The sequence below is a fragment of the Siphateles boraxobius genome, unplaced genomic scaffold, assembly GCF_051911475.1.
Source record: "Siphateles boraxobius isolate OS27281-9 unplaced genomic scaffold, OSU_SipBor_1 66, whole genome shotgun sequence".
Classification (NCBI taxonomy): Eukaryota; Metazoa; Chordata; class Actinopteri; order Cypriniformes; family Leuciscidae; genus Siphateles; species Siphateles boraxobius.
In genome coordinates, this window is record NW_027509193.1 from 23,297,500 (window position 1) to 23,358,447 (window position 60,948).

General features: G+C 36.9%; 6 protein-coding genes across 12 annotated transcripts in view; 2 read left to right on the forward strand and 4 right to left on the reverse strand.

The window, feature by feature from the left end:
- The window catches only part of gna13b (guanine nucleotide binding protein (G protein), alpha 13b), a 37,398-nt gene extending 28,960 nt beyond the window's left edge, over positions 1 to 8,438 (reverse strand). Inside the window, exon 1 of the mRNA XM_077213084.1 lies at positions 8,092 to 8,438. Coding sequence (XP_077069199.1) covers positions 8,092 to 8,374 — 283 coding nt within the window. The 5' untranslated portion in view covers positions 8,375 to 8,438. The remainder of the gene's footprint in view (positions 1 to 8,091) is intronic.
- Positions 8,439 to 12,584: 4,146 nt separating this feature from the next.
- On the forward strand, positions 12,585 to 24,592 carry rgs9a (regulator of G protein signaling 9a). Its single transcript, XM_077213072.1, has 17 exons — positions 12,585 to 12,809; positions 14,205 to 14,301; positions 14,820 to 14,870; positions 14,979 to 15,085; positions 15,170 to 15,221; positions 15,441 to 15,499; positions 16,628 to 16,704; positions 16,888 to 16,969; positions 17,058 to 17,117; positions 19,480 to 19,509; positions 19,601 to 19,662; positions 19,775 to 19,888; positions 20,685 to 20,800; positions 21,377 to 21,464; positions 21,553 to 21,691; positions 23,617 to 23,699; positions 23,889 to 24,592. Exons 1-17 carry the CDS (start codon positions 12,744 to 12,746, stop codon positions 24,043 to 24,045), a joined length of 1,440 nt encoding a protein of 479 aa, XP_077069187.1. The 5' UTR covers positions 12,585 to 12,743; the 3' UTR covers positions 24,046 to 24,592.
- A 471-nt stretch (positions 24,593 to 25,063) lies between these two features.
- cog1 (component of oligomeric golgi complex 1) lies at positions 25,064 to 33,685 on the reverse strand. 2 transcript variants are annotated; one of them, XM_077213049.1, is made up of 15 exons: positions 33,140 to 33,529; positions 32,418 to 32,662; positions 32,136 to 32,317; positions 31,820 to 31,990; positions 30,683 to 30,839; positions 30,398 to 30,608; positions 28,010 to 28,795; positions 27,689 to 27,835; positions 26,945 to 27,106; positions 26,685 to 26,809; positions 26,381 to 26,489; positions 26,147 to 26,256; positions 25,801 to 25,882; positions 25,647 to 25,691; positions 25,064 to 25,280 (listed from the first exon to the last, which is right to left on the reverse strand). In XM_077213049.1, exons 1-14 carry the CDS (start codon positions 33,446 to 33,448, stop codon positions 25,677 to 25,679), a joined length of 2,811 nt encoding a protein of 936 aa, XP_077069164.1. In that variant the 5' UTR covers positions 33,449 to 33,529; the 3' UTR covers positions 25,064 to 25,280; positions 25,647 to 25,676. The 2 variants fall into 2 exon arrangements, with proteins under 2 accessions (XP_077069164.1, XP_077069163.1); XM_077213048.1 differs by lacking the exon at positions 25,647 to 25,691 and having other exon boundaries at positions 33,140 to 33,685.
- A 254-nt stretch (positions 33,686 to 33,939) lies between these two features.
- Positions 33,940 to 35,711, forward strand: smim22 (small integral membrane protein 22). Its single transcript, XM_077213047.1, has 4 exons — positions 33,940 to 34,056; positions 34,613 to 34,758; positions 34,838 to 34,905; positions 35,010 to 35,711. Exons 2-4 carry the CDS (start codon positions 34,632 to 34,634, stop codon positions 35,055 to 35,057), a joined length of 243 nt encoding a protein of 80 aa, XP_077069162.1. The 5' UTR covers positions 33,940 to 34,056; positions 34,613 to 34,631; the 3' UTR covers positions 35,058 to 35,711.
- A 144-nt stretch (positions 35,712 to 35,855) lies between these two features.
- Positions 35,856 to 42,523, reverse strand: rogdi (rogdi atypical leucine zipper). Its single transcript, XM_077213046.1, has 11 exons — positions 42,293 to 42,523; positions 41,580 to 41,651; positions 41,403 to 41,485; positions 41,201 to 41,255; positions 40,905 to 40,985; positions 40,731 to 40,826; positions 40,048 to 40,146; positions 39,857 to 39,970; positions 39,688 to 39,737; positions 39,414 to 39,540; positions 35,856 to 36,894 (listed from the first exon to the last, which is right to left on the reverse strand). The coding sequence occupies exons 1-11, from the start codon at positions 42,368 to 42,370 to the stop codon at positions 36,853 to 36,855; spliced, it is 897 nt and encodes a 298-aa protein (XP_077069161.1). The 5' UTR covers positions 42,371 to 42,523; the 3' UTR covers positions 35,856 to 36,852.
- Positions 42,524 to 43,530: 1,007 nt separating this feature from the next.
- Positions 43,531 to 60,644, reverse strand: glyr1 (glyoxylate reductase 1 homolog (Arabidopsis)). Of its 6 annotated transcripts, none has more exons than XM_077213062.1 (16): positions 60,519 to 60,644; positions 60,012 to 60,048; positions 59,640 to 59,719; positions 59,402 to 59,540; positions 52,926 to 53,036; positions 52,504 to 52,587; positions 52,109 to 52,162; positions 50,230 to 50,280; positions 50,046 to 50,119; positions 48,659 to 48,758; positions 48,468 to 48,578; positions 48,276 to 48,377; positions 48,035 to 48,197; positions 47,772 to 47,951; positions 45,480 to 45,604; positions 43,531 to 45,064 (listed from the first exon to the last, which is right to left on the reverse strand). In XM_077213062.1, exons 1-16 carry the CDS (start codon positions 60,554 to 60,556, stop codon positions 44,990 to 44,992), a joined length of 1,524 nt encoding a protein of 507 aa, XP_077069177.1. In that variant the 5' UTR covers positions 60,557 to 60,644; the 3' UTR covers positions 43,531 to 44,989. The 6 variants fall into 6 exon arrangements, with proteins under 6 accessions (XP_077069177.1, XP_077069175.1, XP_077069179.1 ...); XM_077213060.1 differs by having other exon boundaries at positions 47,772 to 47,954; XM_077213064.1 differs by lacking the exon at positions 52,109 to 52,162.
- Between the last annotated feature and the right edge of the window lie 304 nt (positions 60,645 to 60,948).

Consider the following 60,948-nt stretch of genomic DNA (forward strand, 5'->3'; position numbering starts at 1 on the left):
TGATCCATTTCAGCAGTGAAAATAGTTCCAAACAAAGATCACAGTAGAACCATAACGCATCTTACAGCAACACTCAATCGTGTTTCATTATTGAATGATACAGCATTTTGAACGAATCGGTTAAGTCAAAGATTCATTGACCCATTCATAAAAATCTGTCTCATTCATGAATGAATCAGTCGTTTGATCGAATTGTTTTAATGAACGACTCGCTCATTAAGACGATCGCCTGCTGCCACTTACTGGCGGATAGTGTTATGTTTAAAAGTAACATTCTTTCCAATGTTTCTTATTTGTACAGGGTTTTTCCTGCATAGAGAAGGCGGTCGCCCTCGTCAAATTTTGTGCCGCCTCCGGCTCTCGACAAAACTCGGACAGACTGGCACATGCACAGATACCCTTTTTCCACCGTGACGGTTCTGTTATTCGAAATTCAGCACAACACCGGCCTATGTCCATTCTCAAACCGATAGTCACATAGCGCTGTTGCGCTTCGGGCGACCCGAGTTCGAATCCAGGCTCATGGACTTTTCCCGATCCCCTCCCCCGTCTCCCTTCCACCTTGCTTCCTGTCCACTCTAAACTATCCTATCACAATAAAGGTAAAAATCTTTTAAAAAATAAATAAAATAACATTCCAATTAATCGAGGGTGGATGACAGATAAATCATAATGTGTTGAGTTAAATACAGACACGGATCTCTCATCATGGTAGAACGCAATGAACGTGCGACACTTTTACTCTTTTTTTCGACAACCTAATTCTCTTCAGGCAATACCAATCAAAGAAAACATATCAGAGCTCGACATTAACGCAGGTCCGCGACACGGGTGTTTTTTTGAAGGGACAAGAGAAAGAGTTGTACTTGCCCAACCGGACAAATGCTCTGATTAAAACAATTTTCAAAATAAATAAAAAACAATTTAGGAAATCACAGAAAACACGAGGATGATTCTGATTTTATTTTATTTAATGTAAGTGGTGATTGATAGCTTATAGTTGTTGATAATACCTAATGTAGGCCTCCTGATGGTAACAAAGTTGCGCTGGTTCGCCCAGTTATTTATAACATACTATACAGTTAAGAAACATCACATGACCAGAGTGCTGTTTTCCTGAATACCATCAAGATTGAAACAGAGACACTGATTTCATAGCAGTCCAATAAGCAAATAGTTAAAATTAAGTCACTAAACATTTTAGCCGCAATGACTGTTTTTGTTCGGTTTCAGCAGCGAAAATAGTTCCAAACAAAGATCACAGCACAACCATAGCGCATCTCACAGGAACACTCAGCCATGTTTCATTACTGAAGGATTCAGCATTTTGAACAAGTCGGTTGAGTCAAAGTTTCAATAACCCATTCATAAACTGCCTCATTCTGAATAAATCAACCGTTTGAACGAATGGTTTGAATGAATGACTTGCTCATTAAAACGGTCGCCTGCCGCCACCTACTGGCAGTTTAGTTTTAAAGTATCATTCTTTTCAACATTCTTTATTTGTATATTCAAAAATTTAAAACAATCTCATAATCTTATTTAATAGTTGTCATTTTTTATGCAAATTATTATTTGATTGGTAACAGCCAACTTAAGTATTTAAATTTAAGTTAAATTTAAGAATTGAAATGAAAGATGGAGCATACATTTAATAAAATTAGGGGGGAAAATGCCCTTTATAAAAGGTAAAAAATTATTCTGATAAGTGTTTTCCAACAGTGATGTAATGAAACATTGACAATTTAAGTTGGAAGGGAGAAAAGCCTCTGTTAAGGCTATTAAGGAAATCTTTATCACTTTTTCGTTAAGGAATACTTATATTTTACATAAATGTTCATTTTAAATCAGCCTACTTCAGTGTGATATGTTACCATTTTATCATGCTTAACACTGAGAATTTGAATAATTGTAATGTGATGATAGGGCTGCTCGATTATGGAAAAAAATCATAATCACGATTATTTTGGTCAGTATAGAAATCACGATTATGTAACATCGATTATTTCACATGAGTTTGGGAACGTGTTGCATTTATTAAAAAGATAATTTTTTAACAATTATTTTTAAAAAAAATCTAAATTTGAACATTTATTGTACTTTAACTATTAAAATAGATAATATAACAGATAATACTTCAATAAGTATTTAATAATTCCCAAAGGTCTACCACTTATAATGCGGTTAATTCCCTCGAAAACATTGATTCACTTTAGCATGTAGATTGTATGAGTAACCTAAATTAATCCACACAGATTATAAAATCAAATCAATCATTTAAAAACTTTCTCCAAGACGCAATTTCACAAACTGCGTGAGTGTTCAGTGGCGCTGCGTCTTCTCTCTCTCTGTCTCTCAAAATGTGTTGGACAAGGCAAGCGTCAACTACATTCTCGCGTTTAGGAGTCGGGACATGACGGAATTGTCACTTGGATTGCACAGCCCTATGTGATGATCAGATGCAGAGATCTAAATGAATATCATAGGATCGGGCGGTTGGAATATTTTTAACAGCGGATTTGGGTGACTCAAGATTAATTAATTTATCTTTAAAATGTACAACATTTCTTTCCACCTCCGCCTCATTTTGAGCCAGGAAAAACCCTGTTTGTATATTTAAAACAATTTCATAACATTATTTAATGCAATTGTAATTTTTAAGTGAAAATAATTTAATTTGATCAGCCCTATGGTGTCTTGATATTCTAAATAATTTAATGTATTGATCAAATTTAGGCATTTAAAATGAAGCATACATTTAATAAGATTGGGGGGGGGGTGCCCTTTAAAGGTGCAGATATTACAATATGCAGATTTAAATAAATCAAAGCTGATTGAACACTGATGAGAATATTGCTTCAGAATAAATTATATTTACAAGTAGGGATGGCGAAAACGAAACATTTTCTTGACCGACCACCGAGCCTCATTAGCCAGTTGAAACCGGTTAACCGGTTAGTTTGAAATATGCTACGCTATTTGAAATAACAGCCATTTCGAGCCGCGCCTGCAATTCCGCAACTCTGTCGCATGATCACACACTGCCCCGGGGCCGCCCTTCCACTCACTTCACTTTTTTTAAATCCCCTACAGCGCGAAACATTAATCCCGCAAAGTACGCGGCGCTGAGGAGCTTGTAATCGGAGGACAAATGGCTCCTTAGTTTCGAAATGGTTTGGGTACAAGGTGATCGCGTTGAAAATAAAGGCGTTAGTCTAGCGTTAGAAGCTCATTTGAAACATTGCCACGGCTCAATTTAAGAAAATGACAGCTCCGAAGAGACGCCCCTTTAGTTTGAGGTAACGTTAGTGCTAACAATAATAAAGAAAGATGATGATCATCATCACCTTATCTGTAACCACTGAAATGTAGATGTAATGTATTTCCAAATCTAAGCCCATTTTATGCGGAATGTTGCCTAATAGACTGCAACACGATAAAACCAATGGATAGAACAGGCACCTTCAGAATGCGTAAAAGACGCACCGGGCAAGGCAGGTCTAATAATGTACAGAACAAGTCGCGTTTTCAGGTAATACATCATAGATGATGCAGGCCTACTGTATTTAAGCACTGTATCACACAAGTTGCAACTTACATCCGTGTCATTCTTTTTGGTGAAATGGTCCCACACACTACTTTTCTTTGCACGCTTCATCCTGTGGTCTGCCCTGGCTCTAACCTCGAGTGTTTTAGCCTGTAGCCTTTACTTTTCGCAAACCTTGTGATCGCGCGTACCCAAACGCTGTGACCTCGCGCCAAATGTTTTTATTGGTTTATTAAAGTACAAACAGGTGAGTTATGAAAAACTGAGGGTGAGGGATTTGTTCACTTCACACAAAAATATATTGGAATGAGATGGCTAACTGTAGTAGCGATTAGTCCACTGTCTATAATAGCCTAATTTAGAGATCACTTTTTTTTTTAACCGACTACCGACAACTTTGATCGGTTAACGTTGATAGGTCAACCATCGGATAAAACGGTCATCGGTTGGCATCCCTATTTACAACACACACACAAAAAAAATTCCGGACAAGCAACTTGAGCCCTGAAGGCTAACAAATAATTGATCATTAATTTAAACGACCATCGATCAATTTGTGTAAATTGACATCCATAGTCCAAGCTATCATTATCAGAGCATGAAAGCAGAGCGGGGAGCAGAGGAGTGAATGAGATTGTAGCATCATTTTACCAGCGTTTCAAACAGAAACAAGTCTACTACAGAGAAATTTCATGTCGGCACATTATTTGAGCAGACATTGCTTACACGGAGCGGAACATTGAGCAGAGCAAACTGGGTGCTGGTACATACACAGCCTGAGTCACTTCGAAGTTGTGCGCCTTCGAAAGCGGAGTCACAAAAAATTCTGTGCGGGAGTGAAACCTGAGCGCTGAACATTAAGGGGCGGGGCGGTATATATTTTCAGCTCATATTTTTGGCCTTTTTTTCTTTTTCGGACAAAACCCGAAAATGACATTTTCGGCCGATAATTTTCAGCGGCCAAAATTTTGGTGCATCCTTAGTTAAAATGTAGGCTATATGAATGTGTAAAGATAAATATCTTAGGTTCTGTAACTGGTCTCTACAACTTCTACAAAGTCTTTAATTATGGTTAATCATTTGTTTTGCCTTAGTTCATTTTAAATGGTTTTACATTGTGACAAATTAAATAATTTCTAAAAATAAATATATTAACATTTAGCCTCAATTAAAAAGGGCTTAAAAAGCATGTAAAAGTAAAAAAAAAAGAACAAAAATGTTTAAAACAGTTTTAGATTAAGTACAGTACGTCATCACAGGACATGTCAATTTGTCAACTACTCATACAAGACAAAATTCAGCAGACAGGAAAAAAGTTAAGAACGTCAGAGAAACTCAGTTGTGCAGGAAACTGAAAGTGTAGAAAGATGCGCTCAGAGGCGTAACCCCCTTGACACATCCCACATCTGTTGTGAAGTGGTGTGTCCATGTGACCTCATATGTATGTGCACTTTCACCTTAAAATTGACTATTCCTAACAAAACAAATCTGTACCATAACCCCAGATGTTAATGGAACCTTAGAAGTAGATGAGGTCTGGATGAGATCTAGCATCAGCAAGATGTAATTTAACATCGAATTCTGTAAACAACAGCAGGATGCAAAAAATGCATGCTGGGCTAAACCATTCAAGATTATAAACAGAATCATGCCTGAGTTAGAAAAGATAAACAACCTGCTAGAGCTTGAAAGAGAAATCACAGACGGCAGGATTTCATCCATACTGTCCTACAAACTCACAGGATAAACTACACTGACAAAGCTCACGTTTCAGTCCGGTTACACAATGTGAATACTCAGGGCTGATATTCTGTTCTCTCAAGTGAAATCTTTTAGAAATCTTCTAAAAATGCGCTTAACTTGTTCGCTCAATTTAACTGGATACATTTTTTTTATCCGATAAGAAAGCATGAGCATAAACGACGATGTTTTGGTCATTCTGAAATGCCTGAGCAAAGTGGTTCTGTATAATTCCCACCCAGAACGGTTTTACACGAGACTGCACTCCCAAACATCAGGCATCCGAAAGCAAAATAACAAGCACGTTAATTGCTTTATCAGCATGCTCTGAGGCACAAGTAATCTAGAAAATTGTTAGGCTATACACAGTGGCTTCTCCTACTTTTCTTAGTGATATTAAGCACCAGTTTATCAGGAAGTGATGGTTTTGTTCTGTTCGACTTACTGGATGGAAACAATGCTTTTTACGCAAACATTTATGCGATATTTCGATTTTGCGCAAATTAAATTTGTAACTTTGGATGGAAACATAGCAAATTAGAAGAGTTTATTATAAATGAAAAACCTTGCTAGGTTCCTCCTGCCCACTTATGTCTCTAACAAAGTGCATTAAAAGTAGTTCACACCTGCCCTCTGACATTTCTAAGCTAAAGAGGAACATCTGTAAAAGCCCTGATGTTTTCAGTCGATTATGTTGGATTTAATTACACCACTGCTTAAAAGTTTCGCGTTAGTAAGATTTTGTAAAACAAATTAATACTTTATTTTATAAAAAAAAATCATTAAGGAAATATATTTTTGTACTTTTGATTTTTTTTTTGGGTCAGTTTCCACAAAAATACTAAGCAGCAAAACTGTTTTAAACATTAGCAAATCAGCATATCAGAATGATTTCCGTAGGATCATGTGACACTGAAGACTGGAATAATGATGCTGAAAACACAGCTTTAACATCACAGGAATAAATTAGCCTACAGTTTAAAATATGTTAAAAACAGAAAATGGTTTTTAATTTGTTTTTTGATCAAATAAATGCAGCATGGGTGTACATAAGAGACTTCTTTCAAAAACAATTTGTATTGACCCCAAACTTTTGAATGGCAGTGTAGATAAAAACACTCTCCATCACTTGGTACTGGCACTACTGGCTATCGCTTCATCAGGTCGCAGGAGAGCTGCAGGGCTAAAACATTCCTAGTTGTGTTAGAGATGTGATCACTGGCCAATCAGATCTGTCAAACAGTGAGAAACCTTTCTGCTTCAAACATAACATCTCCACAGACACACGCGAGTATAATCTCAAGTGAAACGCGTGAAAGGAATTAAAATGCTACTGATGGTGTCTCTAGTCATTATAGGGAGAAATTTCTGTGTTTTCTGGAATGCCTTAGGATTAGATCCAAGCAGCCATTCGACTAAAATGCTTCCTGTTTAAGTTGAGTTAGGGAAGGATATGATGTTAGCGACTGCTACAGACGAGTCTCCACTAGATCACAGCTGAACCATTTGTCATTCACACGGTGCCTTTGTAAATGATGACCGTTGTGACGTATTAATCTCGTACAGGAAATCTCAAAATCTTTTCATAGCAATAGGCACTGGAAATCCCCGACTGAGGCAGCCCAAACGGGGAGCCCCGTATTATACAAGGTGGGTATACTGATCTATCACATCCCTTTTTTGAAAGACAAAATGCTAATCTGAAGACAGAAACCTAAAGTTAACTCCTGGGAGAAAAAAAGACATGGCTAAAAATGTTAATAACAAACTCACATTTTGAGGATCATCTGACACCTTTAGCTTGGTTCAAACTACTGTCTGTATGTCTAAAAAATGTCAGAAATAGTAAAGCTGGATTTCTTCCATAACAGGTGTTGGTGAGTGGTTAGTGCCAGTGTGTTAACCCATGTTCTCCTCATCATGTCCCAGTCTGAGAGCTCTGGACTCCACCCATTTCACAGATGCCCGAAACACGTGAATCCAGACACGTCAATTACAAGAAATTTATATACATATATTTGAAAATCGCCTTTTCATTTAAAAGTTTAAAAATGCCACAATGAAACCAATAAATAAGAGGATTTGAATATGAGTGGAGTGGTGTGCTTTTGGTAGACACCAGTTTCTTTGTTATTTATGAGACGGGCTCAGCATACCAACAAACAAGAGAGCGGATTTACAATTTAAGCCAGGCTTTACATACTGGATTGATTTATTTTACATAATCCAGTTTCAGTTATGGCATTAAAACTCGGACAGTCAAAACATTAAGTTAGCACACACACAAGGGGAGATTTCGCAGCTCTTAAAACAAATCCGAGATTCTGGTAAAACGCCCAAACTAAGATACTCCGGAGTATAATATTTCAGAAACGGAAACGTATGGTACTTTTATAAAGTACCAGACTAAGTTTAAATGAGTCCGAGGAGTCGTGCTCTTTTTTGTAGACGTTAACAACTAGAGCGCTAACGTTCATTTCTGACAAAATTCAAAGCCGAGCCCTGCTTTTCTAGACCACGGAAATCACGCGTGAGATTGAATCCACATGTTTAATGTGACGACAAGATCGGATACGATTTAGAAAGAAATCAGGTCCTCCGCAAAGGTCTTTGTTCAAGACCGCGGCGGGGAAAAGTTGAGAGAATAACATGGGCGTTTCTCCTGGGCAGGTTACAGCGCAACTTCAGCTAACGCTTTAGCTAAACCTCATTTCACGGTCCTCTCATCCCTCCCGACACAGTTAAAAATGTAGACCCGACACGCCAGTTTGCATAGGTCTGTGAATGAGAAACGTGCCTCCTACCTTTCATAACATTACTGTAAATGGTGGTTTTGAACTCTTCTTTGGCCCGCTGATCGAAGTCCTGCCCGTGTATGATGCGCATCTGCTTGAGGAAAGTGGACTTGCCGCTCTCCCCGGCGCCGAGCAAAAGTATCTTGACTAACCGTTTTACATAGGGTTTGTCTTTCATAAGACCTCGGTCAATTTCTTTAGACTTCCTTAGTTGTTCCGCCTCGCTGCTGTTGAGAAGACAGTTTGGAAAACAAACGGATAGAAAGGACCGGGACGGCAGGAAATCCGCCATCTTTGTGCAACTTCATCGATACAGTAGGGAGTGAAACTGCGCGCGCCTGAGTGCTAGTGGAGGGCGGGGCTTCGTTACCATAACGCTCACGCGCCCGCAGCTCTCTGCTCGCTGATGAAAGTTTTGGGCGGGTTCAAATTTCGAAATATAGGGGGCAAAATGTTCCGAGTTTGTTGTCCCTCACTTAAAGGTGCACTCAGTAATACTTTGTTTTGAATTAAACTTGGTTTGTATCTCATTTTATTTATTTATTTAATATTTATTTATTTTAATTTCATTCAAAGGACCAAATTTGATGAATATGTTGTTATTTATATAGCCAAAAATTAAGATGAAATTCTGATAGATTTTAATCTAAATCAATGAGATTTTTATAACAGTAGGCAAACTGCATAAAAATGTGTGCATATAAATATCAGTTGTCACTGAAGGCCTAATAGCTCCAAATACTGTATGTCTTAAGATGATGTTTAAATGCTTAGTTTTTTTTTTTTAATTTAAGATTTATTTATACATTTTAAGATACATAACAAAAAAATACAAAAAGAAAATAACAGGAACAGTGGGAGACAAAAAGACACACTAAAATATGTAACGGTAGACAGATATACTGAAGTCCCACGAAAAAAACAACAACTAACTAGTGCAATCCAATACACTCCTGCATGTAAACCCAATTGTATATTAGCCAGGCAATACAAAATTAGTATCAAAGGCTGGTGGGGGATGGGATCCAAAATCAAACACAGAAAGCAGGGTCAAGCTGGAAAGTTTGGACATGGTCACGAAGGGGTTGCCAAAGCTTGAAAAAAATAGCACTAGGTCGGCGAAGAGAGTACCTAAATAACATAAAGAACATCTCTAACCCAGCGAGTGTGAGAGGGTGAGGGCTATCATTCAATTGAATTAACCGCCTATAGCCAAAAGAGTAAAAAAAAAAGGGTACAAAGTCTGAAAAATAAGAAAGCAAAGAGTGGCCAGGCCGGAGAACCTCAAATAAATAGTAATTGGACAAAGTGGGATTTCCACAGAGGTTGGCTGACAATGAGTCAAACATTTGCTTCCAAAAGGAAAACAGGGTAGGGCATGCAGGGCCAGAACATATGAATTAAAGTGGCTGAAACAGAATGACACCCGTCACACTCCAGGTCAATAGAGGGGTTAATGCGAGCTAACCTGGTAGACCAGTGGCCTATGAACCACCTTGGATTGTATGAGTCTCTGAAGTGAGTAAAGAGAGGAGTAAACCCTGTTCAAGACTGCCTTCCATGTCTCCTCGTTGATGTCAGTACCAATGTCTTGGGACCAGACAATGCATAGCTTATCAGAGGAAAATCGCAAATTAACAATTATATGTAAATGCTTAGTTTTATGATCAAATTGCTGTAATTTTAACTGTGGGGGGCAAAACATATAATGCAATCAGTGGCGTAAATCAGCCCTGGCCCCTTATACAAACACTTCCGTTGAAATCGTATTCCCTGGCCCAAGTTGCGGGCCACCCACTCCACAGGCACGTACACTATGTGCAATATGCACGCGCCATACGCCACTGAATGTAACACAATGGCTACGTTCACACTGCAGGCTGAAATGACCCAATTCCGATTTTTTTTGCCCCTATGCGACCTGTATCTGATCTTTTCATGACAGTCTGAACGACACAGGTACAGATTTTCAAATGCGACCCAGGCCACTTGGGTATGTGGTCCAAATTCGATATTTATCCGATCTTTTGAAATGCGACTTCAATCTGAACGGCCAGGGGTGCTTCTCAATATCCCTCCTCGTCTCCTCACTCCTCTGTCCTCCATCCTATGACCCGGAAACCAATCAAGCACAGCCATCTTGAAGGACATCTCAATTCTCTAATTGCACCGCGAGGAGTCGAGGATCGAGGAGTGAGGAGGCTTTCAGAGGAGTTATGAGCAAGGATACATAGGTGTATCCTATGCGGAAGTGTTTTATTGACTAAACGTGACACAAGTATACATTCTGCTCCCCCTTCACATCGGTCACAATCTTTTTAATTTATAGTTTACCTTTGCAGTTTATATAAACCACACATCTCACATATTTCAACAGGGTATCTTGCTTTATTATTATTCATTATGAATTTCTTAAATAAACAAACTTCAACAACATAAGGGCAGATCATTTGAGCGCTGCTGATGACGCTGTGAAGTGACGCTCGAGTGATCAAGTATTTCAATGTATAAAAAAAAAGCTTTCATTCCATTCCTCAGTCCTCATTTTCTTTCCTTGCGTCCTTCCCTCACAACCTACAGGGGGAGGAGCTGAGACGCTAGGAAAGGAAGCGAGGAAAGGAAACGAGGATGCACAAATAAGAAATGAGAAGCACCCTATCTCACATGTATCCGACCCGCACGTCATTGATATGCGACAAACGTCATAAGTCTGCGTTGAAGTAGGCAGGAATGAGAAGATAAACAACTATGACCGTTGAGTACTCTTCTGCGCATGCGGGTCACTTCTGGGTCATTTCACGTTCACGTTTACGTTCACACAGGAGATCACAAAAGGTCGCATTTAATTGGAAATGTGAACGGCCTTGCAAAATGTTTTATTTTTTTCAAAAATCTGAATTGAGCATTAAGCCCTTGCAGTGTGAATCATCAACAGATGATGATTGATAGAGAACCACAAAGCCACAAACGGTCCTCAAAAGATGTAGCCTATCATATTTGATACATTTTAACATGGTTTTTCTAATCAAAATACTTGCTTCTTGAATTATTAAAAACAGTATAAAAGATTTTAGTATATTACTTTATAAAAATCTTTTACATTTACAGCAAAAATACACATGAATAAATGAATGAATGAATGAATGAAGCATTGATATGGTGCTTTTTCTTAATGAGGCCTACTATACCCAAAGCATTTCACAATCATATCAGGGGGTCTCTCCTCACCCACCACCAGTATGCAGCACTAAAAGAGCAATGGAGCCAGTGCGCTCACCACACACCAGCTATAGCAATAGAGCCAATTCAAAGTATGGGGATAGAGAGGCCATGATTGATTAGGGCCAATGGAGGGAATATGGTCTTCTCTTTACGAGAAGTGCCATGTGATTTTTAATGAACGCAGAGAGTCAAAACCTTGGTTTAACATCTCATCAAAGACGCTTGTTACAGTAGTGTCCCCGCGTCATACTGGGGCATTAGGACCCCAGGAGGTCTCCCATCCACTGACCAGGCTCAACCTTCAGTGGGCGACCAGTCTTTGGCTACAGGGTTATATGATCACAGGCATTTACAATGCACACATGTACAATAACCTAAAGGTGGACATTTTAGAATCATACTAAAATGCCTTTTACTACTAACAAAAAGTATAAACTATCACAGAAGGCACGTAGGCCTAATTGATTGAGTGTAATATAGTAAATCATGTATTAATATGAAACATGCCTTATAGCATTTTTGGGGAAATTCATTAAAATGGTGTACACTCACATGAGGTGAAGACTTGATGTATTAGTCTTTTAAAAATAGCTACTTTAAGATGTGGGATACACATAAAGGCTGGTGGCATTAAAATGCCCAGATGTGAAATCCTATTGCTGGGATTGATGAGTGCACCTTTCACTTAATATCAAAATGTGCTCATATGTGCCCCCATCAAACTTAACTCCTATAAAGATGCTGTCTTTGATTTGGTCGATATGGCGGCCGCCTTGGACTAGTGCTCTGGATGCAGTTCCCAATGACAAGCTGCTTACTGGGATAAAGTGAAGTATTCAGCTGGTCATGTGATCTAACACATCGGGCCCCATAAACCCTCCATGTAAATTATAGCAGCTGAATCTTATGCAAGTCAAGTGTATTACACATTTCTGAACCTGTAAAACATGTTTTGAGAAGACAAAATTACACAGTGTACTTGTACAATAGCCTATATACATTACATCTGCTTACTGTTTCTGAAAGATTACATTCAGGGGACCAATATTGCACAACTGTGGAATTTCTTATAGGCCTTTAATCAGGCTGTAACTGAAACGGCAATTTCTGGTGATGGAAAAACAGTGCAGATAAAATGAAATGAAGTGAATTCCCATAGGAAACAGTGGCGAGAGAGTGAGTGTCTCTCTGTCGCCGCCTGTCGGTGTGTTTCAGCAACGCATCGCTCGGTGATGCTCTGATGGTGCGCTGTGATTGGCTGCTGTCACTTTCTTATGTTTGCCATTCCCTGTTTGTGTTTCTTGGGTGTGTGTGCGCGTGCAGCAGGGACCTGCATTGTCCACGACTCTCAGAAAACCTGAACTTAAATTCTCATTAAGGCTGTTAACAACAGGATTTGTTTTCTGTTTTTTTAAAATTACTTTTTTACGGACTGCAAAATGACAATAAGATCGGACCGAGACCATGGACAACATTATCGGCCACGGATGTCCTGCCTTAAAAAGGTAAAGTTCATTATGTTAAGGCAAAGTAAGCAATTGATGATTTATTTTGTTTATTGATCTATTATTGAACAATTAACTCCATTTTAAATACCTTATATACTTTATAATTAGCTATTTGTAATGTCCATTCTGTTTGCTGTTGTAAATATACCCCAATATACCCTACCTGGTAGAGTTTCATAAATTCATAAAATTTACCTGACTTTCAAACACTTATTTTTTAATGATATAATAATAACTATAATATGTGATTCTAACAGTGTCATGATTAAAATGGCAACCAAAAACTCTCATAGAATATCCAAATGTATAACTGTATTTTTTATTTTATTGTTGTTTCTGGATTCTGTGTTTATTCTTAGCTTCTTGGAGAGATTTTATTCATTGAAGAGATTCGCTCTAAAAGAGCTTTCTGATTCAAATCCAATTAGCCTGGCATCATGCCACATCTGACAGCTTGCCTTAAGAACTGCATGTCTTACTTTCAAGTTCAAAGGTCATGCATGTTGCCATAGTACAGGAGTGTCAAACTCATTTTAGGTCAAAGGCCAGAACAAAAATGTATTTTAGCTGTTACCCTTGCAGAGCTCATGTACAGTACATGCTTACAAGTGTAATATATCAAAATGTTCATTAAGGTATATTAATAAAAATAATAATACAATGTTAATTAAAGTAATAACAAAGAAAAAATGGCAACACTTAAAGTAGACAAGTTTTTTTTTTAATATTGACAAATTATTCATCAAGATTCACAGACAAAAAGGTTGTGTTTTTTTAATTTAGGTAAACAGGCCCTTCCCTGCTTACTTATAATTAATAAACTATTGACTTAAAAAGATAGTTTTAAAATGTATGAATGTATGGGTTTATACATCTATAGCATGAAAACTATTAACAAATATTTAATGCCACATACTTTGGGAAAATAAACAGGCAAATTCTTGAGAAAAAGAAAGGTAATTGTTAAACTGCGTCACTTTTTTTTCTCATGCCATTCTGTGGCCGTGTCTTTGAAACCCCTGCCATAGCACAACATCTACTGAAAAAATTATATTTATAATTATGCAGGATTTTTATTTTTTGAAATATCTGTGAATTTATTTTGTAAGGAAATCTTTTGGTATGTGGGTCGGGTCCACATGTACAACTGAAACTCATTCTGAAATGTGACGTCATTCTGAAATCAGATGTCTGATTTTCACCGCTTCAGCCATATTTTCCTAAATATAGCTGTTATGAACCCTGTTTCCTGCATTGAACTTCGAAAGTTTTGACACTGCCCTTTTTTTGAGCATTATATTTTATCCTTTAGCGCTTTCATCTATATATCAACTTCTTTATACTTTAAATATTAAGCTTTCATATATTAAACAAACTTCCTGATTTTCACAGTTGGAGGCCATAGTGGTTCAGATGCAGGACCCATCGACTGGAGTAAAGGGATCAGAACAGAAGCTAAATGTTACTACCATTCCCCATGCCATCGCTGGTGAGTTTGTAATGGAGTCTTGCTGAATCTTAACACTGTTCACAGATCACCATGTATTGTATACTGTACATTCCCTTTCGGTCTATATACAGAAACAAGCTATATGCTGCCAGATCATAATCTGACGGCACTGGCTATATACAGCAGACTTCAATTGGATGAGATCTTTACTACTTTAGGTTCCAAAGTTGCTCTTTAATCTCTGGAACGGTTGTCGACAAATCTTGCGAGCCAGGAACTTTAACTTCATCTTACACTTAACTGGGTTTTATAGTAATAAGCTTGAGATTTATAAAGCACAAATGTTCAAAAATTCATGAAAATTGTTATAAATATTTTCTATAACATTTCATCACAATTTAGTGTTGGGCCATACACTGGCATGCTTAATAATAAGATGTATGTAATGTAATGTAATAATTGCATTTCGTTTAATTTACACACTTCATTACTTTATAAAAACACTTCATTACTTTATGTGCTATGAGTTGTCATGATAGTTTCTGCTTGTCTGACAGGTCAGGACATTGTTGCATGGATCTCCAAACATATGAACGTGGACAATGATGGTAACTGAAAATATATTGTTTTAAATAATTAATGGTCTAAAAAATATCCTTTAAATGTGTTTGAATACATTACTCAGCACAATAATATCCTTGAATGCCCTTTGGCAGAGGCTCAAGCATTTGGTACAATGTTAGCGGCATTCGGGTACATCTACCCTCTGCAGGACCACAAAAAGCTTGTCCTCAGACCAGATGGCAGTTTGTACCGCTTTCAGGTAATTGTGTCAGTAGACATTGTGTCTTTAAAAATGTTTTAATAATGCTGCATAGTAATCGGTTGACCTTTTCCCTCCGTCTAGACCCCCTATTTCTGGCCTGTGCAGAAATTGAAAGCTGACGACACCGATTACGGTTTGTAATATTCTGCCTATTCACAAACATCTGGCTGCAAAAGGAAAAAAAAAAATCACATAAAGAATTAATAAAACCTTTTATGAAGTGCGATTTATAATATTAAAACGAATCTGGATATGAAAAGCCGCTAACCAGAGGTCTTTCATTTACCCATTTAAAGAGACATGCTTGTATGTCACCATCTCCTAATAAAAGTGTTTTTTTTTGTCACTAAAGCAATCTATCTGGCAAAAAGAAACATTCGAAAAAAGGGAGTACTTGATGCTTATGAACAGGTACGTAAACATATAAATTTGATTACTCATTAGTGAAGCTATTGTTTTAAATCATTTTAAAGTCAGCATGAAATAGACTTTGCGATTGTCTTTACTTCCCTATTGTGATGTATATATCCGAGTGAAACTGCTTCTCAAACAAGAAAAAATTTAGGGCAGGACTTGATTTTGTCCATTGGGAATTGATTGAATAGTTGGATGGTTGTGGTTTTATATTGCTGTGTTAACACGTGATCAGAGAAGAGATGAGATGTCACTACAAGAGGGCGGGAAAGTTATTTTGATTAAAGATTATGAGGGCACATGAATTTTAAAAAATAATGATGTGAATACATAATTCATTTATAATAAATACTGCAATATTTCATAAAAAACAAGAATTGTCAAAGAAAACACATTGGAGTGAAACATATTGTAGAAAAAGAAAACAATTTAGGGCGGGACTTCTATTGATCAGTTGTTGATTGAATGGAGGCAGATCTGAATGTGAGCTTGCAGTTGACTGTATGAAAGGGCCGGGGTTTAAACAACCTAATTATTGGAGAAGTCTTACATACGTCACCAGAGAGAAGTCCGTCGCTTCACTGTAACTTTGAGTCATGACATTTTGATTTAAAATTACAGGCTCAATAAATAAATAAATAAACACAAATGGGTGAATCATTCACAATAGGCTTTATGCCGAATGTCACATGAACAAAAACAGGTCTCAACGCATCCGCTTGTTGGAGAAAGTGTTAATGTCAATATGAACTGACTGGCGATATCTGACTTTTAAGGTAATCAGCTAACCTAGTAGCTAGTTACTTTTATTGTTGGTGTTTTATTCACATTTTAATATTCGATGTTAGTAAGAAGAAGGAAAATAAAAAACTTTTAGATATCAATCTGCATGTGCGATTGATTCCTCAATTTTGGTAGCACTGTTGCGGAAAACAGCTTAATATTTAACCAAGCACATAAAGACCTGGACCAGACGCGATGCAACCTGTTTTGCAGAATATGGAAGTTTTTGCGCATAAACCACATAATATCAATAACATGCATTTAGAAAGTAAATAGGGTGAATTTCCATTTCCTGTTTACTTTAATGACATTATAAAGCAACATTTTTGTGTATTTTAACAGGAGGAATACAGCAAACTCCACAATTGGATGAACCACAAATGGGATTTTATTGTGATGCAAGCTAAAGAGCAGTACCAGTGAGTTTCTATACTCTTCTGCTGTCTTTGCAAATGCACATAGTTACTACTTCTTCAGGCTTTTCAGTGTCCATCAGCTATATTTCTGACATGTGGTTTGTCCTTTTACTTCCTTTACTGTGATTCTTTAGGACTATCATGCTATTAGTGCTTGCTTGATTTAATTTTGTTCTGTTTTTCAAGGGCGGGGAAGACTCGTCAGAAGGCAGACAGAGTTGTGTTTGACTGTCAGGAGAGAGCCTACTGGATTGTCCATAGGCCTCCAGTAAGTGGTTGGCAGAAGCTGCAAGTATACAGTTGCTTTGAAGACACTGTGATGAGGATACAGTTTCTTTTCTTATATGTGTCTACAGCCACAAACACACAGTGCCATGGATGTCCTGGATCGTCATATTGACCCTAATACAGAGGAGGTAACTGGTGAGTTTCCATGTGAGCCATCAAAAGTCACCAAACTAACTCATCCAGAGCATCAATAATGATTGATGTCATTTGATGATTCTGCTAACCATCACCAAGTCCATTATGAAATTAAAAGGGTACCAAAAATGAAAATTCTGTCATCAGTTACTCGTACTCATATATTTTCAAACCGGTATGACTTTCTTTAATCTGTAGAACCTAAAACATATATATTTTAACTGTTTGGAACCAAAAGGCATTGAACCCAATTGACATCTATTCTGTGGACAAAAACAAAACAAAGCAAAACAAAACATGGAGACAATTCTCAAAATATACTAATTTATTTTCCCTCTGGAGAAAGAAAGTCATACAATTTTGGTACAGTATGAGGGTGAGTTGGGTGAACTATCCCTTTAAATGCTTATGTTACTATGGAGGGAGTCCATAGGCAAGACTACTGAACGCAGTGTGGTTTAAAAGGCTCTTACTATAGAGCCGATTAGCAGTGTGTCTGTCTCAGTCCTGGGCTGGCCTTGTAGATTCTCTCACAATCTTCTTTGCGATTTAAGAGGATTTTTGACCTGTTGATCTTTCGAGGAGATCCCCTTCACCCACCGACTCTTTCCCCTCATAGGGCCTGTTGGAAATACACAGGACAGCTTATCATTATATTACTGTTTTGCTGCCGCTGCTGTGGATAACTTAACAAATATACAATTTATTTTAAACTCGGAATGAAACATTGAACACTGAGCAAAGGACCTGTTGGATTGTGAATAGATTATAATGATATTACACTTTGATGTAATAATGGGATAGTTCACCCAAAAATGAAAATTCTCATTAAATTCATAATTTAATCGCTTTAATGTTGTTTCAGATTTGTATGACTTTCTTTCTTCTGGGGCCACAAAAGTTATTTTGAAGACTGAATTAATTAATTAACTGTTTTTGTCCAAGTATTAAAAAGTCAATGGGATCCAAAACAATACTGGACTCTATTGACTTGTATGAGACATTTAGCCTGGGAAAACCCAGACCACTTCCGGCAAATTTAGATTTGCTCTGCAAGTTACAACTGAGAATGGTCTGGTTTTAACCAGGCTATGAGACATTAGGACATTTCTCAAAATATCTTATCTTATGTTCCACTTAAGAAGGAAATTCATACAGGTTTGGAACAACATGAGGATTGGTAAATTATGACAGAATTTTAATTTATGCTCAAACTATCCTTTTAATATTAAAGTGCATAAAGTCATTGAATAAGTCACATAACTGTTAAAAATTTTGGGGTCAGTTAGAAAGTAAAGAAATGAACAAGTTTAAGAAATCAATACTTTTATTCAGAGAGAGTGCATTAAAATGATCCAAAGTGATGGTACATTTGTAATGTTAAACAAAATGCTGTTTATTTGAACAAGGATCGTGAAAAAAAATCACAGTTTCCCAAAAAATATTAAACAGCACAACTATTGATAATAATGAGAAATGTTTGTAAGGCAGCAAATCATCATATTAGAATGATTTCTTAAGGATCATGTGACACTGAAGACTGGAGTAATGATGCTGAAAATTCAGCTTTGCCATCACAGGAATAAATAAAACATTTAAAAATGAATTAAAATAGAAAAGAGATATTTTAAATTCCAATAATATATCACAGTATTACTGTATTATTGTAGTCTTCTTTCAAAAACATAAAAAAACTCGAAACCTTCGAACAGTTGTGTATTTGTCATGATCAATCATAATAATATTATTTAACCTTATAATATATGGTGTATATAACTCTATTTGACTGCTTTGAAAGATAAGATTGTGAATCTGTTGGTGTGACTTTCTTTTTCTCTCTTTCCTTTCCACGCAGATTTGAACTAATACGTCTTCAGTTTTCAAGATGATTCCTATACAGACACACACACACACACACACACACACACACACACACACACACACACACACACACACACACACACACACACACACACACACACACACACACACACACACACACACACACACACACACACACACACACACACACACGCATAAGAGAGCACAAACTATCCTTTATTAAACAAGTGTGTATAGTGTGCCACAGTACTTCCCTTTTTTTTTGTAATATACCCTGAGCATCATTTCAGGCCATTACATTGACTGTTCCTTTAATTTTTCCTTGAAATATAGACTGGGGCTATATGTAGTTGCTTGTGCTTGTTTGTGTTTGCCAAGATAATTTATAGGTATCACACATATACTGTATATCATTTGTGTTTGGCAGAATTGCATCTTGCGTGTGGTCTTGTGGTGTCTTATCAGAAACATTTCATAATATGTAACAGGATGTTGTTTCTCCATCTTTTTCAGAAAAAAACCTATGATTATTATAGAAGAATCGTAAGTGACATTGATTCTTTACACAAATTTAAAGAACTGGTTTTATTTTATTTAATGATATTGATTAACTGGTTCTAACTGTGTATTTTAGATCATCTACACACAACAGGCAGTCATGAGGTCAAGGGTCAAGTCTACAGTATCTCTTGGAGCGTAAGTCAAAATAAGCCTAGCAAAACAGAGCAGTTGCCGTTATCAATTTTAGTTGTCACCTAAATGTGCTTCATGGGGCTTTTCTTCTAAATACCTTTTTCTTTGCATTCAGCCTGGTCAAATATATGGCGACATTTATGAACCATGACCCGTTCCTCGTGTCCTGCCTCCCTAGTAATCCCTGGCAAACGGATGATGACACTTATTGGGAGCTGAACATGGCAGAGTAAGATTCCCTGAGAGCTATCTAAATAAATTATAGTTAAATTCATTCATTTTTATAGGTATACTATATAACTTTGTTTTGTTCAATGTTTACAAAAGTTGTTTGTGCATCATAAATCCATCTTCCAAACTGTGTTTTTGTTGGTACGCCTATAACAAGTGTTCATATTTGGACTATTTTACACTGGGTGGGAGTCTATAATGGTTATTCCACAAGACGTTGAAGTTTTGTTTATTAAAAATTTAGTTCACCCAAAAATTAATATTCCGTCTTTAATTAGTCACCCTTATGTCGTTCCAAACTCGCAAGACTTTCGTTCATCCTCGGAACACAAATGAAGATCTTTTTGATGAAATCTTGAGAGCTTTCTGTTCCTCCATTGACAGTCTACACAACTAACACTTTTAAGCCCCAGAAATGTACTAAAGACATCTTAAAACCACTGAAGTCACATGGATTACTTTTATGATGTTTTTAGTACTTTTCTGGGGGTTAAAAGTGTTAGTTGTGTAGGACTGTCAATGGAGGGACAGAAAGCTCTCAAGATTTCATCAAAAATATCTTTTTTGGGAGGTGACATTCCGGGCCCACCACACAGTGTTAATTTTGTTAATTGTATGATGTCACATGTTAAATAAAGTACAAAATAAAATAAAATAAAAAAAATCTTCTTTGCGAAGATGAGCGAAAGTCTTACGGGTTTGGAATGACATGAGGGTGAGTAAATTAACCACTAGAGTGCCAAAAGTTACAGAGTTTACCTTTATATCACTTTGGTGTATTATATTTTTTACAGTGTTGAGGTTCCCACAAAGATGAGAGTGGAGCGCTGGTCCTTTAGCTTCTATGAGTTGCTCAATGACCCACGGGGCCGTGCAGACTTCAAGATTTTCCTAAAGAAGGAATTCAGTGGTTTGTGAATATTTAGTTAATGCTTTGACTAATAGTTGGTATAAAGAAAAAAATGTCTATTATGATCATATCGTATCGTATCTGTCAAACAAATGATTTAGACCACTTTTGTGAACTGGATCAACTGAGACATCAGACTCAAAAGAACAGCTTTGATGATTACTTTTATGGTATCATTTTTGTATTATGTATGTACTATTATAGTATTAATTAGTATTTAGAATTTGCTTTTATTTTTATATTTTAGTTGTCATTTTAATTTGTCATTTTGTTTTGTGCTTTTTTCATTTCTATTATTATTATTAATTCTATTTAGTTTTCATTCATATCTATTTGGATTTTTTGAGTAATTTAAGTACTCATTTTATTTCAGTTGCATTCAAAAAATTGTGTTTAAAATTAACATAAACGATTTTAATAGTTTGACAGTTTCAGTGCTTATTTACTTTCATTATATATCATTATAATTTATGTTTGTGAAGCAAAATGAGGGTAAGTTAAAGAATTTCCATTTTTTAGGCAAACTATTTATATTAGTAATTGAATATGTTTTTCTTCTTTTCATTTTCACTGCAGGTGAGAATCTGGCTTTCTGGGAAGCCGCTGAGGAGTTGAAATGGGGCACAGCAGCTTCTATGTCAGAGAAAGCAGAACACATTTTCAAGTCAGATACACATTATTTTTGCACATTATTGCTTTACATGTATTTTTTATGTCAGGCCTCCATTTCTCAGCATCTGATTCTTTTATAGAACCTTTTTGGCCCCAGGAGCACCACGCTGGATCAACATTGATGGCAGGACAATGGGTATTACAATAAAGGGCCTGGAGCATCCTCACCGATATGTACTGGATGGTGCTCAGACCCACATCTTCATGCTGATGAAAAAGGTGCGATTGTATTCTCGCCTCTATTTTTGTGGTGGCCACTTGCATTTTGCATGCTTTGTAATAGAAATGAAATGGTATGAAATTTCATATTATGATTATGGTGACGAAAATAATCACGTTATCAATATTACCACGGTTTTGATCAAATGTGCTGGAAATGTTAAAAAAGTACCGATACACACACTAACAATCATTTGAACAAATTTTATATTGAAAACCAGCAAACAATAAATAAAAGAATTAGCAGCACTGTGCAATTTTTGGTTTAAAAAATAATAACATTAACCATGATGGCCGGACTTTTAATGAACAAATAAATGTTGGTCGGGTGACTTATGACATAACATATTATTTACTAACATGATCTACATGTTCAAATTAAGCTTTGACAAAAACGTTTTATAAAATGAGAAACCTCGCACTTTAGCCTTTAAACCATTTTTAAGAAAAGAGATAAGTAAAATGAGAAATTATTAGGTATTTTATTTGCTCTGTGAATAATTCTATATAACGTATTATCCAATTGTTTAGATTTTTAGAAGGCACATTAGCTTATTTTTCATCAACTGGTTAAAATTAACAACAGTGGATGAAATATTTGCATTGGTTTGACAAAAGAGGTAGACAGGAAGAATAAAAATGAAAACCCACTCTCTGACAGTAGGTGGCACTTATGGAACCGCAGGAATAGAGCTGCTGTTTCCCTGGAATGGCTGTACACAAAGCACAAGACTAGTTGTAAAGGTTGTCCACTTTGGTCCATTCTAATGGTTTTGAAAGGGCTTTATAAATAAGAGTTGAGTTGTCTTCCGTCATGTTTTCACACAAAACGAAACCTGCGGTGGATGCAGTGTCTGTATGAGACTTGCTAACTTAAAGGTAGGGCAGGCAATTTTTTATAAACACTATTTGTTATACTGGGTGGAACTCTCTTCACATCCTGATAGCATTAAAAAATAGATGTGGTATAAATATTAAAACTAGTGCTGCCAATCGACTAAAATAAATAACTAGATTATTCACACATGTTTTTCTGTGATTAATCACAATTAAAAACACATATGTTTTTAATATACATTTTCATAAGTTTTAATATTTTATATTGTAATAATTTCACAGTAAATCACCAAATTAATGTAGAAACAACATAAAGACAGTAGCCTATATTTTAAATACTTGTTTAAGGGCATCTTTTTATGAATGAGGCCAGTATCACTGATACTAATTCATCTACTGATACCTCAATGAAATTGTTTTCTTTTTTCAATTAATTAATTAATTTAGAACATTAATTATAGCTATTCAACATTACAGTGTAATTGAAAGCTATCATTTTTTTGACATTTGTTAGGCTTTAAAAAATAGCAACTTTTAATTTAAGTGAACTTAAAACAATCCTCACATAAACCCATAATAATTTACCTGTGCCCTGTGAAATATACAGAATTTGAATAAAGTTATCAAACAGTTTGCACTGCATAAATTATTAATTAAATATAGATTAATCCTTATTAAAAACCCATTAAATAAATCTGCAGCAGTCAGGTGGAACAAGAGCTCTTTAAGCGTTGATTATTATTGTAATGTTATGTGCTTTGAGACATAAGGTAATTTAACACCGTCTCTCTTGGCGCTTTGGAGACTCTGCTGTGCCCGTTCTTGTCGCAATTGCTTGGCTCTCCGAAATTGCCTACCCTACCTTTAATTCTGTCCAATATTTACCGCAAATCTCTTCTTATCTCGCCACGGTATGGTTTAATGATAATTAAAATATGAAACAGTAATACTAACTGTCATGATTTAATCATGGTTTATCATCACACTGGTAACTGCTTTATCTCTATTTAGTAATTTAACTTCCGCGTGAATTTGTTTAAAGAAAAGCTGCACACTGTACATTTCTGAACTCTGTATTTGTCATTTAGGATACCTTTTATCGCTACCTGAAGTCACCAGTTTATAAGGAAATACAGAAAAAGGCCATTTCACCAGTACCACACAATTTCTCGTAAGTCATTTTTTTGTGTGTGTGTGTTTATGCGTTTTCACCCTTAATTCATCCTCTTCTGCTAGTAAATTTAGCTACTGTCTTTTCTGAAATTCCTACACAACAATTCCCCAGTCATTTCAGAAATATAAAAAATGTCACCAAACCAGCAGTATTTTGCCATAAAAAGACCTGTTCTCCCCCATTTAGTGAAACCCAGCTGCAGGAAAACACCAGGAACCGCAGGCTGAGCATCAGCCCCATCATCACCTGGCAGAAGGAGCAGGAAGAGAAAGCAAAGGCAGAAGCTGCAGCTGGACCCGTAGACATTAAAAAACTGATGGCCAGCAAACTAGATCGCAAATAAAAAGAGACAAAGATAGATGCTGGAAAATGCTTTACTTAATAATCTGAATAATTAAAAGAGACCCATAAAATGTTTCATGATTTTTTTTGGGTGCTCTACATGTACATATCAATACAAAGTCTCACATCGAGCTAAACTTACAGACTCTTAAGTTTAATTCTTCCATGAAATTAGCTGAACACAGAATTGCTACCTAATATATAAAAATAAAACATGACAGCTGTGTACATATCACTGCCAAATAGCTAGTTCCAATCATTTGTATTGCTGCATTCAAATATGTTTTTTGTAGCTGGCTAAGTTCTGTAACAAAATGTCATATTCTCTGGTTAAATTATACACGTGGACGACTGCTGTGAAATGTGCTGCTTTTTCAGATCACATTTGTTTTTGCACAGTGATTTTTCATCCAACACAAAGATTGCATTACCTTCAATTGAGTTCATATAGCAGTTTCCATTATTGTGTGAACATGTTTTGTATGTGTGCAGTAGTCACTGCGATACCTGTATCTCTTACTGTAAAACAATAAAAGACAGCATGTTCATTGGTGCAGTATTGTATGGCGGTTGTAACAGTGCCTGCAGTGTTGGAGAAGCTTACATTTCTTATTTTAAAAGAATAATTATAAAGCTACATACTAAAGCCATTTTTATAAAATGTTCTAACCATTACTTAAAAAGTAAAAACAAAAAATCCCATTTAACTTTTTCTTATGCTAACCAAAAAATGTTTAAATGAAATATACACAAGCAAAAGCTTAATAAGGGAAACTAACTGAGGATATAGAGCTAAACTATACATTTACACCTAAATTTATACTATATTGTGCTTCTGAGTCACTTAACATATTTAATCAGGATAAAATAATTAAAAGCCACCAAATAATAGATAATGTGCTTGATAAATACAAAGATGTAATGTTCATTTAATCTTTCCCCTTTTATTAATGATTTGCATTGCAATTTCTCTTTATATTATGTGATTTTGAAAGAATAAGCAATACAGGACACAGTTGTTACATTTCCAAATGTATTTTAAATATTATTTTACATAGTGTTGTACGCGGTTAAAAACAACAACAACTTTATAAAAGTTTATTTGGCCATGCCAGAGAGCCAGCCTAATTTAAAGAGAGAAGGTGCTGCGGACTCCTCTTCTTGATCTGCTAACTGCCTGAAGAGATTTCCTGGCCGGAAACTGTCATGTGGAGCAGAAGCAGAGGAGGGAGCCACCTAAAAAAAAACAATTATATTAATTGCCTTATAAATGGATTTGCATCTCATAGCAGGTACAGAGCTTTGAATAGTTTTGAACAGTTAGAGCCAAAAATTGTCACCACAAGCAGAAAATTTAGCAGGTTTAAAGCCAGTGGAGAAATCTGTAACTACATGATGCTTGTTTGCTTATGATACAGAAGTATTAAACTCAAGAGCTCAATACATCAGTTGCATTTGATTGCTGCTATGCCACGCGTTTCATTCACAAAGCATATCAGCTGATGCAATCAGAGTGAATCAAGTTCTAGTCAAGTAAATCCAAAACTTTGCACTGCAAGCTCACTGCAAAAAATGAAGTAGCACCACGCAATATGACGTCACCTATCGCCTTGAGATCCAGCAGCTCTTCTGCTAGGCCACGTAAAACTAGGAGCATTGGTAGAAAGTGGCTCATTTGCAAAGGAATCTTTTTTCAATAAACACGTTTCTTTTAAACATCATTGTATTTTACATAACAAATGCTTAACCAACCTACCAGTGATCTAGTGACATCTGCTCCATGTGTGGCTGAATTAGTCTTTCGAGAGTTTGTCATACTCAGTGGCAGCAAACCAAACCTTGAGGGGGGAGGGGGAAGGAATGTAATTATATATTTTAAGTATAAATGAGAAATTCAATTTGAAAAATATTTTTATTTGCAAAAATATACAAGTATAATTTTACTTATCTAAACGCATATATGAAGTTTCTAACATAAAATATATTTGTATTATCTTGTACAATAATGAAGCATGCATCATGACAGCAATTAACTAGCCATAAATATATATATAACAATGAGTTAAACAATGTGAAGAGCAAGACAAGAGCTTTATACTCACCGGATCTGGCTGCTAGCCAAAGGAAGGATGTTGTATGGTTCCTGAGAGTTGATATTGTTGGTCCTAGAGGTAAACTGCTTCTCTGTGCCAGTCAACAATCCTAAAAGCACCTAAAAAACAACATTAGACAAAACACTGCTCAAAACAAAACATAATGCCAATCTAAATCACATAAGAACAGGCAAATTGAAATGTTTAAAACAGGGTTAGTGGGAGATAAACGGCAATGCTTACAGAAGTCCTTTGTGAGAGTCGGTTCAGGTTGCTGTTCAGATGTGGAGTGAAAACATCCAGGTCAAATGGATCAATGTGACCTTCCAGGGAGTCACAGACCTGCTGGATCCTTTAACAAACAGCAAGGATAAAGGAAAGTGTAAGAGGTCTGCCGTTCAGGCATAAGATATTCTTGGTGTAATCGGTTGTGCTTTGTTTTAAAATTGGAAGGACAAGTCACGCTATGATTGTGCTTTTATGACAGATCATTGCTGTTACTTCCTACTGAAAACTTGTGCCCATCCCTAGCTTGTGAAGAGGTTACCTTGGGTCTTGGTGAGAGCGGGAACTCCTACCCTCTTCAAGACGGGACCCTAGAGTGGCACTGAGATACCGAAGGTCAAACAACAGCTGCAAAGCTCTGTTCTGGGTCATGGGGAGGCCTGCACCCTAGAGAGAGACAGGGAGGAAAGAACGGCAAGAGACAGAACAACAGACATTTGGTTTTTGCAATTATTCCATTACAGCAGTGACTAAAAAGCAAGAATGGAAGAATAAGAAAGAGATTTAATCGACTCGTCTCACCTTGCTCTGTGTGTTCTGAGTGAGTCTTTCATACTCACTCACCACCTGGTCAAGACAACTCCGCAAGATGTCCAACAGAGTGACCTTAGGTAACGCGTGACCTCCAACCCTATTGACCTCAAGGCACAAATGGAAGAGTAACGACTGAACATACCATGATGGCTGTAGAGAGAGAGAGAAAAAAATATTTTATATTTTACAATATAAAGACATCCTTTCTATTCTATAAAACACTGTGCAATAATACATAATCCAGGGGGGCACAAGGGGGTGCTAAGGAGTCCGCAAAAAATTATATAATGCAAGTATTAAACAAAATGGACTTATCGAATAATTAAACATTTACAAAATTGTATAACAAAACTAACAGCTATTATTCTATTCTGTAAAAATAAGAACATATTAATAATACCACAAATAAATAAACATGCACCTATGTGCAAAAATACAGTAGTTTGTATTTAGGGCTTTCATATTAAGTATTGTATGCGTTTATCTTTCATTAGATGGGTTGCTATACATGAAAAAAAACATAAGGGACTTTTTTTAAGGAGGTGGTGCCTTAAAAGGGGATCATCATATTTGAGATTTGGCACTGAACATTTTGAAAACTCAGTATACAATAAGGTATAAGAAATTGTGTAGTCCACATTAGATCTCCTTAATGTTGATGTATATTTAAGTATTCATGTTAATAATAATAATAATAATAATATATTATAAAAGGAGAAATGTAGCTGTTACCTGCACAGGAAGGCGTATTTTGGACATTATACTGTTGCCTGACTCTGTTTCTTCCGGTATTTCAAGTTCCTCCCAATTAGTTGCAGTTCCCAGGATGGATCCAGCAGTTCCTGCATGGAGAGTCGTAGCAAAGCTGCCCACCAGTGCCTGAAATGCATTTTTAATTACTCAATTTTATTGAAGAATATAAGCATCAAAAAGTTATATGCCTTAAATATGTACTCGGCATAAAAATGTAGTTCTCAAGCATTATCAAGCTGGCGAATGAAGTCTGTTGATTTCGTGTCCTCAGAATGTTTCATATTGTCTTCATAATCTTACCCTGGTGAGTGCTGAGCTCCAGATCCCATAGGCCTCCATGCTACAGGAAAGAAGTTCCTCTTTCAGACAGCTCCACTTAGCCTGAGCTGGGCTGACGTCCGCTAACTTGGCTGTGCTCCCTTTGCCCAACTTCTTGCCCTGTCGTGGAGTGCCTCTGCTCACCGGATCCATGGCTCCCTGCTTTCCCAGGATGCACTGTTTCAGACTAGGACACAGTTCCCCCATTGACTGGCATAGTCTGGCCATAAAGAGCACTGAACTTAACTGGCTGGGGCTGCTGGTCTGATCATGGGCATTAGTGAGCTCAGCACGAACGCTGGCAAGGACATCCCTCACACATGCCAGGCAGTGCTCTCTAAGAATGTCCTCCACTGCTCCAGCATCCATAAAGCGGTTAATAGGTGAGCTAGTCGTCACCGGGACCGTCTTTGAAAGCTCCTTGCCATTTTCCTCTGAGGGCAAGTAGTGCTGCAGATCATCTAGTTTGGCTTTGAGCTTGGAGTCCAGGGAGGAGCAGAAGGTCTGAACGCAGGGGGTGAGGGCTTGGGTTTTCATGGACAGGCCGCTCTTCTGTTGCGGGCTGCGATGTGCTACACTCACCCAGGCTGTGTCGCTGAGCAGGTCGCCTTGAGACTCGGACCACAAGAAAGCTGCAACGTCACTCTCATACTGCGCCCCGCGGCTGAAAGTCCCAGCTGTGGCTTGACCCTGCAGATCCCGCAGGGCTGAAGACAAGAACTGTCTGGAGCTGCTGGAGATCCCTTCTGTGCCCTCCTGCGTGATCGCCTAGAGATATCAAGGGTACATGAGTGAAGAAGGAGACGGGTTACCTGCATATATAAACTCAAGGTTTAGAGAGATAACTGACACCGCACCTTGGATGACAAGCCATGATGTTAACATTCAATCTCAGGTGATTTGATCACAAGAAGACAGCAGTCATTACAGGTGAAAAGGGGTTCCAAAACATGTATATTAAAGTTGCACTGTGTAAATTTTAGCGGCAGTGGTGAGGTTGCGAATTGCAACCAACAGAAGTTACGGTGGCCGTCGTTTGAGACAGCAGAGAGTACCCAGTTCAGCAATGAGGTTTCTTCACAAAGATAAAGTAAGAATTTATGTTTACTTAATTATTCTGTAAAACAAAATGTCATTGCGAATATTATTGTTACTTGTTCATCATTGTGTCAGTCTTTTATTCGCTGACTTTAGCTAGTTTCTTTGCGCGAAGAACAACAGTGACAAAACGCATTTGTCCGTTTAAGGCTACTTTAGAAACATGACGGCGCAAAATGGCGACTTCACATGTAAGGGGACCCGTGGTGTATGTAGATAGAAACTGCTCATTCTAAGGTAATAAAAACATAACGGTTCATTATGTAATGTCTTTATTTAAAACAGCAGATCCTCCTAAATATTACAAGTGCAACTTTAATATTTTTTATATACATTACATCTTCAGATTATTTTAAATTACATACACTACAGTTCAAAAGACTGGGGTCAATAAGATTCTATTTTTAAAGAAATAAATATTACTCAGTTAGTACACTTTAATTTGACCAAAAATAAAAGTAAAGACTTTTTCACAGTTACAAAAGATTTCTATTTAAAATAAAAAGTTTCTTCCATTCATTAAACGTATCACGGTTTCACAAAAGGTTAATAATAATAATAATAATAATAATAATAATAACAAATGCTTCTTGAGCTGCAAATCATCATATTAGAATGATTTCTGATGTGACACTGAAGACTGGAGTAATGATGCTGATAATTCAGCATTGACATCACAGGAATAAACTACTTTTTAAAATATTTTCAAATAGAAAACAGTTATTCTAAATTGTAATATTTTTTCACAATATTACTGTTTTTACTGTATTGATCAAATAAATGCAGCCTTGGTTAACATACAAAAAACTTCTTTCAAAAACATAAAAAAAATCTAATTGACCCCAAATTTTGAACGCAAGTGACAGAAATACAATTCTAATAATGTTATACAAATACTATAATAATATTGTAATATTTTATACAATTTATACACAATATATAGAGCATATAGTCATGAATGTATCTTTATGCTTATATAATAATTATAATTAGATATAATTAGAGCAACAGCCTTTCAAATTTTCATGTTTTTGTTGTTGTTTTTGTTTTAATATCTACATATTTTGTTGCCTCATTAACATGTAGTACCATAATGACATGGTAAATTTATGTATATAGTCTGATACCCTTCTCTTGAAATCTATTCACTGGTAGTTAGAATGACAAACTTTCTCACCTGAATACCTGCATTGGGATCACCCAATATAGGTTAACTGCAGGTGTAAACACATCTATCAGACCAGTTAAACTGGTTAAATCAGTTATGAGTACCTTAAGTCTCTGCAGGAAGAGCTGCTGCAAAAGGTCATCCCACAAGGCCAGAGGTCGTTCGAGAAGGGACTGACACACAGTACTCCAGTGTTGACTGATGGACTCGCTGCTGAGCAGTTCCCACACGGCATCTCGAATCGCAGCCAGACCCTTTAGACTCTTCACGTAGACCAGAAGGCTACTAACTCCGCTGCGGATATCCTCCTTACAGCTATTACAAGAAAATTGAGCGTATAAAACAAATCATTTGAGAAATGTAGAAGAACATTTGCAGGAGGGACATACGTATCAATCCACTGCTGCAGCGTGTCTCTGAGCTGCTCCCTCTGTATAGGCTGCGCTAGTGTCCGAAGGACAGGTTGGAAATTCATCACTGAAGGGGGAAGGTATTTAAACCAGCTTCCTGTGCTCATCTCCTTATCCAGAACCTTCTTATCTTTCCCTGGATTTCACAGAATATCACAAAGGTTATTTTAGGCAAGTTATTTAGACTAAGACACATAATGTAAAAGTAAAAGGCTGGTTCCCACAGTGACCCTGAGGGTCATAAATTAACTTTTCCATTAAAGAGGCCCCTTGTAATTGATGTCCAAGGACATTTGTTACTTTTATAAGAGTAATTTTTGTTAACTTATCAAATGGATCCGTGTTGACTTTTATGTCAGATACTTAGGCCTGGTTTCACAGACAGGGCTTAGATTAAGCCAGGATTAGGCCTTAGTTCAATTAGGACATTTAAGTAGCTTTTATAAAGTGCCCTAGCAAAAACATTACTGCTGTGCATCTTGAGACAAAACAATGGCACAGACATATTTTAAGATATGCCAGTGCAAGTTGCTTTCAGTTAAAACAGCTCAAACATGCATTTTAGTCTGGGACTAATTTAAACCTTGTCTGTGAAACCAGGGGATAAAGTTAACCAATAACTTCAAACAGAATACTATAGACTGTTACCATTTATGTTTATTTGTACAAACTGTTCAATGCTGCTCAAAGATGGCATTCAAGTATTTACATAAATTGCCTAAATAAAATATCATTTAGAAAATCAAAAAAACAAACGGTTATTTAAATTGGCAGCAAATGAAATACAGAATGTGAGCAAAGAACATCCCCACTATGACTTCTAGTGTGAGTTCTGCACGATCACAACAGAAATCTGATGCACCGTGAGCAGATCTAATTTTAATGCCGCAATCAACACTTTTCATTCATATATATGCAATCAACACTTTTCATTCATTTTCACATTTCACTTTGACCAAGACAGCTGTAATATATTTAGCTTATTATGCAGGGACATTTTTTTATCTTGAATTTGGGGGGCATTTTTGTTTCTTTTGGTGGCATTTTTGCCCCATTCATTTCTGACATTGCTGACCCCTTAAGCATCCCAACGTAATCGTAAAATCGAAAACTCACCAGAGGATGTGTTGGAGGTCACATTCTCCAAGGTGGTAAAAAGCAGGCCACTGCCCAAACCGGTATCGGACACTTGGCCCTCCGGAGGCACATAAAACACAGCGTACGCCTGATACAGAGTGGTGACCAGCAGCTCCACCAAAGAACAAACCTGTGCTTTAACACCAGCACCTAAGAGAGGGACAACAGCATCACATTTGTATAAAGAACAACCATGTGCAAATGTAATGATATATTCTAATCAACCAAATAAAAATAAGAACAAGCTTAACTATTCATAAGCCAAAAGGTTATTCAGATTATCAAGGTTATTCACCATGCTGGGGCTGATTGAGCAGTTGCTGAATGGATGATTTCCTAGCCAGCAGGAAATCAGCAAGAGCCTGTCGAGGGGAGCTGTCCTCCAGGAGCATGGTGGAGACCAGCGCTTCAGCGATCGCTTGATCAGACACTGCCCTGCCTCGCAGCACAGACTTACTGTCCAATAAGATTGTAGACCTACAAATAAAAGGCAGCTAGCTTTAGGTAAGAGCAATAAACTTATCTAAAAGATGCATTTAAAAAGCATTTTGACAGCCTAAAATGTAGGACAGTGTACCTGAAATGACCTGCAGCTGCGACCTGACGCACCAGGATGGGGAAGCGAGAGAGGACGGGGCTGTATTGATGCCCTCCGCCCTCCAAGTGTAGCTGGCTGTGAAGGTGACAGCACAGCAGGTAGAGCTGCGTGGCCTGCAGGTACTGAGAGGACTCCATTGCGCTCCAGACCCGCTCAGGGATTTCCAGAAGGAGCTTTATCTGTGACGCCATCGTATAGAATTTTTCCTGGGACTGTTTCTGACCCTGCCAGGAATAAAAATACATCTAATGAGCATTTAACAAGTGAGCTCTGATTTTGGGATTTATTGTATATTGATAGAAACAGGGGTATGTCTTTTTTTTGTGAAAGAATGAAAACTATTGAATTGCCACAACTGTCAAAAATGAAATCTTACAGTGTTAACTTAATATCCATATATATCACTTGGATATTGTTTCAGCACTGTAAGATTTCATTTTTGACAGCTGTGGCAATTCAATAGAGTTTTCATTATTTCACCATAGATCTATATTTGACAACATTTATGAAAAATATTTGACATATTGAATTTGTATCTAACGGTGACCCATATCGATTGACTAGAACAGGAAAGCAGCACCCAAACATAGGGGATAGCTCTGACAAAGCTGAATAAATTAAGTCAGAATAAATAATACAAAAACTTGATTATTTTTGCATGCTGTTTGTTTTGTTCCCGTACTCCAGAATGAGAGCTTTACCTCTGCTTTGCCGCTGGACTGAGGGGCGTGTTTCGCCTGCTTCAGTTTGTGACAGTACCGGTACATGTCCTGGATGGACTGAACAACACTTTCCGAGCACTGTCTCATCTCACCGATAGTGTCAGCAGCATCGATCAAATCCCGGTAACGTTCACCGACCATCTGTCGAAGTTCCTCCTTTTTATGCTCTATCTCTCCGCGCACTTTCCTCTCGATCGCACGGATCTCATCTGTACCGTACCGTTCAAATAAAACGGTGGGGTCTTTAATTTCTGAAACCCGAAGAGACTGGGCCGGTACCGTAGCCATCTCTTTAAAACTGAGCAGATAACTGCAGAAATAAAACCCGGAAGCACGACCAGCTCTCCTTCCACGTAAACAAAGGGTCGGAGGTCATTATGAAGTGAGACAGTGACCCCTTTAGTGGATGTTTGGTACTACAACATAAATGATATGTTGTTTTCGCTACTACTACTACTACTACTACTACTACTACTACACACACACACACAACACACACACACACACACACACACACACACACACACACACACACACACACACACACACACACACACACACACACACACACACACACGTATATATATATACAAATATAAAATTAAATATAAAAATCACCCTCCAGATAGAATTTATTGTTCTATTTATTTTTATTAATGCTTAGAACATTTCATTAAATATTACAAAAAAGGGCTTTTGAGTTGCTGAAGGTAGAGTGGTGTGTGTATTATTTTGTCAACGTTAAAGGCCACTGATTTGGCGCTAGATCCCTGTAGTTTTGTACAAGCATCGCACTTCCGCAAAATAATGTCAGAGGCTGAACAGCCTTTATGAGCAGCAGCACAGTGACAGACAGGTGTAGCGCCGTAACCCGGAAACACGACAGAGCAAAACAGGTGAGCGATCGAGAATCGTTCTAAAAGGTACATTAAGACGATTTATGAAAATGGAAATAAGCGAATTAGGACGATTATAAATTATTTTACATTATGTACGATTAATCTACCTGAGGTTAAAGGGCGATCTTTGATTTTCATAATATTGGTAATTGTAAGATTAATTGCTTACTTTAAAAGCGAACGATCAAATATTTAAGGATTAATAAAAGTGTTAAGCGAATGAATTTGAGCTCAATCTATCGATTTTAACTGAGTAAACAATGGCGTGACTAGAATCATGTAATTTTCTCTTTTAGTTTAATGTCTTAATTCACAATACACTCTTCTAAAGTTTGGAATATAGTTTATATTCTCGTTGTGGTTAATCTCATTTCTTTGGTACGAAAGACTATAGAAAACACCTTCCTGTTTATTCAGGATGTCATTTGAGTAGCCTACATTTGTGTATTGAACAGGTTGGTTTAGTTCATGGGCTTCTGGGTTTTATTTTCTTAGTTTCTGTTTTCACAATATATGGCAACAGCATGTAATTAATATCATTCCATTCATTTAGGAATCTTCGTACCGAAGTCATGGACAAGAACATTCAACAGGATTTTGAGAACCAGTTCAATGATGTGGTCTCAAGACTACAATCAAAGCAGATGTTTCAGTCAGATTGGGACATTGCCTCCTTTGCCGTTTTCTTCATCTTTATAGGCAAGTTAAATTAAGTAAAAAAAAAGTGAAATGATGATACATAATTAAGAATCTTTAACAAAATGTTAAATATTCATAGGCATGGTCCTCTTGCTGGTTCTTTTGGTTCTCATCCGCTGCTGTTGTTGCTGCTGCTGCGATGAGAAGGTCAGATTTCTACTGGTGTAATTTCACAGATAACGTATCTATAGATTCATGAAACAATACATGTCAGGACAATTGTGGTAACAGCTACTGTTTCCACATTAAAGCCAAGAAGACAGAAGGTGGGCATCGACAATATGGGAATGGAGCCATGATTTTCCAGAAATGAAGGGAACCACTACATTCAAATCACTCACAAAATAACAATTATGTGAATAGCCTTTTATATCACTTATGCTACCTAATCATTATTTATACTTGGAAAAGGTAAATTTATAGAGGAAGAAAATATTTATGTAGATGCTTCCTTATAGGTGTGTTAAAAGCCCAAACTTTTCCCAACTGTGTAAAAATGCTATTAATATTTACCCAGGACATCACATGACTTAAGTTCCGTTTGTCCATTACAGATTTCTGATCCGCTTTCTAGTTAAGCATATTATTGAAGCACTTTATTGCAACATTCATGGGATGAAATGAATGCAGGCCCTTAACAAACAGCCTTCATTGACATTTTCTTGTTTTTAAAGAGCTTTAATCTGAAATTTATCCCAGATATCCCACCACCTTGAGTTGAGTTTTTAGTGAATTTGTTTAGTCTTGACTTTAAATCTGAAATGTAATCATTACAGAACTTACATGAAATTAAAATGGTTTACCTTACTGCTAAAAGCTTTTAGAAGAGGCAAACAGAGGTTTTATTTATGGAAACCAACAAGGAAAAATGAGTATGAATATTTTGTGTAATTTTTTTTTGTTACAATGTACCACCTTATAATAAAATTTTGACTTTGTAAACCAAAAATAAATCTATTTAAACGATTCATTTCAGTGAAATTCAATGGCATTGAGCAAATAAAATGTTCATTTGGCTGTATACTTAGTACTTTTAGACAATTGCATTGGTCAGTTAATTCAATCCAAAACATTTGAGAACTGGGACAAGAGCAAGGTAGTGTTCATAAAGTATGTTTATTGCACAGAATATTCCATATTAAGCGTGAAATATACATTAAAATAGCTTAGGTTTTACTTAAGCAATATTCAAATTGTCATGCATGAAATCAATTAGGACTCAAATTAAGTGCATTTAACATGAAATAAATAAAATTGTGGCAATAAATACAAGGCTGACAGTAGAGTAAATGAACTACCAACACAGATAAACCCTTTCTGTAACAATCACAAACCCTGAACATTATCAGATAAATATCGATAAACTTAATATTTCATATCCTCAGGAATGTGTGAAGTTTTAATGGAATATGAATCCCTGACATCTTTCAACGTTATCTGTCATTTAGTGTTAATATAATCATTCTACAGTTGAGTCACAGTGGCAAATATACTGTTGGTCATTTATGCACATTTATAAGCATATGATAATGGCCTCAATGCCTTTTACTTTGCTGCATTGATGATAGTGTCTGGTATTAGATGAATAATGTTCAAGTGTTAAACTTACAAGCCCCTGAATTAAAAGTAATAAACACTGGTAAAGTAAGTTTGAAGGGATCTCTCAACAAATAAACTGGAATATTTTCACAGGCTTTGTGACAAATAAGAACAAAAGCATTGTGTATTGTCTAAACCTAAACACATTAGATGAGGTAAGCTTCAATATAGGCAAGATTACTGACAAATAGTCAACACTGACAATGACAAATACTGCATTAACACAAAAAAAACACATCACTGAATACCTTCATCTAAAGAGCCTGTTTCAAATGAATGCATCCGGTCCATAAACTAGGCAAACTATCTCTGCTGCTGTACGCATACTGAACAAGAAGCACACAAAATGAATACATCGGTCATATAGTAAATTCACAATAGATCTCATGGAACTTGTTCACAGAATTTGTTTTTTTTGTTCCTAGTGCATCCTAAAGAATAATAATTATATCATTTTTTATTATCATTCACTCTAGAGTTTTGGTCAGATATAGCTTAAAACGGTCTGTAGTTCCAGAAACTAGAGAAGACAGAAATCTGCAAATAAAAGGAAAGAAATGAACATTAGATAATCTGAAGTATTGATTACAACATTCCATTCAGATCTGCTCCCATTGTGGCAAAATGTTTGCTTTGCTTTTTGCACCGGTTGATCATTATAATTAATCTATCAACTTCAATGGTAAATCACAGGCCAATCATTAACAACAACCAGTGAGTTTTAACTGGACAGAGCCACATTTTACTCTGTTCAAACTTTGGAGTCAGCAAGATTTTTTTAAAAGCAATTAATACTGTTGTTCAGCAAGGATATATTAAATTGCTCAAAAAGTTCAGTAAAAGACTTATGTTACAATTGATTTTCATTTCTTTTGGCTGCTGACAATTTAGTTGCACAATCACAGGAATAAAATTACATTTCATAATAATAATAATAATAATATATATATATATATATATATATATATATACATATATACATACATACACACACATACACATTTACACACACACACACACACACATTTACACACACACACATTTACACACACACACATTTACACACACACACATTTACACACACACACATTTACACACACACACACACACACACACACACAGTTGTAATCAAAATTATTCAACCCCCGAATAGAATCCCTCACAACAGCACAAATCTTTAAAACAGGTGTTGTCTCAAGCACACCTGATGCAACTAATCAAGGCCTTCATTAGTTGCACCTGGTGTGCTTGAGCTAGAACACACAAAATACCTGAACTGGTTAGGTTTGTTGAGTGTCATGTTTGACGGCATTTTAGAAATATAGCGATTTTCAAAGTAGTCGGGTCACTGTTCTTTTCACACTGCACGACTATATGGGGTATCATTCAGTTGCTGGTGTGTGCACACAGCACGATGGATCGGCGACAGGAGGTTTCACACGGCATGACTTAAAAGAAAGAATCGCCGAAACCTACTGTCTGGTCCACAAACTACATTTCACAACTAGACATGCGAGACGTGATAAGGAAATAAACTTAAATTGTTCTGTGTGAACTCAGCTTAAGTCAAAAGAATAGGCTACAATTCCTCAGAAAGGCTGCCAAAGTTGTTGTCTGGTTATACATCTCGTTTGCAGCAGATCATAACAGCAAAAGGGTGTTCTAGTAAGTACTAAGTAAGTACTAAGTACTAAGATGCCAATGAAGGGGTTGAATCATTTTGAGAATCTTTAAAAGTTGCATTTTTAGTTGAATTTGGGGAGACCACTCGAAACATTTGTTGTTGAGCCATTTCAATTACTTTAGTTTGATTTGTTCAGTGCAAACAGCTGAAAGTTTGTAAAGTTTGCCAATAAACCTAAAGTGCTATATTTTAAATACACATTTTAAATTGTAATAATATTTCACAATATTACTGTTTTTACTGTACTTTTCTGACCCCAAACTTTCAAATGGTTTTGAATGTTTGACTTATGTTCACTGGCATACTAAAATGAATGCTGAAGAAATACCACCACCAGACACATTTCACTCAAAAACATGCTTAAATCATTGTTGGTCATTTTTAACTATCCCAGTAATTCTATCAAAATTCTTAATCTTTAACAGTAATAGTAATAATAGCAAATGATAATATATCTATTAATATTATTATTTGCAAATATTTACCTATTATTACCATTACTGTTAATATTGATAGAATTACAAGGATTGTTAAAAATGTGATTACAATAGGTTGTTTGCAGTCACATGACTGTGTTGACGCGCGAAATTCAGATGGAGGGCAGGAAGTGAAGAACGCAATGGACGAGATGGAGGAAAGTCCGTACTGTACTACTTTAGACGCTATTACAAGAGAAATATATAAACAAAAAATCTAAACATATGTTGGACGTGATCCTTACGTATGAAGAGGACCGATTTTCAACTGAATTGAAATATTTGCCTGCCATTGAGGCGGTAGATATCAGCAACTACCTCGTCTCACAGACATACTTTGACTTTACAAAGTTCAAAGACTGGTACGTTGCACAAACAGACACATAAGCTGTATTAACTCAGCTTTGACGAAGTGATCACTGACACACACGGGCATTTTCCCATTCGGCTCCTCCCGACCGCAGACGTAGGTTTGCAAGGGAATTTTTCCGATGTTTTTCTGTCAATTTCTTGTATTTTCCCCCCTTATGAACAACAAATTTTGGCACACGATAAAAACTCCTCGTGGTTTGATCGATTTGAGCAACCATAAACGACGGAAAACATAGGCATTTTGAGTTTGTTATAGTGATTCCTAAATATAGAAAATCACTTCCTGCCCTCCATCTGCATGTATCGTCATGGCAACGCAGTGACGTGACGTCATGTGAAAACAAGCTATATCAGGGTAATTATCAACAATTACTCTTTTTTTGCCATAATCGTTCAGCCCAAATTCTAAACTGCCAAGTGTCTCTGATCCTTATCTAATGTCATTCTGTTACTTTGCGATGTTCTTAAATTGTGACAGTGCAGGTGAGATTATACTTGTTCCCGTATTAACAGGCCACACCCACCTTATCTTTGAGCTGCTGACAGAGCTGCAGGGAAATGGTGAAAAACACCAGTGTGTCATTCAGCCACGGCACTACACACTCCACCTTATGGATGTGGCTCACCTCGAACTTGGTGTTGTTGTATTCGCTTGAGGAGAAAGTAAAATAAGAGAAACTGATGTAAAACCTTCATCAAACAGACTGTTTAAAAAGAGCAGAATGACACATTATGATACTGTATGAGACTGACTGCTAGTGTTGCAGCATGAAAACAGGAAATGTGATAAGCACTTACAACATCGCTCCTGGATTATGCACTACAGAACTTCCTGCTGATTTGAAGTTCTAACAGAAAACAAAATGATTATGCATTTTTAAACAGACATTCATGTTAAGCATTACTGTAAAAGCCGTGCAAACTAGTTGTTTTCATATTTAGTGCTTATTTTCAGATGGCTTGATACCTTAGTACTGTTAGGTTGCAGCACATGTAGTTGATACACCGTCAGACACAGTTTACTGAGATTGATATAGAAGTTCACCATCACATCCCCAGGCATTGGAGGTGTGAACATTTTCTAGAAAGAACAGGAGAAATGTTCATAACAGCATATGGAGTATCCACATTTAAATAGTTGAAGATCAACATGCGAACCATCAGGCCACTGGCTGCGAGCTCAGGAAGAGTCATGCTGGCCGGGGTCGTGAGTCTGTTACGGGCTCGGGTCAACTGAAGCATTATCGCATCCATGAGCTGAAAAACAAATGATGCCAAGTGCAATCGTACTTCACATACAATACCAGTGAAAATGTTAAGACTGTTCGTAAGGCAAGAAATTCCTATTCCTGAATAACCTGTAGCGCACAACACCTTCAAACTTACTCATGAGAAAGTTCAATTATGCAGATAAGAACCACATTAAGGAGACCAGGGGCCGAATTCATGAAATAAAATTATTCTTAACTGCTATTTTCGTCTTTTTTAAACTTAAGAATAAAGTTAACAAAATTTTGTTTTCTCAAAAAACATTTTTAGGTAGTGCCATTTTTTTTAGGCTGGAATGAAAACAAGGTTGTGAAGGATTGAAGGACAGTGCGTCGGTTCATACTGTTGTTTAACAACATACCGATTGTTCAGCTGACGCAACGTCTTTTAAAAAAAAATTCAGTAGACAAAAAAAAAGAGTTTTGTTAAATTATGTGATCTAGGACCTTTATTCAGTGCGTGCCATTGTAAAGACTGTAGATTTGTGTGAATCTGGTTTCTGGACAACAATATGCAACATTTAGTGGCATGCAAATTCAACAGCTAGATGTTTTTACAGGTGAAAAACAAACCTTATTGACTTCAGCCCCAGTTTTAAAGTGATAACTCTCATCACGGCTGCTTAGTAACTGCAAGGCCTGATTCACATGGTTTCGGGCATCCTGGATCTGAGGAGAGGCAGAATGCGTTTTAACAGATATTTTTATGAGAGAATAATATCAAACCAAGGGAGAAAGAAACATTACCTGCTGCAATTTCCACTGTTTATCATCTCGGAATGCAAAATGCAAGACTTGACTGCTTTTAGCAACTTTTATATTAATATCCTGCAAAGAAATGTTTTTTATACAATAACAATAAAAACTGAGGTAATGAACTAAACTGCATTGCAAGTGTCTTTGCAATTCCACTGGTTGACGTCAAGTTGACGTTTTGACGAATTTAGACTCGTACATTTTAAAAACTCTGATTAATATACAAGAATCAAAACAGCCATTTCGGCTGAAAGCTGATTTCATTTCCATGATGTTGTTAAACATACAGCCTGAGTCAGAGCTTCCCCTTGCACCGTCAAGACTCCTTTAACCTGGTCCATCCTAATGAAATAAAAATAATAAAAGTATTTCTATACGGTGTTGTACACATCCTCAAATGTAGACATTACCATAAAACTAACCATACATTATTGTATTCTTTAAATCTAACATAAACCAAGCAAAGTGGACACATTTAATGGATCTTACGTTGAGCTGCCCAGAATGAAGTTCTCTTGTTTCAGTTGCCCTTCCAGACCTGGTGATGGTACTGAAAAACGCCTTGAAGCCTCCTTTGGGGAAATCACACAAACACTATTATTAATGTACTTTGTTTTGCACAATAATACAGAATTAATTTGTCGTAGGCTATTTGGCTGAAGATACCTTCAAAATGTCCTGCAGCTGTTTCAGCACTGCATGCACCTCTTCTTTCAGCAGCCAAGTAAATTCCTCCTCCTAAAAACACAATTTGCCTCACTAAAAATGAACATTCTGTCATCTTTTACTCACCCTCATTATGTATGACTTTCTTTCCTTAGTGGAACTCAAAAAATAAAGATGTTAGGCAGAATGATGGAGACTAAAACCCTCGGTCATCCTTCACTTTCACTGCATCTTTTTTTTTATATACAGTGACAGTCAATGGCGACTCAGGCTCCTATTCTGCATAACATTTGTTTTAACCAAAACAACAACAACAACAGAAGGTTTGTAAACAATTTCTGAGCGAACTATTTATTTAATTCTGTTGCCAAATCGCTCGCTATGTTGCATTACTGGGAGATGATACAGTGGTCAGTAGCAGCACACCGATATCAATAGATAAACTGAACAGAGCAATGATAAGGCTGAACAAATCACTGTTGCGATTGTTTAACCATTCACACTGGGATGGATTTAAACTTTGTCCCTCCAGCTGTGCTGCAAAATTGCTCCAACAACCTCAGTCTGCATCGTAAAGCAATATGTACATATGCAACTGCAGCGCACCTGAAATCTACAGCTGAATATATGGCTGTTCAAAATAAAACCATAACGACTTCGCATCTCTGTAATGCATCTGGTCCATGTATTTTAAACACAAATAAATCTCTCACCAGCACAGTCCTCTCTGCTTGACTTGCGGCGGTCATTTTCGCTAATTCAGACATAGAGGATAGCTCTGCTCCGAGCATTACAATTTAATAAAGCTTTCCAAAATCTGTTAAAAATGACCTGAGCAGTCAGCTATTTAGTGTGACGAGCTAGACGATCACACATAAACAATTAGTCTATTGACACCGCCTCCTTCTCCCAAACTTCCGGTTTGTGTAACCTTGAAATCTTCCGGCTTGTGGAGGATTGGTTGGAGCCTGGATGATTTTCAATTTATTCAAAATCTAATTGAATGTTTATTTCTGTAAATTAAAAACATTAAATAATTACGTAATGGGATTGCAGTTTAATTTGTTTTGACTTAGTTTTACTGCATTTTTGTAGTGTTGATTCCAAATGGCGTGACAAAAATTGTAGTTCGTAACGTAATCCATTACATTACAATATTTTAGTTAATATAATCGGACTACTTTTTGATTCATTTTAGAGTACATTTTAACCTTGAATTTAACAAGATAATCGTGTAACATGTTGATATATAAATACAAAGAGAAAGAAAATATTCCATTCTTTGTTCCCAACAACATGAAGTGCATTAAACATAAGTTAGGTTTTCCCTTTCCCAAACTGGGGCTCGTGAAGAAATTGCATACATTTATAATAAAAATAAACGCTTAAAATAAAAATGTGTTTGAAACACAAAAGCCTCCCCAAAGACATAGCAATATGGTTATAAATGACTTACTGAGTGATAATTCAAATATTAACGTGCTCGTCAGGAGTTGATTCGATATACAATGTTGAGAAAACACTTCTTAAAAGTAAAATGATTTCTGTAAATCCAGTGGTCAAATGCTTTGTGGCCTCTCGATTTTCCATGTAATTATGCCCACATGACTATTGCCTGTGTGCAATTTTACAAAAATAGAAGACTTTCTGAATGTATACTGTAAGCAATATTTAGTCAAGTCAATATTTAAATTTAAAACAAATTATTTACTGCCATTGTGTGAATAATATGCAATCAATAATAAGTAACTATAGTCCGATTAAAAGTATTTCAAATGTAACAATCTGATTAGGAGTACTTATTTTTTGTAATCTGATTGTAATCCAATTACATGTGATCAAATACTGCATATATATATATATATATATATATATATATATATATATGGCATTTATTATTATTGTTATTAAGAGTAATTTGTGAACAAAAAACAACATATGGACATGAAAGTTGGACTTTCGGTTTGTTTATTCAGAGGGTTCAGTTGACCGCACAAACAAAAAAGAAAAGAAATTTCACATTTACATGAAATCATAAATAACTCTGATTATAATACCAATACCTTTCTTGCACAACTGGAATCAAGTTGTCAGTATGTCATTACCAACTGTGTTTAAGCCACAAAAATCAAACCATTTACAGTAAATAAACCCATTAGCTAAGACAAAAGAACAGCCTACATTAAGACACCATGATTAATAAATTCAGTAGAGTCAAACTGAAAGCATGTTATTCATGTATTCAAATAACCCAACCCTTTCATGGGGATATATACAACGTCTTAATCTTACAGAGTCCTTAGTAAATCACAAAATTCTCATCTGTAATCAAACATAAAAGTAATTTTTTGGCAGAACAATAATTTATAGAAAATTAAATCACCCTGTATTTTTTTGAATTTTAAACAAAATACCAAAATTACCAAATTATACGCCACTGAATTTATGTCTTGTAATATCACTTAAAATAAACTAATGCAAACATAATTTAGGAGTAAAATTCAGCAATACTTGAAACTGTTTTACATTTTTCTTTCATATCGGAAATTAAAATTGACAAGAAAATCAAAAGGCAACATATCAATTTGCCAGATGACTGGCTTGGACAAAATAGGAGAAGCCCAATTTAAAGGTGTTCGAATAAAATAAAAATAAAACTTTATTTCACAGCCCAGTTGAAAGATCTGTGATACAAATGCAACCCTAAAGTAGCCAAGCTGGAAAACACTCAAATCTATTTTTAGGATTAACTTCACTGTAAATGAAAAGTTACTGTTACACACCCAACTTAAAAAAACAAACAAAAAAATAATTCTGATAAGGCAATAAAAAGAAAAATCATTAACTAGTGAACAGGGGACCTCCAAAAACGAGAAAAATTAAATAAAATTGTACAGCCAAATTGCACCTGACATGATGGTGATCTTTAGAGATAAAATAAATAAATACATCTCTCTTATATGGGTATTAAGGCAATGCAGTGGCTTTTATCTTCATCGTGCTCCTCAAGTCTGTTTGTGATCAGAACTTCATACTTTACAGATTTCTGAACATCGAAAATTACGAGGGAATTAATTTTTAAAGATATGAATGATTAATAAAACCCTAGCCTCTTCAAACACTGCATTGTATGCAGTAGCCTTAACAAAATGCGGATATAATACACTGCACAGTCTATCATAAAATAATCATTCGCAGGGAGTTTAATAACCTCCCATTGAGCGTACGTGCAGCAATATTACAGTCAGTGCAATGCTCAGATTAGGCTGCTAAAGACATCCCATTATACATGGGAAAACATATCACTGGTGCCCAAAAGAAATTCATCAGCAGAGAAGAGAAAGACAGAGGGAGAGGAACAAAGAAGTAGGTGAGGTTTGTGGTCCAGGACATAGAGCACATCTACAGGATTAGTGAATATAAGCTCTGTAGACTGCAGACATGTCATTGTCCGACTGGTCCAATGCTTTTGCTCTCTTGTACACCTGCAGAAGTACGAAATAATACATTACTTTAATGGAAGTATACGCAGAAATTGCATTTAGTTCTCGAGAAAACATTTACGGTTTTAATGCCACTGATTATTTACCGATAAGCAGATAATGGTCTTTTTATGGTTGATATTGATATACAGCAAAAATTTTAATTCAATATTACTGCTACACCAAATAATATAATAAAAAAACCACTAAAAGGATATTCACTTGGAGATTAGCTAATGATTACATTTAAGCGTGTTAAATTATTGGTGCTTTTCAAAATGAACTTTGTGAATGTTAGATTACAACAAAAGGTAATCGAATTGTAAAAATAGGGAAAATGAGCAGCACAATAAAATATCCAATAAACTCACAGATGACAGTCCAAAATAATCCATTCAATTACCAAATGTTGTCTTACCTCATTTGCAGCAGCTGCCATTGGTGTTGGATGATTTACTGAATCTCCCATTGAAATGGCTAATCTTAGATCTTTCTGAATATGTTTCAGGTAGTAATCAGGCTTGAAGTTGCCCTGCAAGATATCTGCAAAGAAGCAATCAAATGTTAAATTAATAAGGTCATTTTTAGTAGTTTTTATTAGGGCTGTCACGATTCCTCAATTAAATTTGAGTACTCAATTAAAACAAATCCTCGATTGCAATTTACCCGTGTCGAGTAACCCCCAAAATACCAGAAGTGGAGCATTCCACAGACGAGAATCCATGAAACGTATTATTAGACCATTTTCTAAGGCTACACGACGTATAAAAACCGTATAAAAACCATTTAAAAACCACACTATAGCATTGTGCTACTGTGAATTCACAAAAGCTGTGATTTAATTAAATAAATATGCCCTGCAGGTTTATTATTCATTTATATGCGTGTAGGTTACGTGCGTCTCAGAGCGGCTTCGTTCACAGTAAATGCTGTTCCACATCAACTGTTATCATTTATATGCGTGGAGTGCGTCTCAAACTCCATCTCTGGATATGCTGTGAGTTTAGGTTGCTTATAACGTTCATCTGGGAATGCAATGTGTGCCACTTCATCATTTTGTAAGGTAAATCACTTATAAACTTACCCAAACACAGGAGAATAGATCAATAGTTTTCTAAAAATGCTAAATGTTCATCGCGATTTCAAAATAAAAGTTTAAACCTTCGCTCCGAGTTTGCATGTTTTGATGTTCACATATTCTTGTTCAAGAAATTACAGTGGCTGTGGTATTTCTATCGTAAAGAAGTGGCCAAATATGAAAGATTAAGTAAACATTTTAATTAAATGTCATTTGGATTTGATCTGCTGGGTAAGGTGCAACAACAACAATCACCCTGGTGCCCTCTGCAGGCATGTGTTATAATACATCATGTACATTAGAATGTATTAATAATGCCTCATTATTATATATGTAGTTTAAGTCATTTTAAAGGCTTAGGTCTTTGCTTGGTTGTATTTTGATAACCTCAAATAAAAATAATACTACTTGATTTTGGCATTTTTGCCTTTTTTTTATTAGGATAGGACAGTAGCTAGACAGGAACAGGGGTTAAAATTTAAAAAAATCCGGAGCCTGAACTTTTTTGGGGGGTGGGTGGAGAGAAACTCGAAAATATTAGACCGCATGAAAGTTCCCTTTTTTTTTTCTCCTCACGGCCGCACGCCAGAAATCCAGCATGGTGCCGGAATATTTTAAGCCCTGCAGGAAGTGAGGTGGAAGAGAGAGAGGGGGAACAGGATCTGGAAAGGTCAACAAGCCAGTACTCAAACTCCGGTCACCCGAAGTGCAGCGGCGCTACATATCGGCGCACTTGCCCCCGAGGCTATCGGCACCGACATGATTACTTGATTTATCATCAAAATAATCGACCGATTACCGAAATAATTGTTAGTGACAGCCTAATTTAATAGTTCCAAAGGTTAAATTGTCAGTGTTGCATCTAGATTCTAATAGTCTTGGAATGTTCCTCAATTTTTTTAGCCTGGGTTTCCCCATGCTGCCTTGCGCGCAGCGCGATTTTCTTCATGCTGCTAGGCAGTCTGGATTCCATCGACCAGATTTTCGCCTCAGCGAGGGGACCAATCACAGAACGGGGAGGGAGCAGCAAGACGATGACGACGTCTATGCCACACGCCGAAGCAGTTTGTTTATACTTATGGATCCAACATGGCAGCAGACGCGAAGTTACCTTCCGATGCAGCCTTAGATATTGTTTTAAGTAGTTTAGTTAAATCTCTGACCCATCGTCTTCTTCCTCGTCTAATTTCTGTCGCTCTACATACATCATCTGGTATAATTGAAACGATTGGCTATGAGCTACGTACAGACGGATTTGATAGGACATTCGTAGCACCCAATAAACGGCTCTGGCTATTCGTAAACCACTCCTCAGATACGTGAAAATGAACATGTGGTTCCAGGACCGACGTCTCAATGAGACTCGGTCTGATGTTAGCCAGGCTACAATTTTTTTGCAATGGATGACTAAATAGCAGCATTTGGCTGAGACTAAATGCTACTGTCTGCGAGCAGCACCACGTTACAGAAAATGGTTAAAGGCAGGAGGATTCAAAGAAAGCAACTTTTAACTCATAACTACTAGTAACTCTGTGACAACTACGATTATAAATGACTAGCATACAGACAAAATCCGTCATTGTAATCACTTATGTTTAGTAGAATCTTTGAAACATTTAAAAGTAAACCTACTCTGGCATTTCTGGTCCACAAACGTGCTTGCCATTTGTCCATGGCAAAGAATATCCAAGAATGTTTGTTGTGACTGTCCTGTGGCCTGCGCCAAGGTCAATCCCTCTGCGATGGTTGCCATGAAACTGCCTTGAACCATGTTAAGGATCAGCATCATTCTTGCAGCATTTCCTGCTTCCCCTGCTTTGTTGGACAGGACAAAGTTAATATCACATAACATCAATCTCATACAGCCACACGCCACAAATGAAAGCTGGTAGTACCTATGAAGAAAGACGTCTTCCCCATTGCCTGGAAGCAGCTGCTACAATCTTCATAAACACTACGGTCTCCTGCAGCAACAATGACCAGCATACCGTCATTGGAAAGCTGCTGGCTGCCCGAAACTGGGGCTTCTAGGAATCTGCCGCCTCTGGATGTGATGACCTACAGATTCAAATGAACCTTTGTCAGGATATGAACGGAGGAAGTCTGTAACTGACTCGTCTGGATGATGTTGGTTACCTGTGAGAGCTCTGTGATGGTTTCTGGATCAACAGTGGACATCTCCACATAGCATTTGCCTGGTCTGATTCCCTGTAGGACTCCACTAGGACCCAACACAAGCTGAACAGAAATAATACTGTATATGTAAACCAAAGAAAAGCAGCTTGACAGATTGAAAACAAAGAGAGCCATTTACAAACATTGACCTACATCTCTGGCAGCTTTTGGGTCTGATACGCAGGAAAACGTGATGTCGCACATGGACACAACCTCTGCAGGCGTTCGTCCTAATCTGGCACCTTCTTGGATGAACAAATCACACTGCAGAATGAAAAACAAAAAAACATTCTAACTTGATGTAACTTCAGAAAGCGACCATATTTAAGCCCCTCTGTGTGTACCTTTTCTGCAGTGCGATTCCAAACGGTCACAACATGTCCCATCTTCAACAAATTAGAAACCACACCACTTCCCATCAGTCCTAGTCCAAGGAACCCTATCCTGTTTAGAAAACAAAAAAACTACATCACAAACATCATAGGTACTATCAGTATAACAATTTAAGTGAAGTTTAATTAGAAAATTAACTTAAGTTTCAGATTCAGGCAACAGTATTTTCTCTAAAATGAACCTGCTCAGAGTAATTTATTTATTAATCAGATTACACTTGTTGTGTAGCGCGCTTGTTTTTGCATGCAATCAAAACACGGCTCAGAAGAACACATCAGCAGTACAGGAAACTCTGTACAAACTGAAAACAGGTCCGGGGATTTTAAGAAATGAAGATAGCGATCAGTGTTTTGTTAAATTATTCACATTTTTATTGAAAAAGTATAAGAATTGAAAGAAAGTTGATTATTAAAAATTAGAAATATTGCTTTGAAGCCTAGTTGAATAGTAAAAATACAACAACAAAAAAATTTACTAAAACAAAAATAAACCGAAAATTTAAAAATAAAAGCTCATTCAAAATATTAATGAACAAATATTAGTGTATAAATATTCAAATAACACTAGCCGCATTTTCATTACCCTTCAAATTGCGCAAATTGAAAATACGTATATTTCGCAAAAACTCCCATATATCTCAAAAAACAAAAAAAAATTACACGTTCGCATGTGGTGGTTTTTCAGGCAAATCGAAAAAGGAATAGTTTTTTGTTCGCATTTACAGGTCACCTGGCGTACGTCAAAGTTGATCATTCTTTAAAGAAGGTGCGGGATGTTTGGACAGAAGACGAGACCGTTCTTTATTAAAACTCATAAAAGACAAAAGAATTACGGGAATACTGGATTCTAAACAAAGAAATGCCACAATTTATCAAGACGGTGAAGCAGATAGGAGGGAGAAATACCTCATATGTGCCGCTCCCAAGTGTAAGGGGCTTTCCTTGCCATTAATGCATGGATAACACACCTACGTCTCCTTCGATTAACAATAATGGCTAGTACATTGGCTGGGATATACGTAAACCTACCAACATCCTTTGCAATGATTTTTGGAAAGACTTATCATGAGAGCGAGAAAAAGAAAAAAAAGTTGTTGAATAACATGAGTTAATGGAAACGGCACCATTTCGCAAAAGTTCTTTTTATTGACATTGAGAAAATAATTTGCAAAGTTTTGCGCAAACCTGTAATGGAAACGCGGCTCTACTGATCACAATTAATTGGAAAATTCATCAATTACCTAAAATAGCACAGAATCCTGAATAAACCTTTATTTCTAAGTTTTTCATTTCAATGCGGCCCAATTTTCAGACCACTAAAAATATGATTCTTTGTTACCTTTTGTCTGTAGGAGTGATGCTGCCATTGATGGCTGTGCTGTCTGCTGCTTGAATAGATGTTGATCTTGTGTCCTTTTCAAAAATAAAACACAACATTATTACAATTACTAAGCAATTCTAGCAGGCCAATATATCAGGTTATTGAAGAAACCACAAGCTGTGAACTTCTAGGCAGTGCTCACCTCCTCGATTATCTTTAAACGCTTGGTGATGGGCTCCATTGACGAAGCTGGCTGTAAGGAAAGGGGAGGTTTTTTTTTGTAAATCAAAGTCAATTCAACATTCATTTCAGATTTTCTAGAAAGAGCAAAAAGTCTTGCACTCAAAGGATCCTAGATACAAACTAAGGTGAAAACACCCAGTAGAGAGCCAGGGAAGGAAAACCAGGTGGAAGCCCTTTGGCCCAACAGTCACAAATGATCTTAAATGCATGTTATTTATTACTCTGCCAGCTTCCTGTAAGGACTGCACTTATATTATCCTCTGCTGTCATGTCACGCGGCTCATACTGCCATATCTGATGTGAGAGCCAGGAGCAAAGCAAGTGTTAGGAACTGAAAATCAAGTTATCATGCTAAGCCACATGCTCCGTTTCCATTTAACTGAAACTTATACAGGGCAAGAAAACGGCTGACACAGCCAACATGAACATTTTTTGAGAAAAGCCTCAGGCAATTAAGATCTTAGTGTCTCCTTTTTGGAGATATAAATGTAAGATCAATTTGTTCTGACTGTGGCGCCTGAAAGCAAAAGGGCAGAAGGACAAGCAAGAAAGAAATGTTTCTCTGAAGAGGAAATTTCAAGAGGAAAGGAAGAGTCATTTAAACAGTTTGCTAGTATAACTGGCACATGAACAGCAGCACAAGAGTAACTTGGCCGGGCGTCTCTGCTGGCTGAAAACAACCTCCCCCCACAAATCGAATCAATTAATTAAACACTAGCCTGTAACAAACTGTTCAACCATCGCCACGGTCAAAAATTTAATTTTTGCCACACATATGGACAAATACTTACTGCCCATGTATTTTGAATATTTGTATATTGAAAAAGTATATTTGGCCACAATTTCTTGCATATCTGTAGTGAACAGCTCACACCTCCAGTGGCACAAAAAACATGATTTTCTTTCTCATAGTATTGTTTTGGTGGTCTGTTAACAAACTATCCCACTTTTTGGTTGCAGTTAACAACTTTGTATTACCTAGGGTCATACTACGTAGGTTTTAATTACGTAGGTTTTAATTGTGGTCATAACGGTCCCTTATGTCAAAGTGTCAAATTTTCAGGAGAGATATTTCATGTACAATAGTGAATCTATATATTACTATTCAAAAGTTTGGGGTCACTTTTTTTTATTTATTTTTTATGTTTTTGAAATAAGTCTCTTCTCTTCAGTAAAATTGTGAAACTTTTCTTTTTTAATATATTTTAACAAGTAATTTATTATAAAAAGTCTGTCACATTTTCCTTCAGAAATCATTCCAATATACTGACTTTCTGCTCAAGAAACATTTCTTATCAACATTTAAGGATTCTTTAATAAATAGAAAGTTCAAAAGAACTGCATTTATATGGAGTAGAAATCTTTTATGACATTCTAAATGTTTTTTACTGTCAATTCTAATCAATTTAATGTGCTCTTGCTAAATTATAGCATTTTAAAAACATCTCGCTGACCCCAAATTGGAAGTGTAAATGTTTAGCCATGTGGAGTTCTGTAGTAAAATAACAAGTGTTCATTTTGGACCCTGACCACAGCCCAGACAAAAGACCTTTTACACATGACTTCAAAACCATAGCCAAAAATAGGTTAAGAAGTACACGTCAGCTCATGATTAGAGGGTCAACCAATAAGCTCAACATACTCTGTTCTGATAAGTAAGAAATTCAGTACAACTGCCATGCTGCAGATTTGGCCAAATAGCATCGCCAGAAGCAGTTTGGGGGAGGGAATTATTCAGAGATTATTAGAGCAGCCATTTTGTGCAATGTGCAAGAGACAGGGGTAAGGTTGCACTAACTAGAAAATCATTCAGCATCCCAGTAAAATTTTCTCCTTACCTTCTCAGACTGGCTGAGCAGAAAGTGATGGAAATGTGGGTCATCCTTTACTGGCTATAATGGAAGAGAGTTAAATTGGAAACTATTCTCCAAAGAGACTTACTGACCTGAGAGCCGTTTAATCTGCAACTAATTGAAGTGACATGGTGGAAGGTGCAACTATACAGTGAAGGATGTAATGACTTTAAAAATTAGGGTGTTTTCACACCAGCTCATTTAAGTGACTTAAAATAACCTTATTGGATGTGTTTGTGCAGTTGCTATGAAAATTCACAGCTGTGACTGCACCTAACTCCATCAACCAACCGTGGATAAGTCTTACTGCTAACTAAAAAAAGGGTATTTTATGTGAAGAACCCATAAAAGTGCAGAAACAAACTGTGAATGTAACCTACACTGCTCTCCCATTTGAATCCTGATACTGTTCCAGCGACCAGCCGTTGTACAGACGATGGCTCTGGGTCAGAATCAGTCTGTTCCTTAAGGGAAAGAGAGACACATTCACCTTGTGTACAGAATGGCTTTATCTCATGAAACAAAGCCCTAAAATAGCTGCATCTCTACCCAGTCAAAATCCGACAAGGTGGATGCATTGGTCGCACTGCAAAAGATGACATCGGGCTCATTGAATCGGTGGGTCCCACTTGACAAATCCGATACCAAAACATACAATTGTAACCTGACTCCACAGCAGGTGCAACAGCAAATGGCCTTAGCAAAGGACTTTGGTGAAGCTGACCAAAAAAAAAAAAGTCAGGGTATGATCTAAGCCTTGCCCTCCACAGTACCATTTAATGGTAAAGCATTATCTCCCAACCTTGTCCGACGAGCCACCCTTAAAGGCGTCTTCATCATCCTCTTCAATGATCTTCATTGGTTTAGCTGCTTTACGCCCTTTATCTGACTTGCTTTTGTCATCAGAGTGTGTCTGTAAAACAAAAAGTTATATGCAACGTGAGCAATTATAGCTGAAACACTTCTACTACCTACAATTTCAAAGAACCCTTTTACACCTGGTACTAGGGCTGGACGATTTTGGCTAAAATCATAATCGCGATTAATCGAACAAGTTACCTCGATTACGATTATTGAACGATTTAAAAAAAAAATCTCTGTGTCACTGGCAAGGCTTATACTGTAAATATGTTCACGGTTTTTTTTTTAATGAAAGAATGCATAATCCTATCTTTGTGATTCTAAAATAAGGAAACACACAGATAGCTTTTAATGCTTACTTATTAAATATTTCAAACAATTGAATCAAACAAAGCATACAATGCTTGAAATAAAAACGTCTTATAAAAAAGTAATTAAGTTTTAATGTAAAAAGAAAGTTTCCTAAAAATGTAGAAAATAGTTATTTTTGTAAACAAAATAAATTATTGCAATCTAAAAAAAGTAAAATATAACTTGTAAAAAACTAAAAAAAATAATCCTTTTCATATTGTGTAGCATTTGTAAATGCTTGTGTTATCGAAACCTGCTTTGTGGAGTGGAGGCACTTATTGCTGGGCGTTTGTCAGTCTCTCTCTTTTTTCGCGTGTTTCTTTGGTACAAGCGGCTCCTGTTGCTGAGTTTACTCAAGTGTTTGAGTTCCCGCGCTTTCACGGAAAATACACGGATAAAGTGGCCCGGGATTTGACCCGGGTTCGTTTGACTTTGGTTCATTCGACTTTGGTTCATTCACACTGCCAGTGATTTTCCGGAATCAAGAGAGTGCGTTCACACAGACACACACAACCCGCAAAGACACGTGAGATGTCCCAGCGGCGTCTATTTGCTTATGAGCTGCGATTTCTGTCTCGAAACCACGCTTGTGCATTTTTTTCTCTGATTCGATCATAAACTAGCGCATTACGAACCGTTTCACGCTGGCGAACAATCCCGGCTTAGCTCCATCATTACGACACGGCATTGATTACGGCTTTTCTTCAGACATCGCGCGTTCCGGGACTGAACACGGCAATGTTACTATGTCCCCAACCTGGCATCAATCCCGGGTCGTGTTTGCGTTCACACAGAAGGTGTTTGTTCTGGCAATTCCCCGGGATCAACGCGCTGTGTGAAAGGGGCTCATGTTGCTTCAATGTCGCAGACTGGACGGGGCGGAGTTACTTGACTACACACGCGGTAATATGTTTTAAGGGGAAAGTACATTAACACACAGTGGGCGGAAATATTAATAGGATTAAAAAAACGAAATAACCGACATGGTAAAATTACGTCGGTTATAGGCTCTGAATTTCGGTTTCGATTATTTTTCAATTAATCATTCAGACCTACCTGGTACCAATGCATTCTGGGTGTCAATCATAACAAGTGGACAACATTAAATAAAGATTTAGGTTTGTGATCTGATCGCTTTGATTCACAGGTAATCCCAGACAAAGCAAATAAGTGTACCTTTACAAAATTAACCATCCAATTAAAAAGCACTTTCAAAGTATGGTTAATACTGGAACTTGACTAAACGCAAACATTCTGTTCAAAACATTGTTTACAGTGAAATTTATACACTGTTAATGTTTATTTGAAAACAACAGCATACTGTCTCCGTGATATGCTTTTTAACAGTTACACACTGGTGTCGAGAGTCGTTATTCTCAAGAATGTTGGTAATGGTAACTAAACACTTTGTGCTCACTAAAACCCATTATATGGACAAAAAAGGAGACATCTCTCGAAAGATCTACTTTTACATTCCATAGATGAAAGTCATAAAGGTTTGGAACAACATGAGGGTGAGTAAATGATCCTTTTAATTTGAGCAAACTACCCCCCTTTAACAATAAAAACAGCAGACCATGTGGTTCTTATAGGCCTGGTTGACACCTGGTATAAAGATACTATGACAAGAGGGCGGTGCTAAATAAATTAGTCTAAAACATTTTAAACTTGTCCACTTTCAACAAATTCAACCAGATTGCTTTGGTAGTGTAGAGGCTCATGTGATAGAACGTGTTCAAACAGCCACAAAAGATTGCCTACTCGCCTGATACGTAATCATTGTGGGACGTGTTGTGAGAAAGCACACCGATTCAAATTTTACTGAATTTACCAAAACAGAGGTAATTTAAGGGTGAAATTGTTACTGCTTTTTTATTATTTTCATCTTTTCCCAATCACTCGTAATCTGCATAACACTGGCCGTTCAGTCAATAGTAATCGTGTGCTCACGCAAAAGTGATGTACAGTGAGCATCTTGCTCACTGTAGAGTGGAGCATCTTGAGGAAATTCGAACAGTGGTCACATTTGAAAAGCATTTAATACTAAACAGTATGCGTAGGGCTGGACGAAATGCCCAAATTTTATATCAAAATTTATATCAAATTTTATATATTATATAATTCCGATATCGAACAATATATGAACAATATAAAATGCCAAGAACGGCCACAACAAATGTCTGTACCTACAATCTTCTGAAAAATGAATTTGCCAAGTCTATGAAACCTGCTGGAGTCTTTCGGTAATGCACCCTAACAAAATTAAAATTCAATTATATAATTTGTAATAATATATTCATTTGCCATTTCATACACTAGTTTTAATAGTAAATGGAATATATATTTTAACGCTTTATAATTTGCAAAATTTAAATGTATTACAGATATGATTAGAAATGTTTAACATGTTCAAGCAAAAACTATAACAAAATGATAATTTAAATGTTAATTGCATTTACACTCATAGTTAAGTAGGGCCCTATGGAATCGGTTTAATTTTTTTCAAATTCCGTTGAATTTTTTCCTAAATTCAGTTTTTTCCGTTTTAATTTTGCAAATTCCTTTTTTTCCGTTTTAATTTTTGGGAATTCATTTTATTTTTCCCCTTTACTGTTATTTTAGTCGTAAAAAGAGTGTGCTTTTAATGTTCATGATTAAAATGTACACAAATAAAACAGGAATGACCTTAAATTTATTGAGGTAACAAACATCACATTGAGCCTACCACTTTACAGGACAAATGCTGCATGAAAACACTGCAATCGAAGTACTTCAGGTAACAACAAAATATTAATGGCTATGAGCTTTAAATTGTCCAATAAAATAAATTATATTAGTTTATATAAGCTCTTGCACACTGTCGAGCGCGCTCTCGGACACACTCGGTCTCACTCGTGCAGTGTGACAGAGACGGAAGGAGAGCAGGGAAAGGATATTCAACTAAAAAAAACTAAACGCAAAATGTGGCGGCCGACGTTCATTCTGTGGCGCACCACCAAAAATTAGTCTATGTGTGGGAAACACTACATAAAAGTCACGTGGGAACTGCTCGGCACTGAGGGCTTTAGCCCTCAAGTTTCTTAACTTTTTTGCCGACGAAAGCAGAGCCTTGAAGAGCCGCTTCGCCATGCTTTCATTGTTTTGAAGGGGGAGAGGCAGCTGAAATGACGGGAGGGGTTGTGTCACCCATATTTGGTTCGTCTGCATTTTCCCCAGACATACGTTCTTCTCCCACACAAAAACAGAATTTCATTCCAAATATGTAAAATTCTGCGAAATTCTGCATTAACGTTAATTTGCCAATTCCGTCTGCGATCACCAAACACTTGCAGTGCTTGAAGTGGGAAAAGGTGCCGGTTAGGGATGCAACGATTACCGGATTTCACAATTAACCGCGCTTTAAAACGTCACGGTTAATTAATCGTAAAGACTATGCTACACCGAGTGTTCTGCATGGAACGGAACTTTTGTACTAAATGAAAACAAGGTTATACCAGAGGGACTAGCAGCGACGCTCTATTTCCACCGAAAAATGCTTTAAGGGCCTGTTCACAGATCGCGTCTTTTACGCGCTCAAGTTCGTTATTTCAAATGTAGGCGCGCGGCATGCGCGTTCATAAGGGAAGCGACGCGCTCGTTTTTTCCAAGCGCGTGCGCGCCGCATCGAGATAAAATGATCTCTACTTTTCATAATGCCGCAAGCGCACCTTAGGTCAAGTGACAAGAACCAACACAGCAACGACAGACGCCCCCGGAGAGCAACCGCCCTAGCGCTTTGGAAAAAGGAGAACGTGGCGTGCAACTTTCAGCTTTCAGTGCAACGTAAAAAAACAACAACAAAAAAACAGCGGAATGTTTTGGTTACGCAAGTCTATGGAAAACAGAATGTGACGTGCTCTCAAGAGTTTCAGTCAGTGAACATTTAACTTAATATCCTATTGCTTTCTCCTGTAAATGTTAGGCTTTGTAGTTTTAATATGCCCGGTGTAAAACACTAACATAAGATCAGGGCCGTGTATACTTCTAGGACTACCAATTAACTGCATTTCAGTTATTAATAACACTGCATGAGAGATGTTCTCAGTTTCTTTCTATAATTTTTACTTAAACTTCAAACAAACCAAAATAATGAGATTATAATAGATGATTTTCTAAAGGCACATGTAAAATTTGGATTAATAATTAAAAAAAAGAGTATTAAAATAAGTACAATCATATTGGAGTGGATAACATTTGGACTATATTTGTTTTCTTTTAAAAGAAATACATAGTTAATATTTAGCTTACATTTAATTCAATAGAGCCAAATACTTGGTTTATTCTTATTTTCATTGGGATTTATTATCCCTTTATTTGTTTTTAAGTCAAATACCAACAAGATGTTGTTTTCATGTTATCAAGTTTTCTACCTCAGGTTGAAAATAAATTTAGAACAAACTAAACACTTAATCATTTTGTGATCCATTTCAATCAAAGAGCCCTGCAGTCATTGACTTAATTTGTTATTTTTAAAAGAAAAATGCTGGATGTTTACAAAGCACTTCTCTTTAATTCCAAAGGAAGAAATTGATTATCGTTTGTCATTTTATAATTTTGTACTGTGGTGTGGCAAATAACACATTAAAATCTAGTGTTGAGTGTTCATGTGATATTATACATATAGTGTTGTGCCGGTACTCTCTTGTATTGGCAAATCAAGACATTTGAGATTTCTACAGTGAAAAACAAAACTTGGAGATGTTGCTGGTACAACAACAATTTATTGTTATTTATTAACAACATAAATGTTTTAAAACAAGTCGTAAAACAAGTCGGAGCACTCCGCGTGCAGTGTGAAAGCGTGCACACGCAGCACATACGCACTAAAAACAGTACATGTGAAACGGGCTTGACACTGACGCTTTTTCTGTCAGTGGTTCTTTTTCTGTCAGTGGTTTCTGTCAAGTTCCTCACTTGTGGAAGCTTGTTATGTCACATTTGTATTGCGGTCAGGGGCGCTCATTTTGCAGCTAAAACTTGCCGCGTTGGATATCAGCCTACTATTGTTGAGCACTGGCTGCGTGTCTGTGGTGTACGTCATCACGAAAGTAGCCAATTGTGTTCCGCTCTTTCTGACGGCTGCGCGCCTAACTTCAGTCAGTGACAAATGCTGTTATGTATATTGAAATATCGAAAATGTGTTTAAAAATCATATCACCGTTATCGGGAAAAAAAAAATATCGCAATATATATTAATATTGAATTATTGTCCAGCCTCAGGTATGCGTCCCACAGACCACTCGTGATGGAATCACTGAAAACCAATCAAAATACCAGGGGGAAACAGGTCTTACCAGGCAGGGAAGTTGATTTGTTCCAGTAACAGTTTTTGTTATGCTGGTTGAAAGTCTCTTCACATCCTGATAGCAATCATTAAGTTAAGTGGTCTAAATGTACTGATTTACATCTCGTCTGTGGAAGGCGTAGGACCATAAAATGTTCGTCCAACTATTGCATTCGGTCTGATACGATGCCCTACTTGCCTCTCTAAGTATGTATTTTCATACCGCCGTGCACCCTCCTCGCCAAGACATCACACGTCATCAACGCATTTCATGCTATGAGTTAGACAGATGTCAGTCACCAAGCAGCACTGCAACCGAAACAGCAGCCATAGTTCCTCCTGAACCAAAACAACGAGCTTATGCTGAGTTCACACCATAACTACTGTAATTTGGAATAGACGGAAACCCGTGACGTTATACTCGGAGTGGTTTGTGAATCAAAACTATGCATTTAAATGGCAACACTATCAATGCCGAAATGAATCTACAGTACAGGTCAGAGAGCACTCTAAGTTGTTTATGTTCATTATTATTGTAATGTTATATGCTTTGAGACGAGGTAATTTAACGCAGTCTCTCGTGACAATTTTGTTTGCTCCTTGCTGTGCGCGTTCATGTGTTTTGGAGGAGGTGTGGCTTTGTAGAGTGCTCTGAAGGGAGGGTAGGATCATGCCTCATGCTTTCAAAACAAATCTCTCCAAAAAATTACCTACCCAACCTTTAAATTTGTGAACATACTAACCTGATCTTTCCCCTTGGCCTTCTTTAGGTACTCCTCAACTGCATCAACAGCCTGTTGGAAGCGCTTGCCTTTGTTTATCTTAATCATCTCCTCTTTGTGGGGGTGGTACGGCTTCAGCTGCTCTACCTTAATCCAGGCACTAAAATGACAACACATATCAAAAGTCAACATCTGCTTGGTTTAACCTCTCAAAACAAGAGGAAGTGATGGCTATCATCATCATCTTTTTTTTACTCACTGATCTTCAGTCCCAAAGAACTTGACAAAGAAACATTTTTTGCCTCTTGGCTTTTTCAGATCCTTCGGAGGACTGACGACCTGAAAACACAATGGTTGGGAATTAGTAAATAAACACAACCAAACACATTCTCCACAATAGTATATGGATTCAGTAACTGTATCTTAAGCTACCTACATATAAAATAATTTATTTACATATTTGAACGTTTAATTTGAAGCATTTTTGCTTTGGTTGGATTAATAGCAACCAAAAACTAGGTTTAATTAGGTTTTGAACACAGCCGGTTGGTTCGACCTCTATGTGTATCATCCAACAGTTGACCACAGGAAAAACAAGTTCAACTCAATCGTTTACATGAACAGTTCTCACCTTTCCTGGCCAAGGTGGATAGCGTCCAAGCTTACCCCTGAAAATATATTGAGAGGAGAAATTAGTTTTTTAAATGACCGTGGTTCGATTGAGTTTTATTAAAAGAAAGCTATCGTGCCTCGAAACTAGCTAGCTAGTGTAACGTTATAGCGTAACCCGTTTCGATCCCATCAGCAAACAACCATCTTAACTGCACTTAAACTTGTATTATATTCCGTACTCGTATAAAAACACAGTTAAAAGTAAGATGAAACCCCCCTGTAGCGTTAAACACACTAAGATCACGTGTTTTCCTCCCCAAAAAAGCATGGAAAGTAATCGTTAGCGTGCATGCTAAGCTCTCTGGGTGTTTCAGTGTTTGGCTTGACGACACATGAACTGGGCCATATGCTCGATTTTTAACAAAACATTTGATTGCAGCCACGATCATTTGTCTTCCACGTGCGCGAGCAGGTATTCAATCTCGACGGGAAATTAAATTGTAAAAAGTTAAATTTGTTATCTCACCAAACCAGATCCCCGATCCTGAGATGCACGGTCGCCATCTTAAACTGTTAGTGAGAAACGTCGCACTGAATGCAGGGAATGAACACACCCACTTCACCCATCACCCATCATCTACCACTACCACTACAAGCGACGCGACAAAGTAGGGCGCTCTCGTCTCATTAATGTAGATGGGGACATAATGGTAGCTCTTTTGATTCATGTATCTCTAAACAGGTGGTGCTGGACATAAGAAGTTATACAAAGTTTTAAGTTCTCCAATGAGAATTCAGACAACCATCTTGAAGAGAAATATGAATTTACAACAGTATAAGCTTTGAAAACAGAAACTGTTAGGCCTACATATTTGTTGCCGAGTCAAGTTTATTACATTAGTCAAAAATAGTTTAACTGGTCTGTGCATGGGTAATTATTTTTCTTCAAATCTTTA

What these genes read in the sequence shown, in the direction of transcription:
- rgs9a (XM_077213072.1), top strand. Translation starts at nt 12,744, where the DNA reads ATGACAATAAGATCGGACCGAGACCATGGACAACATTATCGGCCACGG. An exon ending in CAAGCTAAAGAGCAGTACCA is followed by an intron (nt 16,705 to 16,887) that starts GTGAGTTTCTAT and finishes CTGTTTTTCAAG; the next exon opens with GGCGGGGAAGACTCGTCAGA. An exon ending in CCAGTACCACACAATTTCTC is followed by an intron (nt 23,700 to 23,888) that starts GTAAGTCATTTT and finishes TCCCCCATTTAG; the next exon opens with TGAAACCCAGCTGCAGGAAA.
- cog1 (XM_077213048.1), bottom strand. Translation starts at nt 33,448, where the DNA reads ATGGCTACGGTACCGGCCCAGTCTCTTCGGGTTTCAGAAATTAAAGAC. An exon ending in AGTCCAGCGGCAAAGCAGAG is followed by an intron (nt 32,663 to 33,139) that starts GTAAAGCTCTCA and finishes TATTCCTGGCAG; the next exon opens with GGTCAGAAACAGTCCCAGGA. An exon ending in TCTTCCTGCAGAGACTTAAG is followed by an intron (nt 28,796 to 30,397) that starts GTACTCATAACT and finishes TGATATCTCTAG; the next exon opens with GCGATCACGCAGGAGGGCAC.
- glyr1 (XM_077213060.1), bottom strand. Translation starts at nt 60,556, where the DNA reads ATGGCGACCGTGCATCTCAGGATCGGGGATCTGGTTTG. An exon ending in AGGATCGGGGATCTGGTTTG is followed by an intron (nt 60,049 to 60,518) that starts GTGAGATAACAA and finishes ATATATTTTCAG; the next exon opens with GGGTAAGCTTGGACGCTATC. An exon ending in GTTTAAAGATAATCGAGGAG is followed by an intron (nt 50,120 to 50,229) that starts GTGAGCACTGCC and finishes ATTTTTGAAAAG; the next exon opens with GACACAAGATCAACATCTAT.
- smim22 (XM_077213047.1), top strand. Translation starts at nt 34,632, where the DNA reads ATGGACAAGAACATTCAACAGGATTTTGAGAACCAGTTCAATGATGTG. An exon ending in CGTTTTCTTCATCTTTATAG is followed by an intron (nt 34,759 to 34,837) that starts GCAAGTTAAATT and finishes AAATATTCATAG; the next exon opens with GCATGGTCCTCTTGCTGGTT. An exon ending in GCTGCTGCTGCGATGAGAAG is followed by an intron (nt 34,906 to 35,009) that starts GTCAGATTTCTA and finishes TCCACATTAAAG; the next exon opens with CCAAGAAGACAGAAGGTGGG.
- rogdi (XM_077213046.1), bottom strand. Translation starts at nt 42,370, where the DNA reads ATGCTCGGAGCAGAGCTATCCTCTATGTCTGAATTAGCGAAAATGACC. An exon ending in AGCTGCAGGACATTTTGAAG is followed by an intron (nt 41,486 to 41,579) that starts GTATCTTCAGCC and finishes ATTTCCCCAAAG; the next exon opens with GAGGCTTCAAGGCGTTTTTC. An exon ending in GTCAGCAGCTCAAAGATAAG is followed by an intron (nt 36,895 to 39,413) that starts GTGGGTGTGGCC and finishes TTTTATTTGCAG; the next exon opens with ATTTCTGTCTTCTCTAGTTT.